The 72,089-nt window shown below is 42.8% G+C and overlaps 1 protein-coding gene and 1 pseudogene across 4 annotated transcripts in view; both read left to right on the plus strand.

The window, feature by feature from the left end:
- The window catches only part of Cdin1 (CDAN1 interacting nuclease 1), a 216,227-nt gene extending 200,247 nt beyond the window's left edge, over positions 1-15,980 (plus strand). For 3 of the 4 annotated variants that reach the window (XM_006985106.4, XM_016003654.3, XM_076570319.1), the window contains one exon: positions 14,169-15,980. In XM_006985106.4, the coding sequence (XP_006985168.1) occupies positions 14,169-14,298 (130 nt within the window). In that variant the 3' untranslated portion in view covers positions 14,299-15,980. Of the gene's footprint in view, positions 1-150; positions 1,387-14,168 lie in introns of those variants that run through there. The other variant, XM_042275924.2, reaches the window with a different exon arrangement.
- Positions 15,981-30,392: 14,412 nt separating this feature from the next.
- On the plus strand, positions 30,393-30,692 carry LOC102906322 (ATP synthase F(0) complex subunit e, mitochondrial pseudogene; annotated as a pseudogene).
- The last annotated feature ends 41,397 nt before the right edge of the window (positions 30,693-72,089 follow it).

A 72,089-nucleotide genomic window follows, 5' to 3' on the forward strand; every position in this document is an offset into this window, starting at 1 on the left:
GCCTGGGATAGCTGCAGAGGTGTTACACTGCAGCTGTTACACAGAGTAAGGTAGAACACCTTACTCTGGCTGTCTTAGAAAGAAGCAAACAGAAGTTGGTTCCCGGGCTCCTGGAGCCCAGCACTGATGAGTGACTGGCCTTCCTCCTAGGAAGCCCTGCAGTCAGCGTCCTCTGTGTACTCCTGGCTGGCAAACACCTCCGTCTGGAGCGGGACAGTGGACCTTCTCAGCCCTTCACCAGCTCCCCTCTTCACTGCACAATGTCCCTGGCTGCTGGCTTCCTTCTCTGACTCCAGCACTAAGGAATCTTACCAGGTTGCACCTTCCCTGACTTAACTTTACAGCAATAAAATTGACCTTTCAAGTTCACGTTCATAGGGACCTTTTTGCTTGCCTTTTCTTGTTCTTATGTAGGTTTTACCATTTTTATGCATATGACTCTTTGGGGGGAAGACAGGTTAGAAACACATGAAAAGCCTCCTGCCAGCACGGAGAAGCTATGATTCTCTTCCAAGGGGCCCTGTAGAGGGTGGTGGAAGGTTCAGCAGGGTGTGTGGCTGTTGTTTTGAAAAGGGACTGACCTGTGTGACACACGGCTCTGGGATGGTGTTTGTGGTCAAGGGGGGCAAATCCCTGTGACCTACACAGATCTGTTCACTTTAATAGTCAGATATCTCCTCGGTTATCTTAAGCACCTTAAGGTATCTGGAAAGGGAAGGACAAAATAAAACAGGGGCGGGAACAGTAGTACTTCATTTTGAGTGACGTTTTTACAACCTTATCATCTAGATAAAAGCAACTGTAAACCAAAGCCTACCTAAACTGATTGTATTTAAAAGAAGTAAAAGCCACCAGTGCGCAGCAGCAGTAGGCTTCAGGGGTTTTTAAGATTAGGATTCTTTTTTGTTTTATGGTTTGGATTTGTTTGTTCGGTTGTTTGTTTTCTTAACAACAAATTCCCACAAGTCCTTACAGCCAAAGCCTGCCACAGTAGTGCTTCCAGGGACCAGTACTCTTGGTTCTCACAGACCTGAGACCATGACATCATGTCCCCATGACCTCCTACAAAGCACAAGGACCTACTGGCAATCACAGCAGTCAGGCAGGGACAATGTGACCTTAATTCATTGAGGCTCATTTTTTTGCTTGTAAAAGACAGGTTCTCTTCCCTATATGGTAGAGTTATCAGCAAGAGGGTTGTTAGAGGTTTCACTTGGGGAACAGGTGTGCAGGGTCCTACAACAGAGGCATGCATTCTAAGCATCACACTCAACTAAACAAACACCAGCTGAGTCCTGTGTGCCCTGAAATGGGAGTGGCCCTCAGACAGCTCACATTCTAAAAGTGCATGTTTGATAGCTATCAAATATAATTACATGATTGGGGAGGGGGGTGAATTTTTTACTTTCCTTTACCTGATCCTTTTTCTTAGCTTCTGATTGGTTTTTCTCATTTCTAGCATTTTCTTTCATGAATCTGGAAAATGGAATGGTTTTATTTGGGGGGTGGAGTGGGGGCAGGGAGATGATTTGGTTAGCAAAAGAGATTTTCCTTATCATGAAATATTTGCTGTAAAAAGAGACAATTTAACTATCCATTTAGAGCAAATTGGGATCTTGCATACCTGAAGCGTTGTATCACACTTGCTTAATGATAGATTTATAGTGTAAGTGCACATCAGCCTTAATCCCTTAGTTATTTGACTTTGCCAGGGATAAAGATTCTGATTTTTTTTAAAGCAGACTTTTATATATTCAAAACCTATAAATCTCCCAGTGCCTTGAGATAAATGTCTCACTGAACTCTGAGTTACCCTGCGATCTTTAGCGAATTGAGTCAAAGTAAAAGAAACTCCATCTGTCCTATCCCTAACAATAAAAGTCCACCTGAGGGAGGGGGGAACATATTTGGCATAAGCGGTATTTGTGTAATAAACTATTTTCTAGTTAGTAACGCATTTCTAATCTCCAGGGAGTTGGGCAGGAGGACTTAGGAAATAACCCCAGGGTTTACCAGAGCGAGTCAGTGGGCAGGGTGGGCAGCACCGGCCTGGCTGCTGCTTGTCAGCCCCAGCTTTGCCAATCCAGTGATCACTATCCATTATGCCTGTCATATCAATTATGAATTCTCTGACACCAAACACTAAATCAGCTGAAATGATGGGTTTGCCTTTGGCGTGTTTCCCTGGGGAAATAACTGAGAAAACATGTAATAATTCACACAACCAATTTTGTAAGCCACCTCCAACTTTTGGAAGAAGGCTGGGGAATAAATTCTAGGTGGAGAGATGTGATTTGCACCCAAGTGCGCCGGAAGTAGCCGCTCACTCTCGGTGCTTTGGTGCCTTCAAAGTGGATGTGACCTTGGCACTTACGTGAATTTTCAAGGTTTCTGTTTCTCTCGCTGCCACACGGCTGCTGTCCCATCTCCCTCCCCTTCCCAGGATGTAGACTGTCTCCTGCTCCTGGCATCCTTGTTTGAAATACACCAGCCCACACTTGAACCAACCTTAATCGACTGAGAAGAGTCTGCCCCCACCCCCACCCCCTATGTCTCCCGGGACCCCCGATCTCACTCTTCCTTCTCTTCACCCTTAATGACAGTGTTGTGAAAAAGTTTAAAGGACCAATAGGTGAATAAATACAACACCATTGAAAACTCATCTTTTCTAGGAAGACTTGCCAAATAACACGTCATTGATCTAATTATTCTTTTCCTGTGAATCCTTTTGCATTTGGTTTATTCCATAAACTGCATGTCCATTTAAATGGAGATGGATTTGTTTCAACATCGTTATTCAATTGTATGCCGCTGAAGGTGAAGAAGGCCTTTTCTGTGGTGTCTTGTTGCTTGCTATACAGGTTGAGCATGCAAACTTACGTGTCAGTTCCGATCAGGTAAGCTCAGAGGAGCTGACCCAGCCCAGAAGTAGATATCTACCCAAGAAAACAGAGAAGAAATACCTTCTGCTTCTGCTGAGAAACAATTTGTAATAGAGTAGAAAGGTGCCAGGATGGCATCTAAGGATACCCAGCCTAGTACAAAGAAAGCAGAAGACATTTTTCCACGTAATTTGCTTGTGGACTTGGCAATGTCCAGTTATGTAAACATGAAGGAGATTTCAGGTCATGTGGGTTGTGTTTGTATATGGACTTAACTTATCTTCAATATAAGGCATTCTTTATTTTATATGTGGCATGAAAGCCTGAAGTGAATCAGCATATTATCTACTTTTTAAAAATAATTTATTTATTTTTATTTCATGCACATGCATGTATTGCCTACATGTATGTCTGTGTGAAGGAGTTGGATCCCCTGAAACTGGAGTTACTGACAGTTGTGAGCTGCAATGTGGATGTTGGGAATTGAACCCAGGTCTTCCAGACCTGCTCTTAACCTTGGAGCCAACTCTCCAGTCCCCTACTTTTTTATTTTTCAATTTCTTAGAAAAGATAATGTTGTCAGGTTGTGCGCCTTTTTGGGGGGAGAGGCGGGGGGAGTCTAGGTTTAATTCGTTTTGATTTTAAGGTGTTTTCTTTTGTTGTTGTTCCTGGTTTTGGTTGGTTGGTTTTGTGGTAGGGTTTTCTATAGCCCAAGCTGGCCCTCAAACTTATTGTGTAACCAAGACTGGTCTTGAGCCCCTGTTCCTCTTCCTGGGATTGCTGGTGTACACTATTAGGCTTTGCTTGAAGTTGTGTTTTTAATAACCAAGATCTATGAATTGAGGGAGAAAACCCACGAGTAAGGTTCTCTTTCTTCAGTTTCAATTTGCAAACATGAACCTGCTAAGCACAAAAAAAAAAAAAAAAGGAAATGAACCAAGTTATTGTATTATTGTATTTTTATTTCATTCCTAGATACTGTGAAAAGGGATATTTGCATTGTGCATTAAATTGACCATAGTGTCAGAACCTTACAATGTTATCGTACATGATCGCTAATCTGTTATCATTGTGCACATATTTACACACAGGCCTAAGGACACAGACTTTCCACATAAACACGCGCAGGCATGTTTCACTTGGACTGAAAAGTTATTTACAGCTCTGTCTGGAGATACATACAACAGTGATTAACAAGTGCACAGCCAATCTACAACATGCAGATTAAGAACTAAATAAACGGCGTAAGAGTTTATTTTAAAACAATTACAAGATGTTTTCTATTTCTCCTTCATCCTGAACTATGTGTTTGAAAACAAAGTCTTCATAAGAACCACATGCAGCTCTTTGGACTATGAAACAGGGCCTTGTCCCACAACCGCATGTCTGCACACATCCTCAGAAGATAGCGTAGACCTCACACAGTCACTCAGAATGAGGAAGAAAAGTATGTGTGTGCATATGTATCATATGTATGAGTCTCTGATGCTCCACTTCTTCTAACTTTCATTTAATTTCTTCCATTTTTCAGAAGGAATTTTCTGTTTGGCTATGAACTGAAATCAGAGATTTGGGCTGGGAACAAAGATTTGAATCAATACAACTAGGTTGTTATTGTTATTTGATGAAGATTCTCATGGAAAGAAACTTGACTGAAGTCAACCAGCCATACCATTGTTTGCCATCCTTCAACTGAAGCTTAGTTGAAGCCCCAGTTTCTAAATACACAGTCTCTCTCTCTCTCTCTCACACACACACACACAAGTATGCATGCATGCATGTGTACATATGTATGTGTATCTATTTCTCATTGTGCTGAAAACATAGATACAGCAATTTAGTGGCACAAACATAAGATACATGTCTATGCTAGATATAGGAGCAAATAGATGGATAGGTAGGTAGACAGATGATAGATAGATAGATAGATGATAGATAGATAGATAGATAGATAGATAGATAGATAGATAGATAGATAGATAGATAGATAGACAGACAGACATGGACTTTAGAATTCACAATACCAACCCTGTTCAACAAGCCTGCACCTTCTCTGGAAGGGGACATGTAAGCAAACTCCACCTCCCAGGCTCCCTTGGGCTTCTGCTTCCTTGGCCTCTTGAAGCTTCCCCAGCCCTCTGCTTCTGGTGATCTGCACAGCTGTGGTAGTGCGTTGCCGAGCCTTTCACATGGGAGCATTTCTCTTCTCTGAACTGCTCGTGGTGTTCCCCCGCAGCCTGCTTCCTCCTGATCGTCTGTGTCTTTCCTGAATGAAGAGATTCAAATCACTTTTGTAGCGAGGCACACTTTTTCATGTAAAAACTGCTGAAGAGTCCCAGACAGGTGGCTCCGAGGCCCTGAACTGACTCTTAATGAGTCGCCTCTGCTTTTCTATTTTTTTTCCAGGTGTTGTAAATATTTTTCAAAGTGGAATCACTGTTCTAAATTCTTGTGTCAACACAAGATGTAACGAGAGACAGTATAGTGTACTCGTTACCAGAGCAGCCTGTGGCGTCAGACTGCTTAGGCTCGAGCCTGGACCTTCCCGAGTCCCAGTCCCTTCCTGGGAAGGATGAGTGTGGCTGCGTTCGCTCGCTGTTGTTGCTGTGGTAAAACACGGTGGCCCATCGCCGTCACAGTGGGACGGGATAGCAACAGACAGGCATGGCAGCCGGGACAGGGCTTGAGAGTCTGCAATCTGACAGCAGCCACGAAACAGAAAGACAAACAGGAAGTTATGGAGCCTTTCACCCTCAAATCCTGCCCCCACTGACGTCATCCCTCCGGCACGTCTTCACCACCTGAACACCCAAACAGCACCGTTAACTGGGACCGCGTGTTCAGATGCCCAAGACTGTGAGGAGCATTTCAAAGCTCCACAGTGATTGCACAGCCCCTTGTAGGTTTTAGCGGGGTTCAGTTGGTTTGTCCATGTAGAAAGGCTTGAAATGCCTTAACCTGTTCCAAAGCAAGCATTGAGCAAATGCTAATTGCCTTTTGGGGGTGGTATTGAAAGGGATGTATTTCTGTATATGTTTAAACAGACTCTCTAGATCACACAATTGGTCAAACTTCTGCTCAAAGTAAGTTTTTAGAAATGAAGATATTAAACTGACTTCAAAAGCCCACTTGGAAACTGCCTGGCCTTATTTGGCCAATGACACGGACTATTATGATCAGCAATCTTGGCGTTCTTCTATCTACCTTCCCAACCCTCTCTGAAATCACTGCCTCGAGGAAAAAGCGTAAATAGAGAACTAGCAGGCCTCTGCTTTGTCTGTAAGTTATTAAAAGCCATCTGAAGGAGTCCTGTGTTTCAGAATAGTGGAGAGCTACAACAGGAGGACCCTTTAATTCCATAGATGAGAAAGAGGAAGCATGTTCTACCTGATTAGGGACCCAAGTGTCCTGCTGGAATGGATTTCCAAGTAGATTTAAAAAAAAAAAAAAAAAAAAAAAAAAAACTTCACCTGAACGACATAATTGGTAGGGTTTATCCCATATTCTGTGGAACATTCGCTGCCTGCATCCCCCCCAGGACCATCTGAGGATAGCTCGGGTTTTCTGGAAAACTAAGAATTTACTCACTGAAGGACCGTTTTTAATATGCTCTCGGTGACAGTCTTTAAAAATACTTTGCAGCTTTCGCTGCCTTTTTAAAACTGAACGAAATGTCCCCAGCATCTGTTTTTCCTAGACTGTCCCCAGCATCTGCTGAGAGAGACGAAGTCTGCCCCGAAGCAGAACAGCCCTGAGCTGTCACTGTTGTGGCTTTTTATGTCTCCTCCCCAGTCGTCAGCAGTCATTGACTTCAGGCGACTGAGTGTCCCACCTGAACCCACCCCTCACACCCCACGCCACCAGCACATACTTCACAGTGGCAGCTTTAGAAGCTCTGTAGCCGAGTGTAGCAGCAAAACCACGGAACAGGAAGAAACTCGGAGGAACCCCTCCGTGTGTAACGCCGGCGTCTCAGACACGCAGCAGGGAAGGGACTGGTGCACAGCCAGGAAGCTCTGGTGGCAGAAGCCACAGAGTTGCTCAGGCACAGGGGCTGGCCTGGGTGTATGGAGTTGGTGCTCGCTGATAGTCTCCTTCTGTATGAATCCAAGTGTTCATCTGTGCCTGGCAGAGCCAGTCTGCACCCACCAGGACCCTCCGTGCCGCATATGTGGAGCGTGGAAGTTGATGCATGCTTAACCTCAGATCTGCAGTGAATATTTGTGTTCGCTATCTATCACTATGGAGCAAATTGTCTCTCGAGCTATGGCCGAAAATAGCACTCATCTTTCACAGCCTCTCTGAATCAGGACTGGAAGTAATGCTTGGCTCTAGACGTCACACTGCCAGGCCCTGACAGTCCTGTTGCAGTCTTTTCCAGTCGGTGGCAATACGGTGTTAGTCTCATGTAAAGACAGACTGGGGCTCTCACTTTCTCCACCTCCTGAGTGGATGAGAGCATGCTCAGCTCCCCATCGTGTGAGTATCTCCCACTTGCCTTCAACATACAAGCAAAAGAGGCAATAGAGAGAGCTTTAGGAAAATAGAGATCACAGCCTGTGGAACTTAATCATAGACATGACATCCTGTCTCTTTTCTTAGTGTTAAACCGAATCCTTAGACCCATCCCATATTTACAGTGTGGTGCGGTGGTTCAATGAGAACGTTCCCCATAGACTCATGTATTTGAATACTCGGTCCCCAGTTGGTGGCACTGTTTGGGGAGATCTGGGAGGGGGGAGGGGGGGCTTGCTGGAAGATGTTACCGAGGATAGGCTCTGAGAGTTTTAGACTCTTCTAGGTCACTCTCTCTGCTTCGTGCTTGTGTTTGAAGGTGTGAGCTCTCAGCATCCTGTTCCAGCTGCCATGCCTGCTGCTTACTGTCACGATCCCCTGCCCTGGTGAACACTTACCCCTCTGGAACCATAAACCCAGAAAGGCCCTTCCTTCTGTCTGAACTGCTTTGGTCATGGTGTTTTATCACAGCAACAGAAAAGTAACTGATCCAGGCAGTGAGTGCACAGAGGCCTGCGTTTCCACAGGCCGGGGCCTATAACACCATGTCTCTTCCACTCGGAGTACTCCAGCTCCACCACCGCCAGAGCCTCCGTTCTCCCTGTCCACGACATTGGGGAGGCTGCTCTCAGTGGAGGGAGTTCTGATGGGGCCTGATTCCTTTCAGCTCACTCTTACTGTGAAGACAAGCCATATGTCCAGGGACAGGTTAGTTACAACTTTGCTAAGGATCTTTACACAGCGTCAGTGTGACTAAGTGTCACCCATACCACAGAACTTCCTCTGTGGATGCTGTTCACCTCTGCAAGACACATCCAGCTACAGAACGATGTGGGACCAATCAGAACGGGTATGCGTGGATCTTCTTCAAAGCAAACAAAAACAATTGTTGCCCTCCATAGGATAACAGCGCTTTTCAATGCTATCTCCTTAGAAGAAACAAGGTGACTGAAGCTACTGTGAATTCTGTTATCGACATTTTTAAAATAGCACAAGACAGATTTCCCCCCAAACTGAGCGCAGTGCTGGTATAACGTTCCCCTGCTGTCTTTTCACAGCCCCTCAGGGGTCTCTGGTCTAGGGTTGAGAATGTCCAGATTACAGCCTAGAGTAGGGACCGATCACTCTGACAGCCACAGCAGCCCAGTGGATGACAGAAAGGAATTGGATAGGCAGTCCAAGAGCACCCACACCGTGAGGGTTCTCTTCCGTCTTGATACACAACATTTTTGAGGGCCCCATTGTGCTTCCACACACTGTGAAGAGGTGGGTGTGAGGAAACCAGTCTCTAGAAACTCCATGGCACAAGTGAGCCTGGGCATCCCGGAGTCACAGAGAAGGCTACATGGATATTAGTTATATCGGAGAGGGGGCAGGGACTGAGCCCGCTGCGTATGTAGCTAGACCAGTTAGTTAGCTTCTCAAAAGAAGGGGATTTGGGAAGATTTGTGTACGAATTTGTAATTTGCATATATTGGTTCATTTACTTTTTTCAGACAGGATCTCATGTAGCCCAAGCTGGCTTCAAACTCTGTAGAGCCAATGATGACTTCAACTTCTGATCCTCCTGCCTCTCCCTCTTAAGTATTGGGATTATAGGCATACGCCACTATGCTTTGTTTATATGGTTCAGGGAATCAAACTCGGGGCCTCATGCATGCCAGTCCAGGGCTCTGCCATCTAAGCTGTAGCCCAGCCCTTCGAGCATCTTAACTAGTGAGAGCCAGGCCGTGGTTACTAGTCCATTCACACTGTTCTGTAGGGCAGCTCACTTGTGTTTTCAGATGTTTCCATTACAGGGGGGTGTTAAATCAAAATCTGAACCTTAGCTACCTTAAAAATTGCCCTAATTCTGCACTTCAGAGACATGGCATAGAGTTCAGAATGGTGGTGCACACTTGTAATCTCAGCACTTGAGTGATGGAGGCACAGTCATCCAGAGATCAAGGTCATTTTCAGCTATATAGCAAGTTCAAGGCCAGCCAGAGCTACATGAGAAACAGAGAGATAAAAAAAGCACAACATGAGTCCGCTCCCCAAGAGTCCTCTTGAATATGGTATGCCAAGAGCATGTTGCTATGCTGTGTTCATCTCTAGGTCATCCATGTGCTGTTATCCTGGCAGATAACCTAAGATTCTCCTCTAAGTCAGTTCCCAGTGGGAACTGGCAGGTGTTCTCTGTCAATATGGCCCCAGAACCATCCAAAGCATTCTGGGTAGAGTCTGGTTAGTGCCGAGGCACTTCCCCATTTTCTGGTTCAATTCTGCTCCTCTCTCATGGTATTCAGTAAATGGATCACTACACATGCCACTTGGACAGTCGCAGACAGCCCAGGTTCCTCCACTCTTTAGCTGTGAGCTTTTAGACAAACTGCCAAATGACCTTTTGTCTCAGTGTCTTCATTTGTAGAACAAGGAGTAGTCTTGAATCTAGGTCATGGTGTTGGCACAAGAACTAGATGAGTTTGTAAGGTAAGAATGTTTGTGAGTATACATGGTACCTGAAAATATCACGGAAGCATTAATGCAGTGTGAGCATCCCATATACTAAATACTTGGAACCACAAGTGTTTGAGATTTGGGTTTCTTTAGGAATTTTGAACATTTGCATGTATATATTGAGATACCTTTTGAAATGAGATACAGGTCTAAAGACAAAGTTTATGTATGTTTTGTATATGCTTTATATACATAGCCCGATGGCAGTTTTGTTTTATTTTTTGTTTGTTTTTGCTTTTCAAGACAAGGTCTCTCTATGTTGTCCTGGCTGTCCTGGAGCTCGATCTATAGACCAGGCTGGCCTCGAACTCAGAGATCCAGCTGCCTCTGCCTCCCAAGTGCTGAGATTAAATGAGTATGCCGCCGCTGTCTGTCTAATAATTTTAACCCATATTTGTAGTGTTTCTGCTTTCACTACAACCCATTTCACAAGAGCAGCTGTGGAACTTCCCACTGTGGCATCATGTGACTAGGTAGTTCAGCCCAGAAGAGACATTTCTGTACCTACTGTCATTGGATCTGTGCATACACCATCCATGTGCTCAGTCCAGGTCATGCCCAATGATGTCATGCTGAGTCCACAGCACTGCTGGCTGCAGGCCGTATCCTCCATCTTGTCCCCAAGGGTATCTGCCATGAGCTAGGCATGGTCTTCTGAAGCACCAAGGATGTGGATGGAAATAAGACATGGTCTTTGCCTTCACCAGGATCCCAGAAAAAACAAATCCAGTGATGAAGTAGAGGGTGATTCCTGGGAGACTTATACACCAAAACCACAAAAAGCACCGAGTCTTACTTCCATAGTTTCCTGTTTAATGTTTTAAGCACTCTAACGTGGCCGGAAACTAGAAAAACACTTAGCACCCTTGAAAAGCTGACATTATTTAGGATTAAGTTCCCCTTTCGTGCCTTCAAGGTCTTTGGTGGCTCTTGACTTGTCCATCTTTCTGTAGAGGTTTTCGTTAAATTTACCAATTTGGTGGTATTTTATGTGTAAACAGACTTACTCGTTCAGTAGAGACTCTCATCCTAGTGTCTGTCCCTCAAGGAAATAGAAACTGCATTGGGGAATCCTTGAGAATCATGGTTACCCATGAAAAGGCACCGAGTGCCTCCAAGCAGCACAAGGAAGACTCAGCACCAGTGGTAGAGCATCCTCAGATCCAGGCTCTGCTGTTTGGATTTGTTTCTCAGACATGCTCTCACACATTAGCTTAGGCTGGCTGGCTGTGGTCGGCTCCTTCAGAAACAGTCATCTGCCCCAAGGCTGCCTTGGCAGCAACTGATAATCCCTGGACCCTGAGCTGCTGGAGAATGCTCAGAGGAGCACAAGGGAGCAAATCCAGATGTGACACTGTCGTTACAGTTCCAAATTTGTCACCTTCTAAAATCTGTATTATCTTTGTCACTTATGAGCCCTGTAATGTAAAAGCCCCCCTAGCACTCAATACATACAAGAAGAACGGGTGTTTACTCATTTTTACTTAATCAGACAAAATTTTTCCATCAGGTTCTGAGCTCATGAGAGCACTAACTCTCACAAGAGCCTTAAAGATAGATAGATGGTAAAGTCCTGCTAAAAGAAGAGGAAGGAAAAAAAAACTGCCCCGATCCAGGCCGCTGCCTTTTGGGAATCCTGGTCATGAACCACTACTTGAAATGTTCAGGTTCACAATCCTGCCGAAACCTTTGTGGGTCTCCCCATTTCAGCTGTTGCCTCACAAGTGAAACAAGCCATTTTCTTGAGCATCGAGGTGTTCCCCAGTCTGGCCTCGCTGTCTAGGAAGTGCCGTTTTCATAAAGAGTTGTCATGCTCCGAGTCCTTTGGCTCGTGATTTAGCTGTGCAGGGAAAGTGCAGGCGGCGGTCGCTCGCTCGCTCGCTCGCTCGCTCGCTCGCTGCTGGTGATGGGTGTTTTTTGTTTTATTAAATCTTTAAAATACCGGGCTTGTTTTTTACGATCCCCATATATTCTTTTGTTCTTCTCCATGACTGGTTAGATCACACTTTTGCTCCCTTAGTAAAAATATTAGTGCCTTTCTGAAGAACACTGTGGTCTCCAGAGTGGCTGCCTAATAAAGTAGAGAAATGTGTGGCGCTTGCTGTCAGATGCATGGAGGCCGTGGTGTGGGTGTATTTCGATGGGATGGTTTAGGGCCTACTGAGAGGTCCACAGGGATGCATGTCTTTCGGCACTTAACAGATTTGCCTTGATAACTCTGACATTATTTGGCACAAATTTCAGAACTTTTTATGAAGTAAAGCTACCAAATGGCTTATGTTTCCATATAGACAATCGTGTGTGTGTGTGTGTGTGTGTGTGTGTGTGTGTGTGTGTGTGTGTGTGATTAAAGGTTGCTAAGAAACAATTTGTTAAGTGGAAGCTAGCTCTTGTCCAGGTATGAGCTTGGTCCCGGGGCTCACATCCAGTGCACAGGAAACCTAATTCTTCCAACTCAAACTTGGAGATGCTGAGGAATAAGAGGGCATGCCCATCTGTCCTTAATTCTCACAGGACCCAATTCAAAAGATTGTACTCAAAAAGGTTGAATTATGAATACAACTGGGCTAACCCACTGATGTGAATCCCCCAAATAAGCCAGCCCATGACATCCAACTGAACTTCATCCTGTGCGTTACAGTGTCTCCCAGCCCATTCTGTACTGTTAGTTTTGGCAAGAACACCACAGCAGATAATAAATCATGGAAGGAAAACGCTTTTGGCCTAGCATGGTTCAGCCTGCTGTAATATTAGAATACAGAAAGCAGTTCTGTTTTTACACATCCTTTCACTAACCCAGCATTCATAATTTATGATTTCACTGTAAAATTCCTGCAACACTACACCAAAAGTAGCCCTGCCCTTTAATTAAGTACTCTTGGTAGAGAAAACGTGAAATTGATGTGCAAACCGTCTCTCTGTGCCCAGTGATTGATAGTGATTACATCTTTATGAACCCAGCCTAAAGGTCTCAACTTCCTGATGGGTGAAGTCGTCCGTAGGGCCACTTCCTGGCAGGGACCAGTGGCTGCTAACAAAACGGAAGATAACGGGGGGGGGGGGGGGGGGGGCGGGGGGGGGCGGGGGCCACAACTTAAGCATGTTGGGCTCTTAAGCCTCCATCTGTCTGTCCACACTTGGTCACAAATCTCTCTGACTTTATCCCTTGTCCCTGTGGGAACTTACCAGCAGATTTCTCACTACCTCCATGTATAGGTTGCGATGCAGAGATCCCGTAGAGTGTTGGGTAGAGGTCTCTTTGAAACATCCTAGTTTGACATGCAGATTTTCTTCATTGCTTTTTTTTTAATTTAAGAAAATTTTTATTCATTTTACATACCAACCACAGATCCCACTCTCACTCCTCCTCCCATTCCCACCCACCCCTCCATCCCCTCCTCCAAAAGGGTAAGGCCTCCCATGGGGAGTCAGACATGGAAACTTTTTTAAGTTAGAAATAATGAATAGCAGGAGATACTTTTGGGCACACTGATACTTGAATTAAACATGATAGCCAGAGAGAACTTTAATCTGTCCCATTGTTTTAAGGTTTTTTTTTTTTTTTGGTTTTTCGAGACAGGGTTTCTCTGCGTAGCTTTGTGCCTTTCCTGGAGCTACCTTGGTAGCCCAGGCTGGCCTCGAACTCACAGAGATCCACCTGGCTCTGCCTCCCAAGTGCTGGGATTAAAGGCGTGCGCCGCCGCCGCCGCCGCCGCCGCCGCCGCCGCCACCACCACCCAGCTAGTTTTTTTTTTAATGTTTTTGAAACAGTGTCCTGCTACACAGCCCAGATTGGCTTCAAGCTGATGATCCTCCTGCCTCCACCTCCTGAGTGCTGTGATAACGAATAGGCACCGCCATGCCCAGTTGTTCAAACATTTTTTTTTCCTTCCATTATAAAAGTAGGCAAGTTTAATTTTTAAAATAGTACCAGGAAATATTAGAAGACCGACCGCCCTAAGCCAGGTGTTCCCAGCTCATCTCTGATCTACTTCAGTTGTGGCCTTCCACGGCTAGGCAGTGATTACCGCAGCTCATACCCATGGCCCTTTACTAAAGATGTTACAGGTGACTCTGGGTCTGCTGGGCTCCTGGAAAGCAAACACATCTGTCAAGGTCGCCACAGTTGCATTAAGTGAGTGCTTAAGTTTGTACTCAGCTGCCTACCATCCTCACGATAGCAAGCTGGTATACTCACTTAACTGTCTTTTCTCTATGCCTCTAAGATGTCTGTTTTCTGGCCATGCGTGACGTTTTCTGTTGTTTTTACAGGTTTGGACCAGGCTTGGTCATCTATTGGTACGGATTTATCCAGGAACTGGACTGCAACCGGGAAAGAGGCATCCTGCTCAAAGCCTCTTTCCCCACAGACATCGTCACCTTATGCCATAGCACAGCTTGACCCTGAAGATCCTGGAAGAGAAGCCGGAAGCAATGTGACTTTCCTGCCGTATAAACTTCTGGCAACATCTGCCCTGAACTTCAGCTGAACCCTGGCTGCTGCAGTCGCAGCCCTACCTCTCTAGACAAACATATCAAGAGTTTCTGTTTTCCTTCATCGCTAGCCGATGTGAATAGCCAAGAACTACGGACACAACCCACTCATTATCAGCATCTCCGTCTCCGACACAGTTAGTTTATAGATAGTCATAATCCTGCTTCCTTCCGAATGCTTTCTCCTTGCATACCGAACAGAAGGGACAGTGTGGAGACTGAAGGGTGTGATTTTTCAGTTCTCCTCCGTTATTGAACACTCCCTTGCTTTTCCTTTTAAAGCTCCATTCATTGGCTCTCCCTGCTTTCTCTGCATTGGTATACTCTGGTACTAAGTGTTGCATTAACATCAGGGAAAAACCTAGCACAAACCTAGAAAAGCTGGAGACAGGAAGTCTGTTAGCAAGTGTTCCTTCTCACCTGGGGCTCAGCAGAGCCGGACAGGACCTTTTCTGTGGAGACCTACGGCCTCGTGACTTCTGTGGCATCCAGCCAAGCTGCAAAAATCCCCCTTGATGAGAATTTCCTCTTTTCATGAAGCTTATTTGAACACGAGCATTTCACATTGATCTCACCTTAAAGTATGAGACGCTTTGTGTCCGGCAAACCATGCTCCTTTGGCTTGGGGCTGAGACAGAGGACTGACGCTCAACCTCCCTCTCTACAGTGGCCTTTGAAACATGACTGGTGGCCTATACAATGTTGGCCACTATTTTTATGAGTTTTTTTTTAAGTACATTCATACATACTGCTTTGTGTCTGCATTTTATACCAAATAATTGTATAATGCCCAAATAATTTAGACATTATAGTCAGCTTTGAATGAATTAAGTGTTCCAGAAAAATCCTAGAGTAATTTTTAAATAAGCAAAATAAAAGAGATTTTGTATTTATTCACTTTTATATACTGCAGACCAGACTTCAGTCCGAAGCAAAACATCAGTAAAATAATTATAAACCTATCTTTTGGGAAATTTAAAAGTAATCTGTATCCCCCCCCCAAAAAAAAAAGTATTTAACAATATTTGCCCCAGTGCTTGTAAAAATGTCGCTTTTAAAATATTGAGTAGATGTTTTTAGAAGTAAAAATAAGGCTTTTGGAAACACCTTAAGTCTTACACATTGGTGAGTTCCTCTTGTACCTGGTCAGTGAGAAACTTGCCCTGTTGCCTTCCTGCCAAGGGCCACGAGTGTGGCAGGTCAGGATAGGATGGTAAGCCCTCCTGGGAGACGGCACTAAATCACGGAGTCGGAGGCAGAGTGGGGAGGAAGCCTCAGGCAGGTTTTGCATATGAAACAGATGGTTCGAGAACACCACTCCATTGCCTTTATACACACACTTTAAAGAAAACTACAAAAATCTGTTTTTATAGCATGCCCTCAGCCACTGGTTTTGTTTGTTTTGTTTTGGGGGGTTTTTGTTTTTTTTGTTGTTGTTGCTGTTGTTGTTTTGGGGAGGGTGCAGTAAATGACATGTATCTGCACAGATATTGAAAATCCTGCTAAACCCTTGTCAAAGATTTGCTTGTTTTAACATTAGCCTAATTTATGATGAGTGTGCACAAATAAATTTTAAAAGCTCAAAAGGTGCTTATGTTTTGCGTTCATTCTTCTACCTGAAGCCCTGATATAATGTGTTGTGAAAAGGTTCTGGTAGCCCCAACAGAGACACCACCTTGTATTTATAGTGAAGCATCCCAATGTGGCCCCTCACAGCAAGAAAGAAACCTACGGTAAATTACACACTGTGGTAAGTTTATGAGTTACTGAAAAACTAGCGTGATCCTTGTGTCTGCCGTGTTTGAATTAGAGATCCGTGGGAAAGAGTGTTGCTCCCAGGTGAGAAGCTTAAAACCGCTTTGTTGTTCTTTTCATCTTAAAAATACTTATCTGGGGACTGGAGAGATGTTCAGCAGTTAAGAACATTTGCTGCTTTTGCAGAGGACCCAGGTTCAAATCCCAGCATCAATGTGGTAGCTCACAACTACCTGTAATCCAGTTCCAGGAGATCCAGTGGCCTCCATGGACACCAGTCATGCCCGCAGTACACATACATACATGCAGGCAAAACACTCATTCACATAAAATGAAAAAAATCTTAAAACATACTTACTTGCGCCACATTCTTACGTGTTGCTTGCTTGTTAATTTTTTTTCGTGTAGGCAATCCAAACATGGGCCCCGGGACAGCAGTCATGGTATGCCTTGCTTGTATATGGCTGTCCTCATTAGAATATTAATGTTAAAGTCAAATCTTTAGTATTTTTGGAGACCATTTGGCACACTGTGCTGATGAACTGTGCCAAGTCAGGATGCAGGAATATGAGTAAAGCATAACTCTACATAGTGCTCTCTCTGCCACAGAGACTCGTTCCACAACTGCACCCACAAACCCTTCAGACGTCTTTGAAGAGTGGAGAGGGATTGACTGAGAACAAAGCTGATCCACCTGGCGTTCAAAGGTGACTGGGTGGACTCCTCCCCTCTATCCTTCCCTCCCCCGTCCTAAAACACAAACGATTGAGACTTTCTTTTACATTCCGGTGAGGTGTGTGTAAGCCTCACACGTGACAGGAGGTTCGGAGTTCCAAAGTCCACCTCTAGGGAAAGTATTAATTTTAAGTGTGAGTGTGTACCTGCTCGTCACCTGCAAGGCTTGATGCCACTGTGGAAAAGATGATGAAGAGTTGGTCTTTGGGGATTGCATTAACTCATGAGAGCCGCCAGGGAGGGGACTGCTTAGAGCCCTGATGAGGTAACCTAAATAGTCCCCTAGCTGGCTACACTAATTAACACACAGCACCAAAGTGAACAGTTAGTTGACTCGACTCTCCCTGGGGAGCTCCACCCACTACTTTCTGCTTTGAAACCAAGATGCCCGGTGTTTGCTCTTTGGGATCTGCTTTAGGCCTGGACTTTCAGCTGTGTGTTTTTCCTTCCCTGCTTCTTCCTGGTCATCATCCTGCTCACTAAGCTTCTTGAGCTTCCTACCACATGGATATGCCTTCCTACTCATCTCTTTTTTTCTTTGTAGGCAATGATCCCTGAAGCAAGATACAGCTCTAAATCCTTGTGAAGTAGCAACTGACCTAATCTCTCCAAGTAAAAGTGAAATTCATGCACTTCACAAGCCAAAGCACCAGAGTGCATGCATGTTACCAGCTCTTGGGGGATCTTATTACATTCAACTTAGATAATATTTCATCTGAGATTTATGCCTTAGGTGAATGTTTTGGCAAAAGGAGCCAACAAAACTGGATATGGTGATGAGCATCATTAATCCCTGCATTTGGGAAACAGGCAGGCAGATATCTATGAGTTTAAAACCAAAAACTGGTTTATATAACAATTTCCAAGCCAGGCTACAGTGTGAGCCTCTGTTTAAAAAAAAAAAAAAAAGAAAAAGAAAAAGAAAGAAACAAACAAACAAACAAAAATTTCCAAAGAAGCCAAGACATGGAAAGTTTTATAGTGTGTTTCAGCCCATGTGATTGTGTTCAGCTGATCATAGTTGTGAATTAAAATAGTCAAATTTCTGTCTGGCTTAGTGAGTCACTCTGCTCAGTTGTTGTGGGACAGCTTTGCCATTGCCCATGTCTCTGAGAGGAGACTACTTCATAGAATCGCTATTTGATGAGAAGAATGGGAGGAGATGCTCTCCCCATGGGCACATTCCTGACTAGGGTTAAGGAACCAAGTAAGGGGAAACTTACCAGGCAAACAGTGGGCGTGTGCCTGCCGTGTCACCACCGGGGGACAAGCACGGGCTGCCTAGCTCCACCTGAAGCACGCTTAGGTTAAGGAAGGGTCATGCGTGACATAGTTGAGCCCGTCTAATCATCCTCCTGACCCTCCTGTCGGTAGGAAAGCCAATCTGAAGCTGTTTGATGAAGAGCGTGGCTGATTCAGAGGTTAAATGAGGAAGATGGGATTATGAATTAAATAATAACCAGAAGAGCCTGTGTCCCCCCAGTGCTTTGTGCTTTCCTGCTATTGTTTGGAGTAGGGCTGTGAGACAAAGCACCGCTTAGGTCAAGCACCATAAATTACGGTTTTCATACAATAGTCATCCACTAAAATGATTTCAAAGCTTGATCAAAGTAATTCCAAAGAGCCTTTTAAAACTTCTCTACAATACATGGGTGGCAGGAAGTGCTCATTTGGGGCCTTGATTTGTTTCAGTCACTGTAGCCGAGTTCAGTCTTGGTGCCATGCCTACTTTATATAAAACCCCAATCATTGATTAGGTGAGTCCAACTTGTGCTTTGTGCTTCCTGTGTGAGGACAAAGGTTGTAGTTTTTATCTAGTTACCTACGACAACTGAACATTTGGAGTCACTTGTTAAAAAAAAAAAAAGATACATATGATTCAATTTTTTACATGAGGCATAGCTCGACTGTACTTAGGTCCCCAAAGTATTTGCTAAATCATATCTACCCCCTCCACTTACGGTGGTGCCGGGGGCTTACTTGGTGTTTCAATGAGGCAATAGATATGTTTATTCTTCTTTCCCTGGCGTGGATTTCTTCTGAGCAGTCTTGTGTCAGAGACAAGGATGATAAAAACTAGGCTAGCGGCAGCCAAGAAGAGCGAGTCCTCAGTTCAGCCGCGTGTGCCGTGGAGGTGGAGGAAGGCAGCCGTGTCAGGTACAACTGGTGGCCACGCTCCTGGGTCAGAGCACCTTCGCTTTTTTAAAGGAAGGTCATTTGGAAATGCCAGCATGAAATATAACCACGTCAATTAAGTACTAACAGTTGAAGTTCAACATTTAATTGAGGGCCAAACATGAAGCCAGTGACCATTAACCTAAAATGGCCATTAATTCTCCTCCTAGAAACTGCTGTCCTTTAAAGGTATTTCTAGAAGAACTTGCACTGCTCCTTGGGGGAGGGGCCTTTGTTATTTTTCACATCCAACGTAAATTCATTCAGAAGTAATTTAGTATGTCTGTGTAGACTTTCTGGGGTTTTGTTGTTGTTGTTGTTCTTTTTTATTGATTCTTTTGGAAGGCATCAAAATCCAGTCAAAACTACCTCTTTACAGGAAACCATAGTTTGTTGGTTTTTTTTTTTTTTTTTGAGTGAACTGAAAAGTGAACACGATTTGTATGCTTAGTAACTATCTTAACAGTCAGATTACTTGCTGTTTGTTTAATGTAAAATTTCCAGTTAAATTATCCTCGTGGGGGCAGAAACCACATCTATTTTGTTGACTTCTCTATGCTCAGGTCCTATCAAAATTCCTGGTACAGAGAGCCATTCAGTAAGTGTTATATGAAGAAATGATTGCTAAATTTATATTGAATGTGTCCTCACTTTCATACACAAATAGTTGGAGCTATTTCTCATTTTTTTCAGATAAAAAATGAACATAGTCACAGGATATGTGTGTTGTAACATATATGTTGATGTTAAAGAATCAACTACTTTTAACTTCTCAAAAATTGCAAAGCAAATTTATGAAGAATATTTTTGAGACGTGCTCAATTTTGAGGGGAATTCATTATCATTTTGTTGCATCTGCTGTTAAAGTTGCCCCAGAGCATTGATTTTATCCATTGAATTGCTAAATGAGAATATCAGAAATCTTATTTTTCTTTTAAAGATAGACACCTTTACATCTTCAATTCTATTTTTTAAAATAATTGCCCTTAACATCCTATCAGGCCCCCAAATCCAGAATTTCACATGCAGATTTGGGGTTATTTTGGGGTGTTGTCAGGGTCCCTATATCTGGCACTTGTCATTGCTTCCCCTTGTAATGCCTGGTTAATTGCAAAATGCATCCAGGCCATGACTGTAGTTGGTGGCTTTAGGGAAAATATCTCTGGTCCTTTGCTTACAGGACCTGATCTTTGAAGAGATGCTGTCCGCAGCCTATTTAGTGGGTAAGCTCTTATTAGTCATTAATCCGGATGTTTCATCATGTGAAAGCCAGAGGCATTCTAGTTCCTCTTCTTCTGGAAACTTGTAGCACCATTTTTCCCAAGGTTCCCATGAACATCTGGAGAGATCCGACCCACAGTACAGGTACCAATGAGACCTGCCCATCTCATTCAATATTCTTAATATATTTCTAGCACTAAGGCTGTTTAAGACACAAATACTTATCAGGTCTCCAGTGTGTGTTAGCAAGTCTTTGAAGTACTTTGGGGGACTTTTTTAATGTAATTTAAAAAAAAAAAAAAAAAAACTTCTTGGGAAAAAAAAATAGTTACTTGTCAAAATGGAAACAACACAAAAGAACAAAAGACATGCTTTACAATGAATTGAAACACAGCAATAAAATGTAACGAAAGGGTAAGGGGGTAGAGCTCAGTGGCTAGAGGACTTACCTAGCACACCTGAAACTGATCCCCAGCATTGTGTAAACCACGCGTGGTGGTACATGCTTGTAAACCTAGCACTTAGGAGGTAGAGAAATTCAGTCATCCTTGGCTAGGAGATTGAGGCCATCCTGCTATACTCTAATAAATAAATAATTAAATATTATTAAACAACAAAAGAGTGTGAGAAGTGGCCCCGTGGATGGGAGACCGTTGTATACATGGAAAACTGAGTTGTTGACTAATTAATTATATTCCGCTTGTTTGCTTCCTCATGATCCTTGAACGTGTCTTCCAGTGGCAAACGGGTTATAAAAAGCAGAAAGGGGACCAGTGAATGAAGGGGCTCACGTGAAGGTGGAAATACCTTTTCAGCCGGTTCCTTGACAGTTTCTTAAGCCATATGGAGAAAGGAAAACCAACTCATTAGCAAAGATAAGAAGTTTGACTCCTAAATTCAGAATTTTGGAATTCAAAGGCACCAGAGGGTTCATTTTCCTGAAGAAACAAGTCAAGAGAACTCATATGCCCTGTTCAACGTCACAGGTCTTTTTGATAAGGGACAGAGACAGCACTTCCTGCTCCTAACCTCTTGTGTGTTGTCTTCTACCATAACAATACTGTTTTGTCAGCTTAACACAACCTAGGGTCACATATAAAGACAGAACTTCGGCTGAGGAATTGCCCGGATCAGATTGGCCTGTGACCATGTCTGTAAGAGAGTGTCTTGATTGATGGCTGTGGGCGGCACCACCCCTAGGCTGGTGAAGCTGCATGCATTGTGTAAGAAAGACAGCTGAGCATGAGTCAGAGAGTGAGCCAATAAGCAACATCCCTCCATGGCTTTTGCTTCAGTTTCTGCTTGAGTTACTGTCCTGACCTTGCTCAGTGATGGACCCAGAATTATACGCTGAAGGAAAACCCTTCCCTCCTCACAGTTGCTTTCGGCCACGGTGTTTACGGCAGCAACAGAAAAGCAAATTGGGCTTGCACTTACCATACTTCCTTACTCTAAAGATAAGAGTATATTTAAAATAACTGACCACCCCTAGGAAAGATCAACTCCCTAATCAACATACGAAGTTTTAGAACTACAGTTAGGAGAGCCCAGCAGACAAACAGGTCTGCAGCAGTCCAGAGTCCCTGTCTCCCTGCTCACAGACAGCCTACCTGCTAAGGGCTTCAGACTTCTTCTATAAACTGAAATAATACCTAGCACGCATGACTGTTACGGGTATTAAATAAGATTAGTGTTGAATACACCGTAAATCACAGCCGTTCTAAAACTGGCATCATCATGTATTATAGCTATGTTACATGCAGTATAATTATTAATAAATTACTGCTACGTAGAAGGATCCATTTCAGGGCCTGGGGGGGGGGGGGACAGATCAGTGGGTCAAGTGTTCACTGCCTGTGCATGGGGACCTGAGTTTGGAGCCACAGCGCTCACACAGAAACTGGTCTGGCTGCATGTGCTGTAAGCCCGGGTAGTCTAGCTGCAGTGACACACTGCAAGGTCAAGGAGAGACTCTGCTTCAAAAGTGAAGGTGGAGAATGATAGAGGAAGGCACCTGATGTTGATCCTCCCCGTGTGTACATGCAGGTGAGTGTACCTGTACACACGTGCACATATAACCATACACCACACACACACACACACACACACACACACACACACACACACACACACGAAACATATTTCACAAATGACATGCGACCTTTAAAAGCTGTGTTTTCTATCCTGGCTTAGACGCCATTGTGAGGTGGACAGTTTGCCTTTCCTTCTGCTTTTCCAAAGCCCATTCAGAACAACAAACATTTGCCAGAAGTTTCGAGCAGCAGGAGAAGATCATCCTCTGAGAGCAGACACATGTTGACTTGGTTGTTTGCGCAGACAGATGTCCAGTTTACATTCCTGTGCGCCCGAGGAGTGCAGAGACAGTCAGCCTGTGTTTCTTTTGATAGTGATAGTAACCTTTGCCATAAATACAGCCTCAGCAGCCAGACAGAGCAGGAAGCAGCCAGCACTTACACATCTGACTGGCAGCCCAAGGCCTGTGCACCAGATGCACCCCTAATCGTGCATGGGTTTGTCATCACAGAAAAGCATCTTGGCGGGCACTGAAACACCTTCTCAAGGTCATTGTTAATTCGATGAAATAAAAGCATTGGTGCTAGCTGAATTTCATCTTTGAAAAAACCAAAATGCAAAATGGAGGGAAGTTGGGGAAATGAGTGGCTTGCTCCTGGATTCTCTCTCTCTGATGACTGTGGCACTGTTTGGAATGTTTTTTAGGTTTTTGTTCATTTGTTTGTTTGGAGACATGACTTTCACTAGTGTTCCACTTCCACACATAAGCCTCATCAGATGACAGGCAAGCCAACTTTTTTGAGCAGTTGAAAGAGCACCCTCATGAATACTGCGCTGTGGTGGTGGGCTGTGAACTGGCTTCCCATTGGCTGCTGAAAACACTGGAACAAAATGGTAGGGTGAGATTGTGGTTCCTTGCCCCGGGCCTTCAGGAGCACTGTGAACGTCATCCACTGAGTCAAACAGTACTCCACCAGGTATGTATGTGAGTGCTCTCCTGCTCTCTTCAGAGAGCCTGACAAATCCAGTTTTGCATCTTGTAGCTTCTAAAGAGACTGGGTGATTTCTCTTTATCCATCCTAGACTATCTGAAAACTGAGAAATAGTTCTGAAATATTAAAATGTATGTCCAGCAAGTCACAAAAACTCAGTAGTATCATAGGTTGCCCAGACTGACCTAAGTCAACATACAGAGCATATCTCTCTGTTGTCAGGTATAGCCCACAGAAGATGGAAGCAGAAATACCAAGGAGGGGGCACTCTTGGGTCTCATGCCCACCCCTCCAGCTTCAGTCACAAGGTGACAAGTTCGATGGCTTTAGTGAGGTTTCACTCTGTCCCCAGTGGCCCTTTCTCTTACAGATGTGTCCCAGATCTATAAGAGGGATGACATATCCCCGGTTTCCCAGCATCCGAGAGGCTGGGGCAGGAAGATTGCAAATCAAGGCTAACCTGAGCTATGTAGTAAGACCCTGTCTTTAAAAAGAGAAATTTTTGAAATGGAAAATGAAAGGGAAAAAAATATCTCTTACTTTTACTCACACAAAGTGAAAGTTGAGCAGAACCGTCCTTGGGAATTACTTTGCAATGGGCCCATTTTGCACAGTAGACTGTACAATATAGGAATGATTTAGAGTCGGGAGTCAAATTTGGAGTTTTCAGATTAATTTCCATTGAACCCAGTTTGGCACTGTAATTGTTAAAACATAAAACATTCACACAAACTGTCCTGAAATGCACTGCTTATTTAGGGGGTTGTATTATTTAATTGTGTGTGTGTACATGTGTATGTTTGTGTGTGTGTGATACTGGAGCTATACCCTGGGTCTAGGTAAGCAGTTTAACATTGAACTATAGCTCCAGCTCTTTGACCTGGTAATCAGCTAAGCCTCATTTAAGTTTATGATGTCACCAAAGTGTTCACTCCTTCACTTACAAGCTCGTCCACATCTCTGGAAATGTGGTAGGGCATGGGACTTCTGAATGCCATAGGAACAATAATTCCCTCTAGGCTCTATAGAAATAACCTGATTGGTCCTCTCCTTCTAGGTTGGCCCATATAGCTTCCTGGAGAACCTAATATGTCAGTTACAGAACAGTAAATAGGCCCTTTGGACCATAACCTACAGAGGCAGTTGTCTATTCCTGCCTGCCTTAAAGAGAGAGGACACATGGCAGATATAATCTGCTGTCACACAAACGCTCTCCCCTCTCCAAGTGCTTCTCTCTCTCTCTCTCTCTCTCTCTCTCTCTCTCTCTCTCTCTCTCTCTCTCTCTCTCTCTCTCCCTCCCTCCCTCCCTCCCTCCCTCTTCCTCTATCTCCCCCTAACCTTCCCTGTCTCTCCATCCTCTCTAACAGAATGGAGAGACTTCCTGGGACTGGAAGATGTTTTCTCATTTTGTAATCAGGAAGATTGTAGCTGGAGAATTTCTCTCCAGCTCCTGCCAAATCCCACCAGTCCCGGAACCCATTTATAAAATAAACACACAGACACTTACATTATTTAAACTGCTTGGCCATTAGCTCAGGCTTATCATTGTCTAGCTCTTACTCTTATATTTAGCCCATTTCTATTAATCTATACTTTGCCACGTGGCTCGTGGCTTATTGGTACCTTACATCTTCCTTGTCCTGGCAGCGGCTCCAGGCAGTCTCTCCCTTCCCTTCCTGTTTCCTCCATTCTCCTCTCTGTTAGTCCCACCTATACTTCCTGTCTGGCTATTGGCCAATCAGTGTTTTATTTATATAGAGCGATATCCACAGCAGAAGATGAACCTAGAAATAAACTCTCAATTCTGCAGAGGAGGGGGTGAACACTAACACTGATGTTCCAGAAGGCTTTTCGTCTCTGATGAAAGCAAGGCCCTCTTCTGTGATGTCCACTTTTTCAGTGTTAGGATGGAAAGGTGAAAGCTGTAGTAGCCATCTGTGACCATGGGGAAAATTTGCCAGAACCGTTAAGCAAGTTTAGTCTTGCAATCCCTGGTACCCAAGGAGAAAGCAAACCCGTCTTTCTCCACTACTGTTCATCAGGAATTCTGTTACTGCATTCAAATGCATCCCTAACCGAAGCAAAGACCATGTGAATTACTTGAACAGGGCCCGTGGTAGTCTCATCTGTTCTACGAGAGACATGTGGTCGAAATTTCTAACCAATTTGCTGACTTATCAGACATATCCAGAGACACTGATCCTTCCCCTAAATTCTACAAGTACTAAGAAGGAACCTAATTCTCTTTCGAGAAAAGACAGACCCTGTAATTTATTATGTAGCAACCCAACATTCTTTGACAATCTGCTAAGGGTCTGAAGACTTCAGGAATGTCATTAACATTGATAAGGGGGCTGGAGAGATGGCTCAGTGGTTGTAGGCACTGGCTGCTCTTGCAGAAGGTCCAAGCTTGATTCCCAGCACCCAACATGGTGGCTCACAGTGACTTGTAACTCACTTTCCGAAGGATCCAATGCTCTCTTCTGACGTCCACAGTCACTCACTCGGGTGGTATACAGACACACATGCAGGAAAAAGCACCCGTCCATATAAAATAAAATTAAAAATAATATTGCAAAAATTAGAGAGTAAAAGGGTCTCACCAGAGATCTGTGAAAAGAAACCCTTAGTGGCATAGAATCGTTTGGGGGTAATCATTTTCACTGTTCTTTTGTGGAAGTATCTGGTAGGATACTTCCACAAAAGAACAGTGTTTTCACTGAATTATGTAATTGAATATGTTGTCTGTTTTCTTTATTTCTAATTTTGATAGTGTGTTTTAAATATGACAGTAGTGAGGGCTGAGCCAACTGGGATAGGAAAGCAATATGCCTCTAACTCAAACAGGCATGATCACCTATAAAAGAGGAGGCAAAGCCCCAGTCCAGAAGTCCAGGAACTTCAGCCCAGACACTGGGCTCTGCTTACAGTTCCAGCCTTTACAAGCTCCTCGGGTTTTAGCAATTGACTTTGCTTCCTCAGAACCCAAGTATCTCTTCAGTAACTGTGGAGCTAGTTAGAAGCACCTGTGTTTAGTTTGTAATGCTTGAAACGTTTGGTGCATCCGAAGTACTAATGGCAGAACCAAAATGCAGGAATACCTGATAAATGTAACTGCTGCTAGCACCTCTTTGCCAAACGGGGTCCTGGTAACTCATAGAAGTTAAGTAATTTGTCCAGTAAAACATTAGAAAGGTCAGGTCACCACTAAAGAATGTGTGTATGTAGACACATAGGAAGATATTCAGTGCTATGAGCGGTTAGCTAGGAAAAACCACTGGAAACCTGTAAGAGTGACTTCAATAGAAACATCATTATTCGTCAGACATGGTGACATCTATAAGCTGAACACTCAGGAAGCTGTGGCAGTAGGACAGCCTAGGATACATAATAAACCCCTGCCTGGAAACAAAATTAAAAAAGAAAAAGACATCAAATGTGGAAGGAAAATGTAAAGCGGCTAGATCATACATCGCTGACAAGAATGCCAAGTGCTAGCTAGCTCCTTGCTTAAACATTGAGGAATGTATTATAGAATTAACCCAGCAAGTCTACTTCTGAACATTTACTCAAGAGAAACAAAGACCTATGTTCATACAAACACCACTCTACAAGTATTTATACTATTGTTAGTCACAAAGGCCCCAACTTCGAAGGGATAAACCATTGGTATGCCCATCCAATGAAACACTATGTGACACTACCAAGGAAGGAACTACCAATGCGTACCATAACATAAGTCAGCATCAGAGTTAAACTTAATATAATCCGGACTTGACAGCTTTATTTTCTATGATTCTACTACATATAATATTCTAGAAAAGCTAAGCCATAGGGGTAGAAACCCTAGCCGATTGCCAGGGCTCAAGGTAGGCAGGAAGACAATGAACTACAAAGGGCACAAGAAAACCTTTTAAGATGTTGAAATGTTTCACTACTTAATTCTGATGATGGTTACAGCCTGCAAAAAATTGATAAAAACCAAGGAACTGTGCACCAAGAAAGGATGTACTTTTTATAAAGTATACCTCAATAAAACAACAAAAAGAAAACAAATGTGAATTTTTTAAATTAGATTCATATTTTCAAATGAATTCTTCGAATTTTAGTAATGTTCTGTTTACCAGTTCAACTTATTCTCTGTTCAACCTATTATCTATAAGATATTAGCTACATTGCCTATACTAGTTATACTCAGAATAGGTGTATGGTATTTACAGTCAATATGGTGCCAGTGCAAAAAATTTAAATATTAAATGGTATTATGTCAAATTAGAAACATTCTCTTTCTTCACAGCTTTGCACAAAACATACATTCAACACTGTTCAACAAATGTTCATTTTTACAGTCTTGAAAATGAGCATGTTTGCACACTTCCAACGTACCAAGCGCCATCTGGATCCCCAGATCTAGACCACTTCAAAGTATATTTGAAACACCTTAGCTGGGCAGCAGTGGCACATGCCATTAATCCCAGCACTCAGGAGGCAAAAGCAGGAGGATCTCTGCATTCTAGGCCAGCCTGATCTAAAGAGTGAGTTCCAGGACAGCCAGAGCTACACAGAGAAACCTTGTCTTGAAAAACCAAATGAAAAAATAAAAAAGAAAGAAAGAAAAGAAACACGTTGGTGACACTATAGAGTCCAGGCTCTGGAGTGATGTCCAGTACATACGAAGTGAATGGTCAGTATTTGTTATTTTATTATTTCAATTTCCTCTACCTTATGAAAGTTTAAGGTACTCTATTTGCCTTTGTTACTTTCTCGATATTTGCCACTACACCACACCCCCTTTCTAACCCAGCTTCACTTTTCTTCAAGTGTCTGCTGTCCCCAGGATGGCCACATGCTTTCCTGGGAGAAGAGAGGAAACCCTAGTCTCGGTCCCGAAGGGCACTCCACAGATATTCTAAACTACTCAAGCCCCTTCTTTCCCTACTAGTGACTGGTATGTCCTGGGCATATCATGCATTTGACACCAAAAAAAAATTGAGGGGACATCTTCGAAAAGTGTGTGTTGGGGGGTGCTTCTGGAGAAAGTTTTCCTTGCTGATCACGGAGGGAGCAAAATCTGCTTTCTCCTGGTTGTGGCTGCATCTGGAAAATGGATGAATTGCTGTACCATCTGGCTAGCAGGAGCAGGGGCGACGCAGACAAGCCAGAGGCTCAGAGGATGAGAAGGCATTCCAAAAGAATAGCCCGGGGCTCTCCTGACTCAACCCCCTGAACTGCATCCTCTGCTTCCATACTTCCTACTTCTCAGATGATAAATCCTCTTCACCGGGAAGTCGGTTGGGACTGGGTTTTCTGTTATTTGGAGCCAAGAAACATTATAACTATACATTTACTTATAGAAGATATGTCACCTCCCAACAGGGTGCAAAAGGAGCTAAATAAAATCACAGAAAAAGAAAGCAGGGTTCCCCACATTTGTTTTCTTACATATATAATGAACCTATAGAATAATATGTATCTTACTGATGAAAAACAAGGATAAAATACTAATCTAAAAATGGTGGTTAAGAGAAACTGGATGTAAGGTAACTGAGAAATTGAACTATTTTCACAAGTTTTCTGTAGGTCTGAAACTAGTAGAAAATTAAAATTTCCTTATATAATAGGGTTTTTAAAATGACAGTACACAGAAGTAAGAACATGGGAGTTTTAAATGTATAATTAGTTTACATATTAACGTTTTACATGTGAACAATAACAAAAAAAATGACACAAATCTCTTCACTGGCAGAGTGGCTTCTGTGCACAGACCCACAGAGCTCAGGTGTGCCCTAAAGCCTCACAAAGGAGCAGGAATCACCATGTCCATTCAACAATGAGGAAAGGGGCCATGCTAGAGAGGTCTAGTGACCTGCAGGAGGTCATGCTCTAATCAGTGGCAAAACCAAGAGCAGCCCTGGCCTCACATGAAGGTAGCTTTGCTTACCCTCCCCACCCTCCTCCAGTCAGGGCAGGACAGTTTCACCAAGACTCCTGGAGAAAGACATTTTCAATATGGTGGAAACCCTTCAATCTGGTCCCAAGAGCAGTCATTCAAATATATAAGGTGAAGAATTTGATTAAAAAAAAAAACACTGGAAAATCAATTTATTGAGCCAATAATTACTGATACTCTAAGCATCCCCAAACAGCAGTGTTAACCAGGGCTTTGCAACTTGTGGTACATGTCAGCATTCCTCATTTCAATGAAAAGTGGAGGTTCTTTCCACACACTTAAAAAAAAAAAAGAGTCTCATGTATTAGAATAAATTTATTTCCAATGTGCAAAAGTACCTTGGTTGATTTTGAGAGAGTTGTTTACATGTCAGATATTCTTGTTGTGAAGGCATTTAGTTTGTATTTCTGCACATAAATTCCATGCTAAGAGGAGTATTATGCCAGAGGGGTATGTCCACAAGTCGGGCAGACAGTGTGAATCCTTGCCGGGTGTCATACTTGAGCACAAAGGCTGAGGCCGGTTCAGAGTCAGACTGAGCTTACAAGAGACTGTCTGAAGAATATGCGAGTCAGATTTTTGTCACTGTTTGGCTTAATGTCTTCCAGCAGTGCACTTGTACTCAGAACGGTCTCTGCATGCATGCCTTTCCAGGCTCTCTACCACCGAGCACAAGCACAGGAGTCTGGTGCTTGCTTATGTACCTCCCTCTCTTCGCTGTGCTCATTCCCAACCACAAGTCACGCTGTCATTTTCAGCCAGGACACAGTGTGCCGGTCTTCAACCTTTCCCTCTGCTTTCCGGGACCTGCGACGTCAGTCCCAGAATTTAACACAGATGGTTCCCTCTCTTTATGAAGTGGGATTCATAGGGACAGAGAATGCAATGGTGTTTCGCAAAGCCTAAGGGAAGAGACGCTGTTTTCCACTGGATTCAGTTTTGGTTGGGATGAGGGGAAAATCCAGAGACAGACGGACACGGCAGTTGCACAGCAGTGTAGATGTACGTAATGGCGCTGAACTCTGCTCTTGAAAATGGTCAGGGTGGTACCATTTACGATGTAAATTTATTTTTTTTAAAAAATGGAAAGGGCAGGTTTTCCGCCTCAGTCGAGCTTCCGGCACGAAAGTCACGGACACGATGGTGGCCCCAGTTCAGGTCTCTCGGCTAATCAAGCTCGGCCGACACTCAGCCCTGGTCCTCTGCATGGCCTACGGCACCAAGCACTGTAGTTGTCTAAAACCCCGGGCAGAGGAGGAGAGGAGGATGGCGGCGAAGGAAAAGAAGAGACCAGATGAGCCGAAACGGATTGAGAGAGAACCGGCAGAAGCTCAGGATCACAGCCTTCTCAAGTGAAGCGCCAGGGAGCTCGCCTTTTCTTTAGCCGCTGAGGATGAAAAAGAAAAAGAAGAAAAGGGCAAAGAGCTAGTTCTGGTAAGAAACGATAGCAACTTGGAGTATGTTAATAGCAGATACAGGAGAAACCTATCTTAGAGGCAAAACTGGAGGTATGCATGTATATCATTAGCGGAGGCAAGAAGGAAGAAAAGAAGGAGAAAATAAGGTTTAAGAATGCCTTCAAGAGCAGAGGAGATGGCTCAGCAGTTAAGAACACTGGCTGCTCTTCCAGAGGACCAGGGTTCAACTCCCAGCACCCACATGGTGGCTCACAAACTGTCTGTTACTCCAGTCTCTTGGAATCTAATACCCCCTTCTGGTCTCCATGGGCAGCAGGCACACATGTGATATGCAAACATACATGTAGGCAAAAAGAATGACTTTGGAAGTTTTATTCTATCAAGGGGTTGGGTGGTAGTCCCATTCACAGAGCAGACTTGTGACCATGGGAAAGAATGGGTAGACATCTGGGGCCTGTGGGGACGTAAAGGTGAGGTGCCTGAAAGCAATGAGCTTTGCATAAGAGTCCAACTGACAGTGGCCTATCAAGACTGGGCATCCTAAGGAAGACAGCCCAGCCCAGGGGAACCAAATTTGGAAATTCGTGAACATGTAAAGCCAAAGAAGACAGCATTGGTGAAGGAAGATAGCCTTGGAATCATACCCGGCTTGAAAGCTTGGGTTCCATCATATAATACAAGAAAGCAGACTATCTGTGTACCCAAAACAATTTCCCTTTTGTGAATGAGAGAAAGTTGAGCTAAGAGGAGGAGAAAATGAAGTCTTTGTGAAGGACTGTACTGAAGAATTTGCTACCACCCCAACCCTGGTGAGTGGATATGTATAAGAGTTCGTGGTCTCTAATGCCACTTCTATTTCTTAAGTATTTGTGTTTTTTTTAAATTACTTTTTCTTACTTACATTCAACTTTCCAACTAAGACATCCCCAAGTGAAGGACACGTAGAGCAGGTTATATGTCACCCCTGAAGTTGATGCAGCGCTGTGCACCTAAAAAGAACCTTCAGTGTGTGTGAATGGCGGTGGAGGAACAACTTAATAGGGTGTTGTGGTTTGGATGAGAATGGGGTCAGATATTTGAATACTTGGTCCCCCATTGGCGGTGCTGTTTTATGGAAGTTCGTGAGGTGCAGGCTGGAGGAACCACGTCACTAGCGACAGGCTTTGAGAGCAAAACGCCTTCCCTGCTTCCAGTTTGTTCTCTCTGTTTTGTATTCTCATTTAAAGACGTAGGCTCTCAGCTTCCTGCTCTGGCCACCACACCTGCTGGTTCCTGCCACGCCTCCCCGCCGTGCTGGACTCTTATGCCACTGGAACTGTAAACCCAAATAAATTTTCCTCTACATGTTGCTTTAGTCATGATGTTTTATCACAGCAACAGAAAAGTAACTAAGAAGGAGGCTTAATATAGGAGAATCCCTTGTTCTGGGGGAAAGGGTCAGACAAAATGCGGGATCATGGTTTTGTTTTTTGTTTTTTTGTTTTGTTTTGTTTTTGATATTTCAGGAGCAACATCTGACTCTTGCCTACATTGCCTCGAAATAAGAAAGCAGTATAAATTATTCTAAGGAAAGGGCAAGTTCAAAGGGTAAATGTCACTTCTTTACTGTGAACTAAATGTGTGGCACAATAGGACCTTGAAAGGTTACACATAAGTTAAGACTTTATTTAATTAAGCAAGATATCCCTGATTATCATGAAGTCACCAGTGATAATGTTCCTTATCATTTTGTGGCCTTTTGGAAGAAGAGCAATGGGAACAGAATGGGAAGAACAGTCACCAGAAGTTCAGCACTGGGCAGGGCATAAAGAGGGTGCCATGGTGATGGAGACACTAGCCACATGCCACTCTCTGCTTCAGGAAGGACACAGTGGCCTAGCAAAGCCATTGAAATCCATACCACAGAAACTCATAGCACCTCATCAAGACTTGAATTTATTCTCATCTCAACTTCCTCTTACACCCTCCAAGAGAAATTGCTTTAGGGTTTTATGTTCAGTTAGTCCCATGTCTTGTGTGTATCAGTATGCTTCTTTCTTTCTATTTTTAAGAGATAGGATTTCTCTCTGTAGCCACAGATGTCCTGGAACTTGCTTTGTAGACTCAGGCATCCTCCTGCCTCTGCCTCCTGAGTACTGCGTTTAAAGGCATGCACCACCATGCCTGATCAAGGAAGATGAGCTAAAACATTAAAATCTGGTTGTCACAGGACCCCCTGCTCTGGGTCCCAACAGCCACACTGGGTGGTACATCACTTCGTAGGGATGCACATGGCTCAGTATATTTCTTATTACAAGTTGGAGACTCATTTATATTTCCCTTTAGCTGTAAGAAACAAATATACCTGGCCTTATGCTTGTTGGTTTATTTTAAAGAATGAAGTCTCTCATGTCCCCCAGGCTGTTCTCAAATGCCCAGGCTCAAGTGATCCTCCTGCTTTAGTCTCCTGAATAGTTACTACTACAGAAATATGCCACCGAACCTGGCTGATGTGTTCTGTGCCAATTAGGTGAACTGGAATGCTAGCTTACAGCTCAGGCTTTTATGAACTTGGTTTGTGGCACCTCAGACTGCTGGATACACCTGCAAATCTGAAGGTTCTATCAAAAAACTCTGCCGAGGTGAATAAGCCCAGTGATGTTCTCTGTCTGTCAGGACACTAGCAGATCTCTCTAAGTGACACCCAAACCTAGGCATCGTTGAGTCCCCTAGAAAGTTTGCAACACACTGCTACTGTGCATGTTGTTAACAATTCATCACTTTTCTTGTTTTCTTTATTCCTTGGTAGGTAATCAGCTTGGAGATTTTTTTGTTTTATTTTATTTTTTGTGTGTGGCATGTGTGTAAGGGTATGTATATGCGTGTGTGTGTGTGTGTGTGTGTGTGTGTGTGTGTGTGTGTGTGTGTGCAGATGCCATGCAAAGGCCAGAGGAAGAGGTCAGATATCTTTCTCTATCATTCTCCACCTTATTTTCGAGACAGGCTCTCTCAGTAAAATGACAGCTCATCATTTCAGAAAGAGTGGCTTGGCCAGACACCTCCTATGATCCAATTTCTCTGCCCTCCAAAACTAGGCTCCCCCTGATCATGCCTGTCTTTTACATGAGTGCTGGAGGTTTACATGTGTGTCCTCTTGCTTACATATCAAGTGCTCTTACCCATCTCCTCATGTTCCCAGTTTAAAGGTTGCAGTGGTTTGAGGAAGAAATGTCTTTTATAGCCTCAGAGTTTTAAACACTTGGTCCTCAGTTGGTGGCCCTGCTTGAGGAGGTGCAGCCTTGCTGGAAGTAGGTCACTGAGGCAGGATTTGAGAGTTCGAAGCCTTGCCCCACTTCCTGTTTGGGATTGGCTTCAGGTTTGCAGCTGAGGCGAGTCTCAACTTCCTGCTTTGGTGAATCTCAACTTCCTGCTTTGGCTGCCTGACATCCCGCCTCCCTCACCGTGATGAACTCTTCTGTGGTGGTATTGTGTTCCCCAAAATATTGTGCACCCTAATAAACTTATCCGGGGTCAGAGACAGAACAGCCACTAGACATAAAGGCTAGAAAATCGTGGCACTCACACCTATAATCCTAGCACATCAGAGGTAGAAATCTCTCTGGATCTCTGTGAGTCCAAGGCCACATTGGAAATGGCAAGGCTTGGTGACACAGCCTTTCTGGGATTAAAGGTTAAAGGCCTTTAATCCTAGAAAGCGAGCCTTTAATCCCAGGGAGTGGTGGTAGAAAGCAGAAAGGTATATAAGGTGTGAGGACCAGAAACTAGCAGCATTTGCCCTAGTTAAGCATTTGGCTGGTTAAGCTTTTAGATTTTGAGCAGCACAGTTCAGCTGAGAGCCATTCTGGATGAGGACTCAGAGGCTTCCAGTCTGAGAAAACAGAACCAGCTGAGGAACTGGCAAGGTGAGATAGCTGTGGCTTATTCTGCTTCTCTGATCTTCCAGCAATTCACCCCAATACCTGGCTCAGGTTTGTTTTTATTAATAAGACCCTCTAAGATTCATGCTACACTCTTCCTCGGAAGCATAAGCCAAAATAAACTCATGGTTTTGTTTTGTTTGTGTGTTTGTTTTTGTTTTTATCACAGCAACAAAAAAAGTAACTAACACAAAGGTGTAGCCCAGACTAGTCTCGAACTTATGATTCTCTTGCCTTCACCTCTGCACCAGGTTCTCGGCCACAGTCTGCTGTTTGTTGGTTTTGGAGTTCTCCAGTCATGGATGGAGAAAGGTGGTTGTAATTTCTGTTTCAACACGAAACAGGTTTCCCATAAATCCAGGAAGCATTTCATGCCTGACCTATAGATCCAGAGACCCAACTACTACATATACCCCCCCCAACCCCCCCCCCCACATCACCCACCCAACCCCTGCCAAAAGCCTGGGAAGCATCACCACCCTCTCATACTCAGAACCTTCAGGCAAATGACAGCAAAAGTTGGTGACACTCTTATGCACTCAGAGAGGAAAACATGAGTAGGAGGTCTCTAGGCTGCAGCAGCCAAAACAAACCCACTGTACCTGTGGATGTGGAAGTGAATTCTCTAATGAGAGCTGTCATATGCTCGTTACTGCAAAATAAATGCCTTTTGGCTGCTTTTTTGCTCCTGATTAAGAAGAAAGCAAAACTGTAACGCAATTCTTAAACAAATTTTAAATGGTATCATCATTGTTAATGCTTTTTTTTTCTTACAATTTAGTTCATCACTGCAGGCAAATCAGGTTCTCATTCATAAATTCTCTGATTGTCAAAACAATGTACATGATCATTTATCATAATGTAATGTATCTTACAGAGCAATCATAACATAAAGAAGACTCTCTCTCACGTAGAGGACAGCCTATTTTGATATATTTTAAAGGCAAACCTTGGTTGGCTAGTCACTAATTTGTTGCTATGAGCAACATGATATTTTATTTTGGAAACCTTCAAGATTCTATTTACTCTGCAGTGTTTTAATCTAAACTCCTAAGATGCTTCTCCTCTCTCTCTCTCTCTCTCTCTCTCTCTCTCTCTCTCTCTCTCTCTCTCTCTCTCTCGTTCCTGTCTCTCTGTCTCCCTCTCTCTGTCTCTGTTTCTTTATCTCCCTCTCTCTGTGTGTCTCTCTTTCTGTCTCTCTCTCTCTCTGTCTCTCTCTGTCTCTCTTCTTTGATATTAGAGGTTTACCACTTAGGAGATTTTAAGCAGTTTTAATCATCTAAAATTTTTTCCATTTTGAATTTTAAATAACCGATAACATTCACAAGTCATACCAGAATGCATAGATTATAATTAAACAGCTAGCATGCCTAGTGGTGACTAGGACATGTACTCTGGCTGACTTACCATGAGAGAATGTAATTAATGGCATAGTCTCAGATTCAAAGACTGTTTATTGTAAGAAAGCCCAGCGGAGTGGATGGCTTAAACTCATGGAACTGTACTGCCTTGCAGGTTCTGGGAGCTAGGAAGTAGAGAATCAAGATGGTAACAAGGTGTTCCTAAGGGCCCTAGGGAAGAGTCTTCAACTACCTCCTCCAGATTCGGATTCCTGGAGGTCCCTGGCCTTCCATAGTTTGCTAACTCCTCCACGGTCTGCCTCCTTTTCACACAGCCTTCTCCTTGTCTGCTCAGTGCCACTTCTCTCCTTATGGGCTCCAGGCATATTAATCTTATTATCTTTCTTAAAAAATAACTTATTTAGCCAGGCAGCAGTGATGCACGCCTTTAATCCCAACACTCGGGAGGCATAGCCAGGTGGATCTCTGTGAGTTCAAGGCCAGCCTGGTCTACAGATCGAGATTCAGGACAGGCACCAAAACTACCCACAGAAACCCTGTCTCGAAAAAAAAAATTACTTAATTTTGTTTTATGTGCATTGGTGTGAGGATGTCAGATCCCCCTGGAACTGGAGTTACAGAACAGGTGTGAACTGCCACATGGGTGCTGGGAATTGAACCTGGGTCCTCTGGAAGAGCAGCCAGTGCTCTTAACAAATAAGCCATCTGTCCACCCCTAATCCAATGTTATCTTAACTTGATATGTATCATCTGTGAATCTTTTTCTTTAGCACCAAGAGCAGCATCGAGCATATAATCAATCAGCCCCAGAGCACAGATTCATGCGGTTCTGCTCAGCACATGAGGCCAGCATAGTGCCAGCCTGTCTGTCACTGGGCCAAGTTCCAGGACCCAGCATCCAAATGGTCAACTTTGCACAGTGCTAGGGCAAGGAAAAAGAAGGCTGTCTCCTTCTGTTACTCTACTGCTAGGAGACTCCAAAGAGTCCCCAACAAGGAAAAGGCCATTTCCTCTCCCCAAAGGAGCCGGTTAGAAAAGGAGAGTGGGGTCGGTGCTGCCCAAAATGAAAGAATTCTACATTTCCATTTTCATGACTGTTTACAAATCGTGTGTGATACTCCCACCCCCACCCCTTAAAAAAAGGATCAAGGGGATTCACCACAGCTTATATGTATGCCAGCCAAAACCACCTGACTGCAGGGCATAATGAGTCATGTCTTGAATCCCAGCACTTGGGAAGCAGAGGCAGCCAGATCTCTATGAGTTTGAGACAAGCCTGATCTACAGAGCAAGTTCCAAGACAACCAGAGCTACACAGAGAAACTCTGTCACAAAAAAGAAAGAGAGAGAGAGAGAAGAAAAGAAAAAAAGAAAATTAAAAGAAAAAGAAAAAGAAACTGATGTGTTTATTCTAAAATTTACATGGAAAGGCAAAGGATCAAGAATATGCAAAGCAATGTTGAAAATGAAAATGAAAAGACTAATCCATGTGATTTAAAGACAGCATAGGACTCCAGCACTCAAGACAGTGTGCTGAGCATCAGTAAACAAATCTGCCCACGAAGCCAGCTGACCTTTGACAGATATTGAAGTCATTTCAATATGGTGTTGGAAGAATATGCATTAGAGGAGAGATCCCTATCCCCTCAACACAGACACACACCTTATAAAAAAAGCTAACTTAGAATGAATAAGATCTAAACATGAAAGATGAATCACAAAATTCTTTTAAGTCAAACGAAAACTGTTTGATCTTGAGAAAGATGTCTTCGATACAAAACAAAAAACATATGTCCTAAGATGATAAATTGGACATCATCAAAACTTAAACTTCCTGCTCCTTGAAAGACACATTAAGAAAATGAAAAAGCAAATCAGAGTCTAAAAGGAAATGTGGCAAACATATCTGACAAAGACTTATGTGCAGGAATTATTTTAAAATTCTTGTAACTCAATTATAAGAAGACAAGGTATCTAATCTTAGAAACCAAGCAAAAGGTGTGGATACTCTGCAGAAGGCAAATTGTATGAAGCATTATTAGTCACCAGGAATATGCAAATTAAAACCCACCATTAGCATTGCTAAAATTTTAAAAAGCTGACAATATGAAGGTTTGGTTTGAGTACAGGACAGGGAGAATTCTCCTAGATTGCTGATAGGAAAGTAAAATCACATAACCATTTCAATATAGTTTAGCAACTTCTTCTAAAAATGTTAAATACACGTTTATTCTATTACTCAGAAATCCTACCCTGGGTTATTTATCCAAGAGGATAAAAACCTGTGTCACACAACTTGTGATGAGTATGTAAAGGAACTTTTAATAGCAAAAAACTGGGAGCAATCCAAATGTCCAACAGCAGATGGCTAGGGAAACATTGTCGCACCAGGCTGTGGTGGTGCACGCCTTCTAATCCCAGCACTTGAGAGGCAGAAGCAGGCAGATCTCTGTGAGTTCTAAGCCAGCCAGCTCTACAGAGGGAGTCCAGGACAGCCAGGGCTACACAGAGAAACCCTGTCTTGAAAAAGGAGGTGGGGGGGGGGGGGCATTGTGATATATCCGTAACATAGAATACTATTTAGTGATATAAAAGAATATACTGTTTGTACATGCAACATTGTGAGTAAATCTCAGCAATGAAATGCTTAATGAAAATCCCCAAAGAATACCTGTTGGTTTTAAATGCAGCGCTTTTACTCTACGAGGAAAGGTCATGAGGCACAACAAAACCCATTATCAGAACAGAGTTCCATTAGAAGGGAGAGGGGAGGGACAGAAGAGAGTGACCAGGCCTGTGGAAGACATGTGCAGAGAAAGAGAGAGAGAAAGAGAGAGAGAGAGAGAGAGAGAGAGAGAGAGAGAGAGAGAGAGAGAGAGAGAGAGAGAGAGGAGAAGGAGGAGTGGGGAGGAGTCTGTGACGGGCTTTTTAAGGATTCCCCTGCACATGTGCATGTGGGCTTACAGAGCTATGCTATGCATGTGCAGATTTCGAGACCAAGCTGCGAGCATTGTGCAATCACTCAGCGCACGGATGATGAAGACGTAAGACCCCTTGCTTGTCTTCTGAACTGAGCATGTGCAGTCACATAGCTGGAGGAGTGGCCGGAATCCTAACAATACCCAGTTCATATAAAGTACTTCAAAGGTCTACCTAGTCTTTGAGAAGAGGACCCTATCAACAGTGACCTGAATCTTACAGGAGTAGAGGAACTGGATAGGAAAGGGGATAAGAACATGATGAAAATACTTTGTTTTTATTGTACTGGTGATGATATAAGATAGATAGATAGATAGATAGATAGATAGATAGATAGATAGATAGATAGATAGATAGATAGATAGATAGATTATGATTGACTAACAACACTCTTAAAATGGAATTTTAATTATGTGTAAATGACATAAAATGAATCCATTTTAAGAGTATTGTTCAATTAATTAGAATCAATATATATCATGTAATCATTCTCTGTAATTAATTATGTGTAAAGGACACTTCCTTCAAGTTGATGTTTTCAGAACACTGCATTAGTTCGTGGAGATAACCCCATTCAAGGACAGGAGCGATTGCCCCCTCAGCTCCTTGGGAGGCCTATCTCTTAGGCCTGTGTGCTCCTGGCCAATGTGACTTCTGCATTTGAAATATTTGCTTGAAATACCTTTAGCAATATCACTTTACCCTGGTCAGTCCAAAGTAAAGTCATCGCACAGATAGTTTAAGGAAGCTCCTCAAATACGTGCCCAGTCCCAAACTTCAGGCATCCCAGTGACCTCTGTGCAGTTAGCGCCTCCATTCTGGAGCCAGGGAGCTTTGCTTAGGGCTTTCCATTTTCACTGTCAATTACATTTTTACTCTCTTATCTACCACACAGAAAGAAAACAAAAACTAAACAAACCAAAAGAGAGGGAAAAAAAAAACTGTAGTGGACTTGGAGCCAGGAAAAAAAAAATCAACTTTCTCTCCTCTTACACGTCCAGGACTCACATGTTCTTCTGCCTACATTCCATCCTTTCTCACCATCTAACAAATACCATGTGTGCCTCTCACATGAGGACTGTAGCCTACGTTAACAAGTGTAAGGACAGGTATGCTATAGAATTTATAAAAGAGACCAAGCGAGGGTTATTCGAAATCTTTGATGCAAACGTTATGTAGAAACTTTATGTAATTTAAAGTGGACTTCCTACATTGTCGTTAAATGATAAAGTAGATTAAAGACACTACACTCACAGGTGAGTTTTATGATGTGTTGGGTCCAGTAAGATAGCACAAACTAGGTGCCTTGAGGCAACAGAAAAATTGTTGTCTCTCTGTTCTGAAAGTAGGTTTTGGCAGGGCCCTGGCCCCTGCTAAAAGTTTCAGGAAATACTTTTTCTCCTGAATCCTGGTGGCTGCAGTTTTTTGGATTTCCTTGGCTTTGAAATGGTCTCACTGTAACCTCTGCCTTTGTTGTCCTGACCTCCCCCTGCCTGACTCCAGCTTCACCTGGCCATCACCTCTTAAGGGCATCATTCATACAGAATTAGGGCCCGCCCTCTTCCCTCGTGACCTCATCCTAACTAATTATATCTGCAATGACTCTTTCCAAATAAGGCGATGTCTGGGATAACAGGGGTGAGGACATCAGTGTGTCCTTTCAAATGAGTTGGTGATACAGTTTAAACCATCACAGAGGTGAATGGTGAATCCACCCCTTATTTTACAGGACAGGAGAATCCAGGCCCACCCCTTACGGAACAAAAGGTGGGTTTTGAATCCCTGTCTCCATTAGTCCAGTCAGCCGCTCTTCTGCTCAGTGATTTACAGAATACCTAAATGTTCTAGCCTTGAGCTGGACAATGAGGATCCGAAGATAAATTTTTAAAAAACCAACTGCTGTAGAGCTGGGCCTCCTAAGGGGAAGGGAAGCAGCAAACACTAAAACACCCCCTGGCTATCGCAGAAATGTTTCCAAAGTTCAAAGGTGGCCAGGAGAAGGAAGCCACAGCTGTCCCACGGCCTCTGGAAGGTAGTAGCGGGCATTGGAGGTGGGACCTCCAGAAGGGGCACTGTCTCTCTAGAAAAGACAGGGTCAAGAGTCAGAGTACATTCCTTTTTTTTTTTTTTTTTTTCAAGTGAGAAGTATGACCTAACGGAAGACCGGAAGCACAAGATGAATTTATGCTGCTGAGGAAGGACATTAATAGCAGGCCAGTGTTACCAGGTGGTAGGTTACACAGGGTGCTGAGGGGGAGCAGAGGAAAAGCCCAGAAGGTACCTGGAGTTGGATAATGAATAGACTCTTGTATTATGGCTGAGTGTTTGATGTCAGCCTGCCAAATATAAAACCATTTGAAAGGTTTTGTGTTTTAGCAAATAAGTAATAATAATATACATACTGGTGAGAGGGGAAGTATTGTATTCATGGATATGGGAATTTATTCAAAGGGAAGTCTACAGGGGGACATCAATTAAGTGGCCTCCTTAAATTAAGGTAGCTTAATGAAACAGGAAAACAAGAAGAGGTCTCCAGCAGCATCGAAGAGGGAGAACTCATAGAAACCAGAAGAGGGGGAAGGAGAGGACTTTGCAGCATGAAGGATAGAGGAGAGTAAGGACATGCCATTTCGAGACTCAGAGTCTTCAGTTAGGCTCCTCTTTTGTGGACAAATAGGTTTCAGTATGCTTTACAGGAACAGAGGCATGGCGATGAACTGAACATTAAATTAATGCGAGAATCGTGGCGAAGAACAGTAAGTAGATGCTAAGATTTCAGTTGAGCCACAAGTGAGGCCGTGTGGTTTACGATCACTTGATATGACACACATTTAACTGGAAGATTCTCCCCCCCACACACACACACACTTTTCATCTTTATATTTTTTTAAATTGTACATGTGTTTGTATAAGGAAGGCGTGCCTGAGCGTGCGTGGACACAGCGGCATACTCTTGTGCACATGGCCAGGGACAATGACAAGTGTCCTCCTTTATTACTCTGCCTTATTCTCGGGAGACAGGGTCTTTCACTGAGCCTTCGGTCCCCACTCTACCCCCTCCATATGCAGACTTGCAGCCGTCTGAGCAATCCTTCTGTCTCTGCTCGCACCCACCCCCCAGCCCTGAGGTTATAAGGCACAGCTGCCACCTCTGCTTTGCTAAGCGAGTCCTGGAGGTCACAGCCCAGGTCCTCTCGATTGTGCAGCAATCAGCCTAATCCACCGAGCATCTTCTCAGGCTTGGAAATGTCTTTTCTTAATTGACGTTTTTAAAGTTAGTGTACAGAGCCAGGTGGTGGTGGTATAAGACTTTCATCCCAGCACTGCCCAGAGGCAGAGGCAGGCAGATCTCGGAGTTTGAGGCCAGTCTGATCTACAGAGCGAGTTCCAGGACAACTGGGGCTACAGAGAGAAACATTGTCTCAAAAAAACACCAAATAAATAAATATATAAATAAATAGAGTTAGTATACAGAATAATTGGTTTTATTATGATGTTTTCATTCATGTATAATTTGTACTTTGTTCATTTTTACACCTCCCCATGGCCTCTTTTGTCCCCACCCACCTGTCCACTCTTGCTGGTCCTTTTCTTTCCCAAAGCAGCACCTCCAGTAGATTCTGAATATAATAGAGGACATTCAATATTTGCATTTGTTTTGCTCAGAGATTTTAATTGGTCAGAACAGAATGAAAAGTCATTCCCATGCAAGAGTCATTGTGTCTAAAGGGTTAAACTAAGCCAACTTTCCTTGGCCATGAGAATGGACAGCAACTCTCCTGAGAAGAGGAGCACTGTTTGATACACATCTAGCTAGGGAGCCCTTGGGACGAGTGTGGAGATGACAATGGGTATCCAGGACCCCAGAGTGGCTGGGTGCAGGAATCATTTCTCTTCAGTGTGTTCGGTCTTCCAAGATCTTCATGGTTACTTCAGCTCCACCACAAGAATTTCATTAGCACTGGCCCTCTGCAGAGGCGAGACAGTTATGTAGCTTGATCTGCTTAAGAAGCCTCCTGGCAGTAGGATCAGGGTCCATCCCTAGGGCATGAGCAGTCCTTTTGGAGACCACTGCCTATGGTGGGACACCTTACATAGCCTTGGTGCAGGAGGAGGCGCTTGGGCCTGCCACAACTGAGTGTATCAGGCTCTGCTGACTCCCCACGGAAGGCCTTGCCTTGGAGGAGGTGGGAATTGGGGGCGAAGGTTGGGAGGTGGGAGGAGAGAGGGGAGGGGATCTGTGGTTGGTATGTAAAATTAATAGAAATTTTCTTAATAACGAAAATGAAAAGAAAATTGAAGATTGTCAGTGCAAGATACACCCAAATAAATTATACAGTTAAATCTCATTTTTCCAAAGCAACTCCAATTAAGTGTAAACCTCCATTTACAGGGGAAATTGTACATGGAGGCCAGAGTGGTGTACCTGGTAACTCCATTTCTACATTTAAAACTGCCTGGGTCCCACCCACAGTCAGACCCACAGGGCTGTCCTTGACTGTGAAGATGGAGGTTCACTTAAATAAATAAACAATAATGCTCATCATATATCCATGTGTTCCTCCACGAAAAGTAAGATAAAGGTCCAGGTTTCCCCTGTTGCTGACTGTGAGGAAGAACACATATCTAGTGATTTTAAAGGCTTGAGTGTCTCCGCTCCTCCGTTTTGACTTACAGCTGTCAGCCTCACACAGAATCAGTGTGTGGACCTGGATGACCCATAAGCATTTTAAGAGACTTTCAAGGGAGTTCATTAACCACTGTTCCACTTCTAAAGCACATTCTGATAGAATCTGCCTAGAATTCCCCAGAAGCCACCACATCCAAATCTTTATCAGTTTCATATATATACTCTTTGGAACCATCTGGTTCAGAGAAGAGTTCGGAACAGGGCTCCTAAAAGTTCTTCTGGCAGCTCTATACCTTTTGATGATAAAGTGGTTTTTCATGGGACTGGAGAGATGGCTCAGCGGTTAAGAGCACTGACTGCTCTTCCAGAGGACCTGGGTTCAACCCCTAGCATCCACATGGCAGCTAACTACTGTCCATAACTTCAAGATCTGACACCTTCACACAGACATACATGCAGGGAAAACACTAATGCACATACAGTTTTTAAAAGCAGTTTTTCATATTATCCTATGGTTTTCTCTCAGCCTTATGATATCATGCTCTGAAATATATGTGTCTTTGTTTACCCTGGTTTTGCATTTTGTAATTAAAACACATTCAAGCAATCTGCATTTAGCAATCTTTAGGCTGTAGCAATACTTGTTTTTAATATTCCCATCATGAACATCAAAATATAACATGGTTCTATCGAAAATGAGTTTTGATGTCAACAAAATGTTTGGGACAATGTTAGTGCTTATTGGCTCCAGCTTATTCTACCACTTTCTCTGCAAAGCAAAAATACTGTATTAGCAAATAGACAGCACACTGTGGAAAATCCGTTTCCAAGGACGGCAGTGCAAATGTCGTACCTTGCTTTCAGGTTCGGCAGATTTTTATCTTGAGTATAATAGCTCCAAAGATTAACCAGCCATTTGCTCTGTAAGCTTGAACACACAGCTCACAGTGGAACAGAAATCGGTGTTTGGAGTTCCTGCATAAAGTGCTATTCAGGGTAGCACCACAGTCATTAAAACACAGAGTTAGTTTTGTGAATGGCATCAGTGAGCAATCTTTCTGATGTAAAGAAAGCAGTAGGAATAAACTTTAAGTCAAAGGCAAGTTCTTCTGGTCCCTCATCCACAATGTTTATCCCAGTGGGATATGATACAGTCTGTGCAATTGCTATGCTCCATGATAATTATAAAGAGCAATAACATGTGGTATGAATAGAACGTGTAACAAAGACCAGCAGTAGATGGTAAAATAAACCACTGGTTATGTCAAAACTAATAACTTATTTACTCAGGCAGAGTCAATGAGTTAAGCGGTCAGATGAGCCCCGTGTTTAAGCCTCACTAATAGTACACATGGCTTTTCTGGTTCATCATTTTCAACAGTTCCTTCTGAGCCATTTTAAGGATTATGTGCAATTGACTAGGTTTCATTAATGGCTTATGTGAGAACATATGTTCATATCTTGGAAGGAGGGTCTAAGACAGTCACGTGAGCAACTATAATTTGCCCATTTGCAGCTTCCAGGAATAGGTAGGGTGTCCTAAGACCTTTTGTCATAAACAGCATTCCCTGCGGAAGAAAACAGCATCCTTCTTCTGTAGAACTGGAAGCAGCTGTGCAATGTGACACCTGAGGCATCTTTAAAGCATTAAGGCCCGCGGTGCGCTTTGAGGAGCTGCCGCGTCTCATAGATCTCCTCGTCGTACTTTGATCTAATATGCAGATCTCTTCTTCCTATTGGAACCTTTACGTTTTTATTTATAAATACACGAGGGGATCCATTTCAGACATATGCAGCCACTAAATTACGCTCAGGAGTTGAAACAGTCGGCGCTCATGTCACGAACCGAGCTTCCTCCTTGATTAGAATGCTATTTATTGCCGCCAGCTGCACTATTTAGCTAAGAAAGTTCTTGACACTAGCGATTGCTTTTCAGCCCCACTGCTTCCGGCTGCTCACAGGGGCTTCTATTTCCACACGAAGCCACCCCTCTCAAGCTCTTCTGCTCCACAGATTCTTCCTGTCACCGTGATGGTGGAGCGTGGTGGGGGAGGGGGTCGCACCCCCTCATGTTCTATGATCTCCCCCGGGGCCTGTAAATCGCCATGGCTTTGAGATGTGTTGTCTGAGAGCACGGGCCTGCAAGCTGTCAGCTGCATTCGGGGAATCTACCCAACACACAGTGATGGACCTTTGCAAAATTAGGATGTGAATTTAGCTTGTGATCGGATTAGGATTTTTCAGAGTCACCACGTGGATATGAGAAAAGAAGACTAGTGTGGTGGGCACTGGGCTCTATTGTGTCACGTTTGAGAGCAAGGACAACTAGACAAAGGTAATTACTCTTCTGTTAAAGGCTATTATTACATGTGCATGAACAGTTAAGCCCGCTGTTATTTTCTCGGCTGCCTGTGCCGATGGCACCCAGACCATCCAAGCAGGAAAGGTAGAGAATAGGGGTCTCAGCTCATTTCCCGTTGCACAGTAAGTCCACTTTGAAAGGTAATCTTCCAAACCACAAATGTGTGCCCCAACACACCAGCGAGTTCCATTAGCTGTTGACAGGATCTGTGTCCGTATCTTGTGCATGCCAGTGTGAACGTTGGCTCCTGGGTGCTTTTTTTTTTTTTTTTAATACTTCCACACATAATTGGGCTCCTAGAGCCCATGGAGTGAACAGCCACAGTCAGTGACAGGAGGAGACAGCTCTCCGTTAACATGGAAACAGAATTTCCTTACTCTCCTCCTGAAAAGAAATTCCCTCTAGGTCAAGGTTGAGGCTTTGTGCAGCGTGAGGAGGGCAAGATGATGTGGAAGATACCTTAACCTGTGATCTTGGGGAGCTCTCTTGAAGTGGTGTCAGGCCCTCCAGCCTTCATAAGCAGCAAATTTCTTCCCTTGACTAAACAAGAGGACAAGCAGAAAATTGATTTCTAGACATTTCCTTGGAGATAAAGATGGGAAATTAGAGCTTCAGTGCTCCTTGTCCAATCAGAAGCTCGGACAAAGCTAGACATTGAGAATTCTGTGCAGCCCAGCAATGCAGCTGGTAAGCCCTTGAGATAAAGTCATTGTGTCCCTCCTCAGACTGCGCTTCTAACTCAGCCGAGGACTGACTTTGAACAACACAGCCAGTTTGGACCTGAAGTACAGTGTCTTTCCGCTGGGCTTCACCAGCCACTCAGCAGGCAACCAGTGTTACCGGCATCACGGTAGGGCAGAAACCAAAGGACAATACTGTCACATCTGATTTCCCTGGTGTCACCTACTGGCTGGGAGGAGCTGACAGGAATACCTAGTGCTACCTTTATGTTGTGTTGTTTTCATTTTTTTTATTTAAAAAATGCATTTGTGTGTGTGTGCGTGCGCTGGTGCGCGCGCGCGCGCGTGCACACACACCACATGTGTAATGGTGCCCATGGAGATCAGAAAAGGGTATAAGACCCCCCAGAACTGGAGCTACAGATGGTATGAGCTTCCTAATATGGGTGCTAGGAACCAAAGAGGTCCTCTGCAAGAGCGTCAAGCACTCTAAAACACGGAACCATGTCTCCACCCCTGTTGTTTCCTTTTGAAGCAATAGTGGACATCTGATTGAGCAGGAGGATCAGGAATAAAACACAAACTGAATCCTGTGAGTGGAAAAGGAAAAATGTTGAATGAGGAAGGCTTAGGTACCCACCCTCTGGGGTACTCACAGACCCTACTGTTCCTCATGCACAGGATAAAGGCAGATGAAAGCCCTATCCCCAAGGGCATCACCCCCTGCTTACCACCTGCCAGCAGATACCACTGGTGGCCACTACTGTGACAGCTAATGTTAACCACCGACTTGGCAGAATTTAGAATCACCCCAGAGATGATAATCTGGGCAGGCATTCCTGTGTGTTGTGGTGGGTGCGGGGGGGGGGGGGGGGGGGGGGGGGGGGGGGGGGGGGGAGCATATCTTGATCTGAGGTGGGAAAACCTGTCCACTGTGGGTAGCACCATCCCCTGGCTGGGCTTCTGAACTGTATAAGTGGAAAAAGTGACCTGAGCCACAGCATGCATTCATCGTCTCTGCTTCCGGTTGAAAACACGGCATGACCAACTGCTTTAGGCTCTTGCCGCCTTGACTTCCTTCCCTGCCATGATGGGCTGTACCCTTGAATTATGAGCAAAATAAACCCTTTCTCTCTTAGAAGGAGGAGGAGAGGGAGGAGAGGGAGAAAGAGGCTGGGTGCTAGTGAATACTTGTGAGTGACAAGACCACACAGGAGTCACCAAACATTGAGCTTCTTGCCCATTTTGATCAACTAGCAAAGTAGAAAAGGAGAGAATGAAATGTTGGTGAAATTACTTATTTCTACTAAGATGTAGATAGTTTAAAATCAAAGGCACTCATGGTAGGGGATTTGGTAAAATATTTGCATGAGTATGTGTGTACTTTAATAAGATTGAAAACAGGTAAAATATTGTAATAAGAAATGAAGATGAAAAAAATGTTTTAAAGATTACCAAGAGAAGACCAATAACACTAGTAGTGGCCTGGAACTCCAAAGGTGGTGAGATCCTGACAGGCAGAAATCACAAGCAATGTGACTGATGTCCTCAGACAAAGCAACCTTTGAACTCAGTGTGGCATAGGTAAGTCACGCCTGATTAGTGAACATTAATTGAGGGTATTAGCAATAAACATTTTTGGTAGAAAAATATGCAAGTGAAAATATGTTCAAGGAGATGGAAGGATGGCTCAGTGGTTAACAGCATGTACTGCTCTAGGACCCACATCAAGGGGCTCACAGCTTCAGGTAACTCCAACTCTAGGGGATCTGATGACCCTTGGACTCCATGGACTCTTGAACACACACACACACACACACACTTTAAAATAAAATGAATATTTTTTAAAGTATGTTCAAATAAAAGGGGGCACTTGAATCTGTTTCCATCTGCTTTCTGGCAGTGGTTTAATTCCATTCTGTGATATACACATAATAAGTATTTCATAAGTGCCTCCCAAAGGCCAGGCACTAAACTGGCTGCTCGACAACTTTACATTCTCCATCTCTAATATATTCTCCTTAACGGTAATTGTGATCTAAAACAGCATTTTGAGGCACCTATTAAACCAATTACCAGACAATCCACCCTCATTGGCTAAGTCATGAGATGGACACTTTTCACTGGGCTCTACACAATACAATTTGTATAGTGTTTCCTAACTATCTTTGAGATATTGTAGTTTTTTTCTCCAGAAACATTACAAAAATCCTCCTCTCTGAAATTCCCAACTGAGTTTGGTTTATCAATTAGAGTAACAAATTTGGAGTTACCTAACAGCTGTGAGTTCCCCTATTTTTATCAAAGAAAAAAATTATTGAATGGCTAAATCTAATGTTCAATTCCAGGAAAATAAATCCTTTGAGTAAATCAATTAATTGATACCCCAATGTCCTGCCAGGATTTCTCCATTCATTATATCAGATGAGCACAAACATCACTGGATCGGAGTAGCAATTACCATTCATCTCAAATGAACCCATGAGAATGGACTAGCTCAGCCCACAGATTTTATCTCGGTTTCAGGAAAGGAAGATGAGCACGTTTAGCAGTTACCCTAAACAGAATTATGCAGAGCAATGGCACAGAACTGAGTCCACGTACAACCCATACCTGGACGGGCTCAGCTGGGAGTCTGGCTTTGCTACTTAGCAGCTCTGTGGCCTTAAGAACATTGCTACTTTGCAATGCCTTACTCGTAAAGTTAAAGAACAGCTTGCCACACAGAACTGCCCTGACAAAGAAAGGTGTTTATCATGTTAAACACTCAACAACTATTAGCTGTGTTTAGCAGGGGGGTTGGGGGGATGAAATGAGCACCTTTATATGTATAGAGAAGAGATTGTTGATCTTGTTTGTGCAGTCACAGCATGAAGTGTCCTTTCCACTTCTCTCATGGCTTGAGGCACTACCTGGCTCTCCTGGTTAGATGAATCTCTTCTCCCTAAACATTATCCTCTTCTTGCCTCGAAGTGCTTATTAAGACCAAACACCCACACCCTCCCCACTCAGCACACTCCTCAAATCCCTCTTCCCCACAGAACCTGACTTGTATAAGTAAGATGATAAATCTCTTTCCCCTTCATTTTCAATGAGCTACTTATACAACACAAACACTGAGCACACCAAAGCTTGTAAGTCAATGTTTACATTACATCCCGGCCAATGTTTTTGTGCAATGTGCACAGTTGAGAATGTAGGCTTCCTGCCAGGCAGGAGCTTTGCCTGTTTGATTTGTTCTCTAGATACATACATGACCATAGTTGATGTGGGGGGATGAAGCAGTATCTTTAGGATATTTTGTGCTGTGTAACATCCAAAAGGTGAAGGCTTCGGGGAGAAGAAAGGAAGAGGGAACCTCTGAGGAAGAGAACAGCATCATGGGAGGTGTTTCCTCCAATCAAAAGGAACAGGACTCAGACAAGTCCTGAGAGTTGTGTATGCAAATAAGGCTTTCTCTTGGTAAAAGGGGTCCTTTCTCAAAATCTTCTTGCTCAATTCTCCTTAAGGGGAAGGTAGCTAATAATTACTGGAGTGATTTTCCCCTCTCTTAGGAAGATTAAATAAAAATAAAGCAAGCTTCACAAATCACACTAACTTGGTTGAAAATAAGAGAAGAGTTGGACATATGGTGTCTCTTTCTATATTTTCTAATAAAAGGAATGGCAAATGAATCCACTGGTTAATAAGCATCTCACCAAGCTGACGCCTGAGTCACACTCACCTCTGTGGCTTTCTGGGAACTGGATTCTCATCAAAGTCACAAAGGACAGAAAGGATGAAAACTGAAAAATAGCAAACAGGGAGCAAAGACAAGGAGGCTGAAGAGACTGAGCTCAGGTCTCAGGGCTGAAAGAGAAAAGAAGGTGGATTGTCTCATTCATGGGAGGTTCTCATCCCTTCCTTCGCAAGAAAAGGCATATCACAGTGAACCCACTTAAAATGAAACTGTGTTTTGACAGCAGAAAGTTCAAAAGGATTCTATTGGAATTATTTTAGAAAGTAAAGTTGAAATTATGAAAGCAAAATTTCTTATTTTATAAGAAATTAAGTAGATTTTATAATTCAATGCAAGTCTCCCCAAAATCTAAAAGAGGGAACCAAATGTTGCTCTTGTTGTTACCATAATTTTCCCAACAAAATAATGAGGCTGCAGATGCACTGGCCAGTTTCATGTCTGTAGCCCAGCACTGTCTCTTGGAAACAATTTGAAGCTTTCTTCAGTTGGTGTTTTCAGAGTCGTACCAAGCCTTTGACCCTTGTCTTCTCTGTCTGGTCCTCTTCCCCTGACTCCCCAGTTGCTCAGCTCTGCTTCTTATCCCTATGTGTACAAGAATGAGTAAAATGTGAATTTTACGGTGCATCAACACATGATTTTGGGGGATCCATACACCATTCCTCTTTGCAGGGAGCCTATATTATGTTGTATCATGTTGTCAACTTTTGAACACGATTTGATGGTCAGTAAAAGATGGACAAAGACTGGTGTGATGAGCTGATTTGAGTTTCCTGCTATCTCAGGAAAGACAGGACTAATTGGTGGGTTTAGTTTTTTGTTTTCTTTTTTGTTTTTTTCTTCATTTGGTCTCTCCAGGTAATGGCAAGTTTTCCTCAGATCGTCTCATACTTTCATGATTTGGATACAACTAATTCGTTAATGAGGTCCTTATACATAAAAGAGATGCTCCAAAATGAGTCCAGATATTTTTCCTTGCACCCTAGGACCAGTTGCTGGCTATCTCGAGAAGCAAGAATCTCAAGTAAAATCCAAAGTGAGTCCTATTAGATTCTACCAAAATAAATGTTGCTGTAAGAAGATAAGTTATTGTATGGGGAATTGTCTACTATATATTCAAAAATTAATTTCTAACAGGGCATGACTCTGAAAGCTACGAGCTTAAACTCATGTATGGGTCTAGGTTACAAAAGTCATGAATTACCAGTTACAGATGGCTGGGTATAAAAGTAATTGCCGGTGCCTGGAGGAATGGTTTGAAACCAACCATGCGGGCTCTTTTTCCCCAGTAGAGTTATAGTATATCCATTAACTATAGAGCAATGAGACGCTCACATACCAACACCGCCATATCAGAAAGAAAGCACTCACAGGAAGTACTCGCAGGAACCTGCGGTTCTTCTGCAGTGTCTGCCACAAGGCAAGCAGGTGCTCTGCACTTGTTTCCTGCCCTGCCTAGTTGGAGCAACCCTCTAGAAAAGGGGCAGAAGAAGAAAAATACACAGATGTTCCTCTCTTCAGCTGAACTCTCCTGACTTTCAAACTATGAAATCCACATCGTTTAATATACACATTTGAACGACAAAGGTAAACAATTAAAAGGCTTATTCTGTTATATGGATGCTTGGGAAGTAGAGCATTTTTAAGTAAGTTTAAATCAATTAGCACTACAATAAAATATAGACTATAACTCAACCTTTCAGGTTAAATGCAAGATGTCAAGCAGAATTTGCAGAGGGAATGTCCCCTACTTAAAACAATCTCAGAGAGAGAGAGAGAGAGAGAGAGAGAGAGAGAGAGAGAGAAGAGAAAATTAAAAAAATAAGAAAAAAATGGTGTCTCTTACTTGTAACCCCTGCACTTTGGAAGACTACATCAGGGGTATTATAAGTTCAAGGCCAGTCTGGACTAAGTAGTAAGACCCTGTATCATAGGTAGGTAGGTAGGTAGATAGATAGATAGATAGATAGATAGATAGATAGATAGATAGATAGATAAACAGACAAATATATGAGTGAATAGATGAATGAACAAATGAATGAATGAACGAATGCAAATGGACACGCTATATCTGTAACTTTACAATTCAAATAGAAAATATCAAGCATTTTCTAGGCAACTAAGCCCGGACTCCAAGGGAACGTTTCCAGGATCTTTGTTTCCACCGCTCTTCATCTAGGAAGCAAAGAGACGCACTCTTTCCAAAGCCAGGATTGCCATATCCCTTTCCATCGTGGAATCTTGACTCAGGTTCCCAGCCACAGAACCTGAAACAAGTGGCAATATGGTCAATTTGTGTAATCAGCCAATGCAGCAACCAGTCAAGGCTGAAGGGAAATCATCATGGGAAGCTTATTATGCCCAATTTAAAATAACAAGCCAAATGAACCATCGGCCTGAGGAGCAGAAAGCATCATTCCTTGCTGTCAGTCTGAAGGAAAGTGCTCTCCCTGTGCTGAGCAATTGTCAGAAAAAGACAGAGAGAGCCACCTGGTTAGCACATTAACTCGACTTTTTATAGTCAGACACAAGACAGGATTCGGGAGTAAAATTCCAGGATTCTATGAGGAAAACGTGGCCAGTCCCTAACCAGGCTAACGCAGAAGAGTGCCTAGGTAGTGCACAGGGTCTGCTCAGATGCCCCGAGGACCGAACTCCTATCTGAATTCCATTTCCTGAAGCATTTGTAAGTCATCCACTAGAAATGAAGATATTCCTTTCTCCTTTAGGTACTGCACAAACCTTCTTAAGGCTTGCTATTAACTTAATAGTCTTCCTGATAAACCCTGAGAAGACATAGTGCTTAGCATAATACAATTACATGGGATGGCCTCAAATGTTCAGCAAGCTACTGAACACCTCTGTGTGAGGCGCCAGCTCTGGGCAGAAAAAGAACCATTCAAAATGGCTCACACAAGCCAGCGGGTGCCCACACAGGGCAGGAATCACAGTCGCTCCCACAGCGGCAGTGATGTGGAAAAGCACAGATAAACAGTGGATTCCCAGGGACGTGCCTCACTGGGAAATCCCTAGGCCAAGGATTGCTCTATTCTCACCAAAGAAACCTTAAGAGCAAGCTCTAACTAAAACAACCTTGAGAAAGAAACATTGTCTCAAAAACTGCCATAATGAGCTGCATGGGTACAAAGGATAAGGACAGAAAGAAAGGATTGCCAGAGTGAAGCCTTTTAGGAATGATAAATACGTCTGTTGCTCGACTATGATGGTTTGGCCAGTATGTACCTATATCCAAACTTATCACTCTGTGCCTTGTATTAATGTGCTCTTTATTTTATGCCAAGTGTACCTAAATAAAACAAAAACTTCAGAGCTAGGTAAGTAGGGGTTGGAGAGATGGCTCAGCAGTTAAGAGCACTGACTGCTCTTCCAGAGGACTCGGGTTCAATTCCCAGCACCCACATGGGAGTTCATGACTGTAACTCCAGTTCCAGAGGACTGAACACCCTCACACAGACATATATGCAGGCAAAACACCAATGCACATAAAATAAAAATAAATGAGTTATGTTTTTTTTTAAAAAAAAAAAAGAGCTAGGTAAGTAGAAAACAAAAGTTAAAAGCAGAGGAAAGTGTGCCAGGTACAGAGGCTGTCTGAGACTCTCTGACGAATGGATTATCAACCCCCACCCCGTTTTCTCCTACCCCATCTTCTAACAACCATGATTCATCTATAGATTTTTACTGTTTTTAGATCCATTATGTAAGTGGAATCATGCAGCGTTTGTTCTTCTGTGACTGGCTGCTCACTTAGCATACTGTGGGAACACAAAGTAACGCAGCTGTGAAGGGAAACATTATGGAGTTTCCTCCAGAACTTTAAAATAGAGCTAGCAGTCTCATTTCTGGGCACAATTTCTAAAGAACTGAGATCAGGGTCTGCGCTCCCATGTTCATCACAGACTTATTCACTGTCTTCGTAACTTTTCTATTGCTGTGATGAGACACTTTGACCACGCCCAGGTTATAGGAGAAATCATTGCTTGGGGCTTACAGTTTGAGAGGACGAGTTCATGACCATCATGGATCTTGGCAGCAGACATACAGCACGGCGCTGGAGTATTCGTTGATATGCTTACATGATGAGATAACAAGCAGAAAGAGAGAGAGAGCTAACTGGGAATGCTGTGGCCTTTTGAAACTTTAAAGCTCTCTCCCATTGGCATACCTTCTTCAACAAGGCCACACCTCATAATCCTTTCTAAACAGTTCCACTAACTGTGGACCAATCATTCCAATAGGAGCCTATGAGGGCCATTCTCCTTCAAACCATCGCTTTTGCAACTGTCAGTATGCAGAAACAACCTATGTGTCTGTCAGCAGTTAAGTGAATAAGTTAAATGGGGTGTATGCATACAGAGGTTCAGCTAGAAAAAGAAGGGAAATCATGTCCGGGAGAGAACATGGATGAACCATGAGAAGAATCTCTATCTGTGCCACAGAACACAGCTACCAATCTCTCTATAGACCTAACATTTATCTTCTCTGCTCTCTCATTTATAATGATATGCACTTGTCTTGGTGTCTTTTTCTCCTTCTGTTGCTGTGATAAAACACTGACCAAATAACTTGGAGAGGAAAGGCTTGGCTTATAGGTTACACTCCATCATCAAAGAAAATCAAAGCAGGAACTCAAGACAGGAACTGAGGTAGAGACCACAGATAAACGCTGCTTCCTGGATCACTGTCACTGCTTGCTCGGCTTGCTTTCTTATACAACCAAGGACCCCTGGCCGGAAGTGGTACTGCTCGCGATGGAGTGGGACTTCCCTCATCAATCGCCAATCAAGAAAACACCCACAGTCCAATCTAATGGAGGCAATTCCTCAGCTGATGTTCCCTCTTCCCAGGTGTAATGAATGAGTAGATAGATAAATAGATGGTAGATAGATAATAGATGTATGTGGAGACAATGACCAACTGTTACTGAGTGCTTAGCTAAAAATTCTCAGAATTCACAAAGGGCTAGAGGACAATTAACTTCCGAGCAGTCTCGTTGAAGACATCTTTGGAACACCGAGCTCATTTGTTAAAGACCTAGGAGGACCACTCCTTAATGGGAGGTTTAAATTGCCCTAGACCAACGGATGCTCTGTACCTATCCTCACAAACACTAACAACAAGACTCAAGAAAAAATTGCTCTTCAAGTAAGTTAACTATTGGCCAAAACAAACTCATCATTGTTTTAAAAAAAAAAGTCAAGTTCAGCTGTGCAAGATAATGATACAGTATCTAGCATCCAACAAAAAAAAGAAATGGACACAGAGAAACAGAAAAAAATACGTAACAGTTTGTTTTTAAAAAACATGAATTCAATAAACAAAACTTCAGAAATAAAATAGATTATGGAGTTAACAAATAAAGGCCTAAAACCTGGGCTATTACCCATATATTCAAAGATTTAAAGAGAAACAAACACAATAAGAGGAAGTTTTTATGTAGAAATTTCTTTTGTGTATATATTTGTATGAGGGTATAGTGTATGCGTACATGTGTGTTTTAAAGTACACACCCATGTATGTGTCCACTGAGACCAGAGGAGAACTTTTTTTTCCCCTGTTCTAATACTCTCCTTCTCATTCTTTGAGACAAAATCTCTCACTCAACCTGGAGCTAGGCTGGCATCCAGGAAACCCCAGTGATCACCCTGTTCCCACCACAGCACTGGAGGTACAGGTATGAGCATGGCTATTTTTTAATTTAATTTTATGTATTTTATTTATTTATTTATTTATTTATTTATTTATTTATTTATTTATTTCTGGAGCTGAGGAACAAACCCAGGGCCTTGTGCTTACTAGGCAAGCGCTCTACCACTGAGCTAAGTCCCCAACCCCGAGCATGGCTATTTTTAAAAAGATGTTATTTTTATTTTTAATTATTTTTAGATGTCTGTGTTTGTACATATGAGTGCAGAAGTCAAAGAAGGCGTTATTGGATCTCTGAAACTGGAGTTGTAGGCATTTGTGAGCCATGTGATGTGAGTGGTTGGAGCTGAACTCTGGTCTTCCGTAAGAACATCAGGCACTCTTCACCACTGAACCAACTCTCCGGCCAAGAGAGCTCCTTACATGGGTGCTGTGATTCAAATTCAGATCACCATGGTTACACATCAGGTGCTTGTCCCCCAAAAGCCAATTCTCTAGCCCCTTAAGCAGAAATTTCTTAATCTGAAAAATCTGTCAGATGAATGTGACATAGACCATACCTTCCCAGAGAAAACAGAACTGGACACTTAAAAAAAATAAAAGTGATGTAAATTAAAGAAGGAAAGAATTTAAAATTTTTATATCATGCCTTAAATGTATGGGACAATTTCTCATTAATTAATATGTAGGTAATTAGAAATTTTGACAAGGCTAGTAGAGTCAGGGACCTTGGAGGAAAATCTACAACCATCACTTTACTGAACCAGCATAATCCCTAACTATTTGTCCTTATCCCCACAGATAAGTACAGTCCTCATCCCTCATCAAGGAGATTTCTCTTTCCAACAGATGGAGACCATTACAGAAAACCACAACCAATCAAAACGCAGACTTTCAGAGTCCAGTCCCAACTGATTCATAAATAAAACAGTCCCACACCTAAGACTCGGGGAGGTGGGGCATTGTAGAAGAAGGGATGGAAATATTGAAAGACCCAGAAGATCGGATAGTTTGCTGTGAGACTATGCTTCCTGGTAACATCAGAAGCTACACCCATAAAGTCTCACTAACATGACTGTCCAAACATGAGTTAGACAAGGACAATATCAATAGACATGTCAAAGTGGACAGGGGAAAGACGATGAGGCCTCAACCCTACACAAAAAAGCTCTACATAACTAAGGAAAACTGAGAGCAGGAGAAATTATCTTCCCCAGGGAAGAGCACACCAATTAGTTATCCAATACCAAATGCTCATCCATGAAAACATACATACAGGTTACATTACACAGACTGAGCAGGTTGTATGTAGGATTATGTATCTATATGCATATGTATGTGTATATGCATATAACAACAATTAATGAAAACAGCAACCATGAATTTGAAAAAGAGCAAGGAAGGGTATGTGGGAGGATTTCCAGGGAGGAAAGAGAAAGGAGAAATGATGTAATTATATTATAATCTCAAAAATAAAGGAAAAAATTTTTAAAAGAAACAAATGTGCTGAAAGATTTAAGAAGACATTTCATGAAGTGCATTAAATAATTTATAATAAATGAAATGGATGACAATCACTATGCTAGGCAGCAGATAATTTTAGACAAAATAAAAATTAGATTATTGCCCACTAATAAAATTCTGCCATATAGGAGAAAGAAAAAACAAGAATAAACAAACAGAACAATTAACTACTCAGATGCACAATAATAGAACTAAATGCTAAGAAAGTTAGAAACAAAAGAATGAAGGCTATGATTCTACTCATAGGAAAGCTAAAAAAAAAAAAAAAAAAAAACAAAAAAAAACAAAAAAAAAAAACAACAAACAAGCAAAAACACTCCCAATGACAAAAAGAACCACGTTTACTGAGTCTAGGGTAGAGGCTGGGAAACGGACGAAAACAACTGTGACAAGATGATTGTCTACCTCAGCTGGCAACCGCTCCAGGACTGTCTATGTTTGTCAAAACTGATCACGCTACACACTTAAAATGGCTTTTCCTTTGTTTGGTTTGGTTATGTGTTTCTTTAGTTTTTCGAGACATGGTTTCTCTGTGAAGTCCTGGCTGTCCTGAAACTTGCTCTGTAGACCAGGCTGGCTTAGAACTCAGAGATCCACCTGCCTGCCTCTGCCTCCCGAGTGCTGAGATTAAAGGCATGCGACACCACTGCCTGGCTGGGTGTGTTTTATCATATGAAAATTGTACCCCAACAAGACTGACCTCATCGTAAATACTACAGGAACACAAATATAAGAAAACTAAAAATAATTTACTCAACCATGTAGCGTCTTAATGAGAAAATTACAAGATATTATTGAAGATGTACCTAAATAGACTGACAATATACTGTGCTCATGGACAGGCAGACTCCACATCATAAAATGCCATTATCCTTCAATTAAGTCAGAAATTCAAAGAGTGGGACTAGAGCTAGTCTAGCACACGAGTCCTTGATTCAGTCCCCAGTACTGAAGTCAAAAATGACAGTGAGAGACAGGGAAGCCAGGAAGCTTTCCACAAATCATGATGGTGGAGGCTGATGGGAGACACTGCAGATGATGCAGCCAGTGAAGTCCAGGAGCGGAAAAGCGCCTAGCTCCACCGTAAAAACGGTTCATGTATGTTTGTTTTCCTCTTTTGTAAATTTAAACATTTTAAATTGTCTTACAAAGTAAGGTTTACACATGGAGTTTTCATACATTTTCCACTTTGGTCTTCTTTTTTCTGGGGAAGGGATTCACTATATTGCCCAGGCTTCTCTAGCAATCGAGCCTCAGCAAAAACATTAGCTAGAACTATGCAGCTCTGAACCTGGATGAATTTTATTGAGAAAGAAAACAGTTTAATGGTGTTTTGAAAGAAAGCAGCAGCAAAGGCTTTACCTATAAATTTGCCTCACTGTCCACCAACTACTCACCAAGCTAGTCTAACATCTAAACCAGTTACAATACAGGGTGATGGTGGGCGGCCCTTGTCTATTTTCTTCTTGTTTATTTTCTTGTGCTGGGCATTAAACCCAGGACACTGCAAAGCTAGGGAAGTGTTCCACCACTGTTACATTCCCAAGGTATCTTTGCTTAACACTAGCCAATTTAACTCCTAATTTGCTGCTGTCAGAGTTTTATGAAAACTAATAATTTACCTGATTGAACCCTTGAGAGAATTTTTTTTTTTTTTTTCTGAGACAGGGTTTCTCCATGTAATTTTGGTGCCTGAGGCCGGGTGGTGGTGGTGGTGGTGGTGGCGGCGGCGGCGGCGGCGGCGGCGGCGGCGGCGGCGGCAACGACGGCGACGCACGCCTTTAATCCCGGCACTGGGAGGCAGAGCCAGGTGGATCTCTGTGAGTTCGAGGCCAGCCTGGGCTACCAAGTGAGTTCCAGGAAAGGCGCAAAGCTACACAGAGAAACCCTGTCTTGAAAAAAAAGAAAAAAAAGAAAAAAAAAAGTAATTTTGGTGCCTGTCCTGGATCTCACTCTGTAAACCAGGCTGGCCTCGAACTCACGGAGATCCACCTGGCTCTGCCTCCCAAGTGCTAGGATTAAAGGCATGTGCCACCACCACCCGGCAAAATAAAGCTTTTAACTAAAAACCAGCTTTGTAGAAGAAAAAGTCAGAACAAATGCCATAAAAATCTTAACAATATAACCCAGTATCCAGAATCCTATTCAGGATTTCTCTCTCTCTCTCTCTCTCTCTCTCTCTCTCTCTCTCTCTCTCTCTCTCTCTCTCTCTCTCTCTCTCTCTCTCTCTCTCTCTCTCCTTTTTAATTGTGGTTAGAGAAAAGGCAACAGGTAGATAGAGAGGAGAGAACTCTGGTGTGATGTCTTGAGTCCCATATTCATCACTTACCTCTGCCTTGTCTCTTAGGCCTCAAGTCACATCTGTCTTCTATTGGTCACAGACTAAGGCTCTGACTGTGGTATGACTCTCTGAAGCTGTCTTCTAGGCTGAGTTGTAATATGTTAACTAGAGAGATAAAGGCATTTGTAAAATTCTTTTCTCATTCCTAACAGTGCCCGGCATTCACTGTTGAAGACTTTGAGACTCCATGAGGAATAGTGACCCCTTTCTTCCAGCTAATCACGAGATCTCTGCCTCTCTACATAGGGATTATTATGTCTAGGGCTTGAGACACATTCATTATACCCACAGATCTGTCTTTTGGGATTAATGCAATTAAATCAAAGGAAGTGCATTATTATGAATACATACAATGGTATAATCAACTTATTAAACTAGTTATTACATCTCTAATAATCTTATAAACTAATATTATACCCTTCTCTAAGTAAAAAAGATAAATAAAGATACACCTATTAGTGGGAAACAAATTTCAGAGAGGATGGACATTTTCCTCCTATTGGACAGGGACTATCTAATGGTATTATAGAATTGTTGGGCCAACTTGAGATATCAATGAGAATAGACTTCATATTAGTGTGAAGAGTACACATAAACAGTATTTTCTCCAGCCATGTCAATTTTATTCTGTCATATTCTTAGAACAAATCTAAAAATGATTATTTGAAAAGACTAGACAAAACAAATTTACAAAGTTATTTGGTATTGGTAGTTGAACAAGAGCATTCTCATTGAAATTGCAATCCCAGAAGTAGAGTGTGAAAACGCTGAGGATTTTTCACTTGAGGATAAGGAAAGAGAACTGGTAATTTTAGATGAGTCATTAGCCCAAGTTACTGTGAAGGCTGAGAATATAAAAATAGAAAGAGAAATTAGATAAATTAGCAGATTCTAAAAAGGTATCCATGCTATTAAACAACAAGAACAGCAAAACAAGGGATTGGAGAAATAAGCTCCTCAAACAAGAGCAATCTGTTCCATCTCAGAGATCACACAGGGCTGGGTTGACCATTTGAATGATCTGGAGTGGACCCCAAACTGCTAACCAGAGTAATGATTTACATGCTTTATATATCAATATAGTATAATATAGTGAGCATACCAACAAATACATCCAAAGATATTCTGACAGACACGCTGTTGTCATATCATGGTAGGTTGGACTGGTTTGAAAGGGTTACTCGGAAGAAGTTTAAGTGTGGAGAAACCTTGAAGGAAGTATAATAGACACACAAAGACATGAAGTCCAAATAGTGGATTTTCTTCAGCTTTGCATGTGGGATATGTGGAAAGCAAAAAGATTGTAGGCAAAATACTGAGAGTCCCATCTGTACAGACTGGTGGGTGCCTGTCTGAGCATTCTATGGAGGTCAGTTCATTGAGGCCTCCCCAAAGCCCTGGGAAGTGACTTCTGATTTTATTGACAGATAAGAAAACAGAAGCCCAGAGAAGCTATAAACCCCAACTCCAGTCCGAAGAGTCTGGATTCCAGCACCAGTTTATGTGGGCCTCCCTCCTTGCTCCTTTCTTAACCTGCAACTGTTCTAAAAATTAAAAAGAACTGAAATAGTTTGGGAAGAAGCACTTTGGATCTGGAGGGGATAAGGACTCACAAAAAATAATTGGCAACATTACACTCAAATGTAGGAGTAATTCCTTTATTTTCTGTGGGGCTAAGGGAGCACTGAAAATCCACTTTGACCTCGGAAGTTAATGAAGAAGCGACGTCAGTTTAGGAGTCTTACAGCAGATAGAGCACGCATATGCATGAAGACATATGTACAAGCATATTTCTTGCAGTGTTTGTGTTCATGAAAGACAGGAGATCACTTGAAATGTTTAGCGATAGAAACCCAATTAAGTAAATTACACTCCAGCCTTGCAGTCGGTCACCTCCTTCCAAAGAATGGGGAAAAACTGTATGTCCCGATCCATTGACAATCTCCAACATAGATTATCTTCTAAAGCCTTTGTGTTCTGGTGCTTTGCTTGCATGTGTTTCCATGTTCCACATATGTGCAGTGCCTTCCGAAAGTGTTGGATGCCCTGGAACTGGAGTTGCAGGTGGTTGTGAGTCATCATGCAAGCTCTGGTAATCCAACCCCTGGCCTCTGGAAGAGCAGCCAGTGCTCTTAACCACTCAGCCATCTCTCCAGCCCTACTATATATACACTGTTAGTAAAAAGCAAGGACCAGAGGGCCAGTGAAACGGCTCAGCAGGTAAAGGAGCTTGCTGCCAAAACTGATGACCTGGTTCAATCTTCTGTACATACACGGTAAAAGGAAAGAACTGACTTATTACATGTTCTCCGACCTCCACATATATGCCATGGCATGTACACACACACACACACACACACACACACACCATAAAATAATGAATGTAATTTTTATAAACAGAAATGTGTTATAATGCTTCAACTTTGAGTGTGCTTCCTGTTTTCTCTTATCATATGCTGCGATTTTAATGTGAAAACAAATGCTGGCCATACAGAAATATATGCTCAAATATGTACATGTAAGACCAGAAAGAGGGAGTATATTGAAAATGGTCCATTAAAAATGCCGTCCAGGACTGTCAAGGAGGAGAGATGTCCCTGGGGTTAGGTTTGCAAGGAAGTCATCAATTCATGGTATATTCTTGATTGTTTGGGTATCTTACCATGCTAGAGTATTACCCACTAAAAGCCAATAAAAGAAAATAACTCAACGCTGGGTGTGATCACACCGGCCTTTAATTCCAGCACTTGAGAGGCAGAGGCAGGCGGATCCCTGAGTTCAAGGCCAGCCTGATCTACAGAGCGACTTCCAGAATGGCAGGACAGTACAGAGAAACCCTATCTTGAAAAAAAAAAAAAGAAAGAAAGAAAGTAACTCAAACTTCACCTCCATGATAGAACAGTGGGTGAAATTACTCTGTAAAGTCTGGTCTAATTTAGAGAATATGTATAGAATGATGAAGGTTTTTATTATTGTTTTGTTTTGTTTTCATTAGAGACATGGTCTTGTTATGGTGACCAGGCTGGCCTCTAACTCACATGGGTCATCAGGGATTCGATCTGTGCACCACAACTGGCATAGACTACCATCTACTGAGCATAAAGATCCTGTGTGAGCCGTACATCAACAGGATCTCTTCGAACACTGGTTTGTAGGCTCTAACAGTTACTACCCATGGGCATATGTTCTGTACTTAGAAATTACTGTCTATTGAGTTGTTAGACTCTTAGGCTTAAATCACAGATACAACTCACAGCTCAGTCACTCTTTTTCTTTGAACTAAGTAGCAGTCATTTGGGTGGACACAAGCATGGGTCATACCAGGCCACAGGGAGAGAAGCCGTACTGTCCAGACGTCCCCATCACATCTTGAATCAACAGTTTTGCAAACAACAAATGCAAAAATTAACTTGTCTGGATTTTTTTTTTTGGGGGGGGGGACAGGGAGCAACAACTTTGCAATGGCATATGCCTCAAACTCAAATGACCACTTCAAATTGAAGTGAAAAAACCTTTTGAAGCGTAGTCATTTGGTAATAATTTGCTTCAAAATAAACAGCATGCTCATTTTTAATGTGACCCTCCATCCTTAATATGTGACTCAGCGATGTGGTAAAGGAAAAACCAAAGTGCTCACAGAAATCATCTCTAAATACCTTCCAGTGCACGGCTCTGCTGCACGGGTCTTTCTTTGATGTTTAGGCCAATGCTTTAGGACTGTGTGTGCAAACACTGCCATGTTCATTGCTAGGAAGGCCAAGCTCCAAGTGAGAGGAGCTGGGCTTCAGCAAATCATCTACTCTCCACTTCAGGATACTTTGGGTCCTGCAACCTCACTGTGTCTCTTTTCTCCCAGGGACCAGTCGACACCCTACTATCAGAAAGAATACCCCTGTGACGGTGCACTCACCAGCTCAGTCTCCACCAAACTGTAGCCTGAGACATTAAACTGTAATTAAAAACTTAATTACAACCAGCAGGTCAGCAAGACAAACACATTAGTACAATGTATACCCTCCAAGTTACCTGGTGACTTTTCTTGGCTTATAAAATTTGTTTTTTTATTTCTTTTGAAATACTGCTACTGCATTTTTCTTACAATCTTACAGTAATGGAATTCTTAATACAGTGTCTCACTATGAGGACACTGCCATGATTTCATTTGTAATCCATGTCATAGAACATTGAACTGGAGACCACGGCTCCCCACACATACCACACACCAGTCCAGTTTTTACTGCCGGCAGGCTGCCAGTCAGATCCACTGTTTACTAAAAAAGATTTTACAAAACATTCCAAACTAAAAGCCTTGAATATTAAATAGGAAGACAGATTGAAAAAACAAACTAAAATAAATGGCCAATTTCATAGTTAAGCTCCTTGACAACTTGAATTAGCCTATTATACTTAAGCTGACAAATGAACAGAGGGTTGTGCTGGACATGGTGGCACACACCTTTAGTCCTAGCACTCGGGAAGTAGAGGCAAGAGGATCTCTGGGAGCTGGAGGCCAGTCTGGTCTACATAGAGGATCTCTGGGAGCTGGAGGCCAGTCTGGTCTACATAGAGGATCTCTGGGAGCTGGAGGCCAGTCTGGTCCACATAGAGGATCTCTGGGAGTTAGAGGTCAGTCTGGTCTACATAGAGGATCTCTGGAAGTTAGAGGTCAGTCTGGTCTATATAGAGGATCTCTGGGAGTTAGAGGTCAGTCTGGTCTACATAGTGGATCTCTGGGAGTTAGAGGTCAGTCTGGTCTACATAGTGGATCTCTGGGAGCTGGAGGCCAGTCTGGTCTACATAGAGGATCTCTGGGAGCTGGAGGCCAGTCTGGTCTACATAGAGGATCTCTGGGAGCTGGAGGCCAGTCTGGTCTATATAGAGGATCTCTGGAAGTTGCAGACTAGCTTTGTCTGCAAGATCTCTGAGCTAGAGGCCAATCTTGTCTATATAGCTTCTACATAGTGAGTTCCAAACTCGGAGGGTTACATGGTGAGAAATTGTGTCAAAAATAAGTAATAAATCATATGCTTTTTAAAATACATACAAACAGTAATTGTTTAATTTCTTTAAAGTAACTTGAATTTTTAACCAATAATAAATTATGGCAGCCATTTATTGTTTAGTATGTGTGTGTGTGTGTGTATGTGTGTGTGTGTGTGTGTGTGTGTGTGTAGGTAGGCAGCAGGTAGACATCAATATTCTCTTCTCTTGCTCTTCACCTTGGTTTTTGTTTGTTTGGTTGGTTGGTTTGGTTTGGTTTTGGTTTTTCGAGACAGGGTTTCTCTGTGTAGTTTTGGTGCCTTTCCTGGAACTCACTCTGCAGACCAGGCTGGCCTTGAACTCAGAGATCCGCCTGGCTCTGCCTCCCGAGTGCTGGGATTAAAGGCGTGCACCACCGCCGCCTGGCACTCCACCCTGGTTTTTGAGACAAGGTCTATAACGGAACCTGGTTTCAGTTGCACTGACTGGCCTAAGAGCTTCTGGGATTTGTCGGACTCTGCCTCCCTACCCTGTGGGTGTTACGGACTCCCACCTTCGCAGCCTGTTTTTCACTAGGGTCGTGGAAATCCTTACCTGTGTGCAACAAGTGCTTCACCCTCTCAGTCACCTCCGTGGCCCCCATATTAGTGATTTTCTGAGTCATTTTCAATCTTCACTGCATAATTCTGGTATTTTCTAATCAGCTAGACTGCAGGGCTATACTTTGTTAAAGATCGCATTCTTGGGGCTGGCGAGGTGGGTCAGCTGTTAATACCTGCTGCTCTTGAAGAGGACCCAAGTCCTGCTTCCTGCACCCACATTAGGTTGCTCACAGTCTGTGACTCCAGTTCCAGGAGACTGACATACTCTTCTGGCTTCCAGTGCCACTGTGCACGAGCATGTGCACTTGTGTGTGTGTACACACACACACACACACACACACACACACACACACAAATGAAGAGGAAAGAGCATTCTTTGACCCCCACTACTCTAATGGCAAAGGTTTCCACCGAAGTAATACACCCCAAGTCTGAAGTTACCACTTTAGGCATGGTACGTCTCTCTAAACCCTTCTCAGTAGCTTTTATGGTGAGGGAGAAGCCAGAAAATACTTTTCTTGCCAGCGTAGGTACTGTTTTGAGTCTTTATCTGGCAGCTTGCCTGCAGTGTAAGGGTTGGGCTCTGGATACATCTTTTAGGCTTTCTCCTTGCCAATTACCACCATTCAAACACCCTCATTATCAGTAGTATCTTTGACTCTGGGCTCCACCTCCTCCTTATTCCACTTCCAGGAGCACAACTCCTAAAATTGATGCCTCTATTAACAGTGACACTCAGCAAACCATTTGTCAGGCTGAAGACAGTTGGAAACATAATAATTTCTTTAAAAAAAAAAAGTAAATAACATCAAAAAATAAAGGTTTCATATACAAAAAGCATCATCTTTTCTTATCATAATGTATTTTATTTTATTTTTGTTTTTTTGAGGCAGGGTTTCTTTGTGTAGCTTTGGAGCCTTTCCTGGAACTCACTCTGTAGCCCAGGCTGGCCTTGAACTCATAGAGATCCGCCTGCCTCTGCCTCCCAAGTGCTGGGATTGAAGGCATGTGCCACCACCGCCTGGCAGACTATAATATATTTTTAATCAATGTGATTGATTAAATAATCAATTAAAAATGCAAAGGAGCCCAAGTTTCTCAAAGGAAACTTGGTCTTTGTCTTAGACTCCTCATCTTACTTCCACAGTGCTCCAGGATTCTCATTTTGCTATACTGCTTGAAGCACATGATTCCTCCCAGCCACTCTCAGAAACATCCAATGACTTTCTCACTTGACAAAAGTTTCTTTTCTAGTTCTTCACAACTTTTAAAATCAAATAACACAAGATGGATCATGGTTGGATATTATATTACTGCAGCATTGCAAGGCCTGAATAAATTAGTATAGGCCTTCTGATTTCAACAGGGTCCAGGAGAGTCAGGAAGTGGATGAAGGGTAATGGCAAGGAATGGTGAGCAGGATCATCATTGTTAAAAGTACTTTTCAAAGATCAGAAATTTGTGGGAGGCCCGTAGGAGAATGGGCATTTCAGATGCATGGAGGGAAAGATATGTAAACTGTGAAAGCATTGTCCCAGGAAGAAATGAGACACTGTAAACTGGTGAGATGGCCCAGTGGTTAAGAGCACTTGCTGCTTTTGTAGAGGACTCAGGTTCGACTCCTATTACCCAAATCATGACTCACAATCATCCACAACTCCAACTCTAGGGGATCCAACATCCTCTTCTAGACTCTGAGGGCACCAGGTACACACATGGTGCACACACATACATGCATGCACATAGGCAAAACACTCAAAACATAAAATAAATAAATGTAAACATTTTTAATTAAAAGAAAAAGATGTTGTGTAATATTTGTATTATAAAATCTGACACAATGTGAATGCTGTAGCTGGAAATAACTTGACATTAAATAGGAGGAAGATGACATTTAGATCTTTGTGGGCTGAATATGTAACCCAGAGGTAGAGAACTTGCTTAGCATACGCAAGTCCACAGGTTTAATACCAAACACTAGAAAGGGGAAAAATAAATATGCAGATGAGTAAAGATATTCTTGGTTTCATAATTTGGGGAGTTAGTAATATTTTATGGCACCTCTTAAAATCTTTTGTTAGTAAGTATTAATTGTACATGTCAACAGGTTTATTGTGATATTATCACACACATTCACACACACACACACACACACACACACACACACACACCCCTGCGCTTAGCAAACTCAGCCCCCCCCCCACTCATCTTCCCATCCAGCTGCAGTCACTACCTTCACATCAGCATCTTCTAGCTTCCACACATGAGAGGAACATGTGACGTTTGTTTTCTCTTGCTGGCTTGTTTCACTAATTCCATGCCCCTTGCTGCAAAAGGCCAGATTCCGTTCCTGTTTACGCCTGACTAATACTCCAGTGTTTATGTACTACATTTTCTCTTTCCATTCATCTGTGGCTGGGCATTGAAGCTGGTTCCACATCTCAGCTGTTGTCAGTAGGGCTACAATAAACACCAGTGTGCAAGGGTCTTTCCTATGCTAATCTCTCCTCTCCTTGGAATACCCAAGACCAAATGGCACATCTATTTTTAACTTTCTAAGGAACCTCGAACACGCAGTTCTGTTCATTACTGAACACGCAATTCTGTTCATTACTGTTCCCCTCAGTGGTGCATGAGTTTCTTTTTCTTCCCTTCCTTTCTTCCCAGTGTCTCCTGGATTTTGATATTTGCTTTGTTTTGTTTTGTTTTTACAATATATGTATTGGACTGAGATGAAACGTCAGTGCAGCACTGGTTTGCATTTCCCTGATGGCTAATTAATGGTCATGAGTAGTTTTCACATCTTTGTGGGCCCTTTGTATTTCCTCTCTTGACTTGTGTGTTCAGACCACTTGTCCATTTTTAAGTTGGATTCCTTTTTTTTTTCTTTTTGTTACTTTTTTTTTTTTAGTTCCTTCTGTGTCACCTTTTCATTGTTAAAACAAAAATACTTGACATGACAGCTTAGGGAGAGCTGGTTTGGGTTCAATGGTTTTGGAAGTTTGAGTCCATGGTGGGCAAAGCATTGATCAGCAGGTCATGGTAAAACAGAGGGTATCATCTCACAGGGGATAGGAAGCAGAGAAAGACAGAATGGGGACCCGGAAAAGTTAACCTGCAAAGGCTTTCACCTGGAGACCCACCCAGACTCCACCTCCTAAAGTCTCCACGGCCGACTGACCATCAAGACCTGAACATTGGTGCCTGTGGGAGCTTCTTATACAAACCATAAGAAGATACATTTTGGGGCTGGACAGATAGCTCAGTCATAAAATGCTTTCTGCAAAAGCTCAAGGATCTGAGTTTGATTCCCAAAGCTTGCATAAAAAGGCAAATGTAGTGGTGCACACTTGGAAACCCACAGAAGTTAGAGAAGTGGTGGAGATGGGAAGATCTCTGGGCTCGGTGACTGGCCAGTCTAGCCTTCTTGGTGAGCTCCGGGCCAGTGAGAGATTCCGTCTCAAATAAAAAGAAGGGAGAGAGAAAGAAGAGAGAAGAAGAGGAGAGAGAAAGGAAAGGGGAGGGGAGGGAAGAGAAGGAGGAAAACAAGGTAGATACTTGCTGAAGAATAGCACCCGAGATGGTCCTCTGCCCTCTACACACATACATACACACCTGCACACATGGGCAAACACACACACACTGTACACTTACACACATACACATGCACAAACACTCTACATTCTGAATATCAGTTACTCGCTGGACAAATAGTTGGCAAGTATTTCCCCTGCTCTGTAAGCTCTGCTTTATTCTGCTGATCATTTTCTTTGCTGCACATGAACTTTTTAGTTTGATGGAACCCCATTTGTCTATCCTTGCTTTGTTTTCCTGTTTGCATCTATGTCTTAAAAACATTATTGGGCTTACCAATGCTTTGAGATGTGCCCCCTGTGTTTTCTTCTAGGAGTTTTATCACTTGAGATCTTCCAGTTAGGTCTTTGATCCACTTTGAGTTGATTTCTGCACACAATCAGAGACAGGTCATTTTCTCAGGTCTTTTAAAAATATAATCATAGGAAGAATACCGAAGGAAAAGTGTGTGATATATTAAATGTTCTAACAATATTTTCATGTGTATTTAAAGAAGCATGTCTCATGAGCCAAAGGCAGAGACAGTGTATTTCCATTGTACTTGTCATGAACAGGGAAGGCTTCCAGAAATAGGGTCATCTAAGTTAACCCCTAAATTTGATCCAGCATTACAGCAGGATATTCTTGACTTAGATAATAGGATGAACAAGGCACTGGAGAAGGAAAATGCTGTATGTCACAGGCCTGTGCTGTTGTCCAGGGGTAGGATGGGTAACATGGAATAATATTGTAAAGACATCTTGTACTTTATCTTGTCAATGCAAAGTTCCATAGGGTTTAAATAGCACACCTGACAGAACTCATTTATTTACACAAGCACATCTTAATGGAATAACCATCCATTTGCAGAGCTGGGCAAACCCATTTCCAGTTCTCTTTCCAGTCTTCCATGTGCCACTTAAACTGGCTGCAGCCACTAATGTGTCACAGTCTTGAGCCAGAAGACTGAGTAAACATCAAAGGGGGAGAGCAGAGAACTCACCAGCCTTTGGTCTGTAAAGAGAGTTGGGCCAGGGGCTGCATAGCTGCTAGCTAACACAAAGATTGGAGTGGAGAAAAAAGGTGCCTTCTAGAAAGTTCTGGGTTGTTCCCATAGGAATTATCAGCCCTCCTCCTCCCCCTTATTTTCTTCCCAAAAAAGATAAAAATGATGAGTCTGAAGTTTTTTTTTTTTTTTTTTTTTTTTTTTTTTTTTTTTTTTTTGGTTTTTCGAGACAGGGTTTCTCTGCATAGCTTTGCGCCTTTCCTGGAGCTCACTTGGTAGCCCAGGCTGGCCTCGAACTCACAGAGATCCGCCTGGCTCTGCCTCCCGAGTGCTGGGATTAAAGGCGTGCGCCACCACCGCCCGGCGAGTCTGAAGTTTTATACCTAAACAATTTTCTATCATAACTTGTATTACATCCTAAAATTATCTTTTTAGACCTTAAAACATTTTCTTAGATAAACAACTTAAGTATTTTAACCTAATAAACTTTTTATCTTTTATATATGTTTCTTTTTTGAATTTGGTGACAAGGAAAACTGTAACTATAACTATTTAGTCTTCAACTCCATCAAAGACTTGAGAAGGATATAATGTTACCTGAGGAAACAGGAAGTGCAGAGCAAACAACTTCCAAAACTATAGAAATATAGAAAATTCTTTTTATATTATTTTACTTTTTCTATGATTATTTATACCCATTTTTTATTGTATCTATTTAAAGGTTTTCTCAGTCTGGACCACTTTACTGCATACCTGCAGCCTTCTCTGACCACATGAACCAAGCTTTAAACCTATCTTGTGGCTTTGCACATGGTGCTGGCTGGCTCAAGCTGTATCTCTGTGGGCTGCCTAAGAGACTACAGGACTAGGAAGCCATTTCTGGCTCCATGTTTCCATGTTTGGATCTTTTTTTTTTAAGCTTTCTTGGGTCCAATGTGGAATGATGTGGCTCCATGTTGGGTGCCATATGTACCAGTACTTTCTCATTGGGACCACTGCTCACAAATAAGGGCACAGACACTTCTTATTAATTATGAAAGCTCAGTCTTTAGCTTAGGCTTGTCTCAACTACCTTTTATAACTTAAATTAACTCATTTATAGGAATATTTATTTTGCCATGAGGCTCATTACCTCATTTACACACTGTTTATCCTGCTTCTTCTGCATCTGGCTGGTGACTCCACCTTTCTTCTTCACAGAGTTCTCTCTGCCTGGAAGTCCTGTCTGTCCTCCTGCCTAGCTATTGGACATTCAGCTTTTTATTGCACCAATTATAGCGATAGGTCTACACACAGTGTACAGATATCCTACAACACCCAGTTCCCGGTCCTAAGCTCCTATTTCTTTATCTCTTTTCCCACTCATCTTCCTTTGAATGACTCCTTGTGCTGCTTAGTTTAAAAAGTCACTTTAATATGAAATAGGTCACCTGGGAACATAGTCTTAATGAAGAACTAACTAGATCAGGTTGGCCTGTGGCCGTGCCAGTGAGAGATTGTCTTGTTTGCTAATGGATGTGTAAAAAACCCAGCCCATTGTGGGCAGCAGTATTTCATGGGCAGGGCTATGGACCATATAGGAGTAGAGAAAGCCAGCTGAGGAGTAAGTAAGCAAGAATTCATTTATCCTCTTTGCTCCTGGCTGTGGATGTGATGTGACTAACTGCTTGATTTATTGCCTTAACTTCCCAAGTATGATGGACCATAACTGTGGAGTAGATGCCAAACAGACCTTTATCTCCTCTAGTTTTTTTTTTCCAGGGTATTTGTCACAGGAACAGAACTAAACATAGAACTCTAGTGCTGTGGGATGGTCTGTATGTCAAATGTGTGCTCTGATTGGTCAATAAATAAAACACTGATTGGCCAGTGGCCAGGCAGGAAGTATAGGCGGGACTAACAGAGAGGAGAATTGAGAGAACAGGAAGGTGAAGAGAGACACTGCCAGCCGCCGCCATGACAAGCAGCATGTGAAGATGCCGGTAAACCATGAACCATGCGGCAAGGTATAGATTTATAGAAATGGATTAATTTAAGCTATAAGAACAGTTAGCAAGAAGC

Source organism: Peromyscus maniculatus, chromosome 4 (assembly GCF_049852395.1).
Source record: "Peromyscus maniculatus bairdii isolate BWxNUB_F1_BW_parent chromosome 4, HU_Pman_BW_mat_3.1, whole genome shotgun sequence".
NCBI classification, from domain to species: Eukaryota; Metazoa; Chordata; class Mammalia; order Rodentia; family Cricetidae; genus Peromyscus; species Peromyscus maniculatus.